The sequence below is a fragment of the Hyalella azteca genome, unplaced genomic scaffold, assembly GCF_000764305.2.
Source record: "Hyalella azteca isolate HAZT.00-mixed unplaced genomic scaffold, Hazt_2.0.2 contig15216, whole genome shotgun sequence".
NCBI lineage: Eukaryota > Metazoa > Arthropoda > Malacostraca > Amphipoda > Hyalellidae > Hyalella > Hyalella azteca.
Genome location: NW_025945073.1, coordinates 67,855 through 139,943, shown reverse-complemented (window position 1 = coordinate 139,943; position 72,089 = coordinate 67,855). Strand labels below are relative to the sequence as shown.

Below are 72,089 nucleotides of genomic sequence, written 5' to 3'. Positions count from 1 at the left end.
GGGCCTGTTAGATAAGAACTTATGAAACTTACGAACTTATGAAATAAGTTCTTAAATCGTGAAATATATCATAATTTATAGATTATTTATCAAAAAATATTTAATGAAATATCCATCATAACCATCTACTGCTTCTTGAAAGCATCAAGTTGCTAATAACGTAGACGATAATCAGCGAAAAGTTTCATTCTTGATATAAGGAGAACAGCTGAAGCACGGGGTCAAAACCTATAAGATAAGATTTAGAGTTTAATTCGTCGTAAAAATTACCTTGCTTGGTAATTCTGGGTAATTTTGCCATGTATAGATTAATTCTGACTCAAGAGGTTGTTGCTCGAAGTGGTGTTTGTTGCTAATAAACTTTAGATTGAACTTTTCAATTAACTGTCAACCCAAGCTTGTTATCGTTTGTAGACATTTTTCTGTAACCCAGAGAAAAATGTTACGAAGAATTTATTCATTTCGCACAATATATACTTCATCTGTGTATGCTTAAACGTGATTGTTACGTTGATTCATATGATTGTATTTATGGAACAGTCATTGGACCTAAGTCAGTAATGAACCCTCCCACATAATTTCTCAGTCCAGAGTCTATCTAGACTGAGGTGAACGATCAATCGCATTCCTGATCCATCAAAAGTAAGCCACGAAAAACCTTGATTGCTGACTTCATTAGTCCGTCCCTGCATGAAAAATCCATAGACTTTTAGATTACGTGGGTTCCCAACTGCAAATCTTGCCATCTGTCATGCGTTGCACTATTAGGAGTAGAAGTGAACAAAATTTGTATCAATATATATAAATACCTATAAGTATATTACCACTGCTGTTTATATCATTATTATTATTATTACTTGCTCTGATTTTTGCATTTTCGATTGAATGACTGCTGAAATAGATTCTTGCCGTGTGAAATGATTAGTTAAATGACTTTTTTGTTTTCTAATTGAAATTTTCTTAGGAGGTTTTAAATTTAGTTAATTGCTGGATAAATTAAAGATACTTTTCGATATTATCAAATTGAAAATTATGAACAAACCGTTTTTCGTATGTGTCAACGTATTTCAACGCTGTTTGAATAATTTGTGAATAAATCCCGCATATAGTTATTCGAAAGACAGACGTCATGTTGAATACGCTTATGTAAACTTGAGTAAAAAACTACATATTGATGTCCGATAGTTTTATTCGTCCAATTAAATTTGTAAGATAATTTCACGACTTTCTATTAAAAACGACTCACTTGCTCTTCATAGTTGATTTAATGGAAAAATTTCTCAATTCACCATAACCATGAAAAATATTTCCATAGCAAAATCATATATTTCACGAGCAAAACGCGAAATGCAGGTGCTGAGATTTTTAACATAAAGGCAAAATTTTCGGTGTAGGACAGAGAATGTATTTCAATTTATGTATGAATGTATAAGAAAATTTTCTCCTTTTATATTGGCTTCAACCGTTTAGGAATATTATAATCCATGAATATAAGGAATAAAATCTTTGATTCATGTATGACGTCCATATTGAAGGAGGAAATTTTAAAGTTTTATACCGAATTTATCCATAACATTATGATAACATGTGGTAGAAATGGGGCGATTGCCACGTTCCTCACACAAATTAAGCCGCCTATTAGCATTTGTTTTTCAGTGAATATTATGGTGATTCTTTATACTTTGTTTGTAGTCATATTATCGCCGCAATCGTAAGCACGGGCAGGGGAAAAATTCGTGGAGTTGATGCGGCATGAATGGCCGGCATTTGCACGCTTTCGCTCGCTGCTCTAGATAGCCAAATTAAAAGTCAACATAGACCCTATGCGACCGATCCAGCCGATGCAATATAAACCGAGCACCATAGCCGTGCTGCGGTTGTAAACAGCCATGTATCGGCTACGAGCGATCCCAGCCGATGCAATATAAACCGAGCACCATAGCCGTGCTGCGGTTGTAAACAGCCATGTATCGGCTACGAACGATCTTCAGCCGCCAATTAATTGCCCGGCTTTAATTAGTTTACTCAGGGAGCTCTGCAATATCGAATTATGTTTAGTTGCGGTTATTAGCTGAGTTTGTGGGAATAAACATTACCCAGCATGTGTACAATATACCTACAAGCATTGTATATGTTCAATGTTCATTGCTTTATATGGAATTTCTAGATGGTTAATTAACTTAGCAGTGCGAGAGGTCATCCACTCTATGACTAGTACTATCAGGTATGTCATTTTTATAATTTATTCTAATATGTTTTACATACTGTAAATTTGTGGTAGTTGATTAGTTAGAAATAATATAGAATAATTAATAATTCGTATTGAATTTTGGTACAATTGGAAATCAAAGAACAAAGAAAGCATAGAAACTTTTATTGTGATTCCGCAAAGAGAATTGGTTCGCAGAACGAAGCCAGGAGGAAACGAGAAGCACGAAGCGCGATGAGGAACTCGTGCACTGTAGTAGAATAGGTTCGCACATAAGTACAAGTTAGAACGTTATGAGTTTAGAACACAATATTTAATTCCAATTGAATGAATCACAGTTTCAGGTGAATATGTCTCTCTCTCCAATTCTCACCATATATTGCCGGTGGCAACAGAACGTATAAGCAAGGAGAAGTTCAGTTCAAAAATCAGAAACGGCAGAGTTGAAGACCAAGTAGAGGCGGTTGGGTGGTTTCTTATCTGAATAAGACAGAAAACCAACTTAAGCCTAAAATTATAACTTCAAGTTTTTTAACGCAATATGATCAAATAAAGTCAGATAAATAACGCTTTCAAGATAAATCATAATAACTGACCTATTTGTTTCCGTTGAGGAACCCTAGGCAAGAGTTCTCATGTAGAGAACTATTAGAAAGAAAATAGTGAAAACAGTAATATAGGAGTGCTCGCTCGTACTTAAAGAGATTAAAGCACATGCAAGTTAATTCACAGCACTAGGCATGTGACATAATCGGTATACACCGAAACTCCAAGGAGCCAATAACCCCTACGGGTTCCAAGCACTGGCGTAAAGCCGGTTAAGCAAGATCTTAAATGAGCGAAACACAGAAGTTCTAACATGCATTAAATTGAACTAAATAAAATGAAAACACACTAGCACAAACTCAAATTAAGGTATAGATAAGCAAGAGTTAACAAAATTGGTAATACTGTTTGAGCAAGAGGTCTTCACTCAAGTAAGGTTAAAGCAATAGTAAGTAAGATAGAGCTAAGGAGCGTCGACTATGTCTATGACTATGACACGAGACAAACGATAAGCGCATAACCCTTAACGAATTAATTAGACAATAAATTTTAACATTCGAGAGAAAATAAAATTCCAGCTAGATTTAGTGAGCATCTCAGTGAGCAGATGTTCAGTAAGATATTGTGAGCATCTCAGTGAGCAGATGTTCAGTAAGATATAGTGAGNAAGAAGCGCATTGAACTTATATATTAAATAATAAGATCAAATAGCGTTACAAGAAGCGCATTGAACTTATATATTAAATAATAAGATCAAATAGCGTTACAAGAAGCGCATTGAACTTATATATTAAATAATAAGATCAAATAGCGTTACAAGAAGCGCATTGAACTTATATATTAAATAATAAGATCAAATAGCGTCACAAGAAGCGCATTGAACTTATATATTAAATAATAAGATCAAATAGCGTCACAAGAAATCCCTCACTGAGCGCATCGTCAACTTAATGATTAATCCTACAACAAGAGACCTAAAACTCCTTTGATTGGCGTCTTAGACAGAAGCTCACTTTATTCGGCATACAAGTTTCTGTCTTTGAGTTTATTGATGATCATAGTTCAGAAATTGGCGTGATGAATTATTCGCATGTATAGAAATTATTTAGATATTATATAAAAAAAACACAGTAGTTTGTTAGCTTCACCAGTAAGTGTCGGAGGAGGGATCTCATCAATAACAGCGAAATTACATTGGTTACAATGGGCACTTCCATTATAATATCACGTACGAGATATGTCAGCTGCACCTTCGCTAATCTAGAGCATAAGCCTGCTTTCATTTCTTTCTTCATATACAAAAACAGAAGCAGTCAAATTATGCATATAATGTTTTTCTCATATACATAAATGGAAATGCTTGGGATTTTCTCTGATAAACTAGGCAGTCAATTTTTTTACCGGCGTTTTCCTTTTTAATAAATATTCTAACCTTTATTTTAATAGAATGTTCATGCAATGCTTAATGATTTAGTTTAATTTTTCTAAGTCGTTACATTTCTAAGTCGTTAAGTCAAGCTTCTGCAATTATCTCTGAAAACAACTGCAATTTTAGAATTTTCTAATAACGATAATTTTTTTCGTGGTTTTGGGAAGGATCTCAAGTTAATATCCACCGCCTCCCCGCGCGTAAATTAATTCTGAGCGCTGTCAATTATTAATTGTTACTATTCTCACAATAAGATCGGTCACAAATTTTCAACATTTGGAAGCAAAAACCAATGCGTATACAGAAATGGGAATGACTGTCAATATTCTCACCCGTTCTTCTGCTGAAATACTAATAAAAATGTAGCTTGCAAACGAAGTAATTCTCGGTTTCATCACCTTGACTCTGCCTGCGGGCGCAAGGTGACGCCGAAGGGAGAGGGACTCAGATACATCCTTCCCGGAGCACAGGACAGATTCTGCTCCAAAATTCATAATTTCAGAAAAAAATGCAATTGTTAAAAAATCAGTCCTAGAAAGGGCGAACCTATCGTAATCAGAGGAACAATAGGGCGGTTCCAATAATTACCACACCATCGCAATCTACCGGAGTGGAGAACAACAAAGAGGACTCGATATCAGCCGCAGTAATTTTTCTTAGGCCTGCAGAGGCAAGTAGATCAGATTCAACAACAAATGGAACAGCTGTAGACATTGTACGAACAGCAGCAGAAATCACAGCAACAAATGCAACAGCTGCTGAGCCAGAGACCCCTGGGTGTGCAGTGTTGCAGCAACTAAGAACGCATGAAAAGGGAGTGTCTGGCATCATAATATCCAATTATTCCAACATCGAGGGGCGCTTCCTAAGAAGAAAGCGGAGCAAGATCGACGTACTTAAAGAAATTGCTGAGACAAAAGAAAACTCATAACATAACATAAAATAGCGATGTCGGCGCTGAAGAGTAGGCCTCATTGGTCTGTCGCCGATTCTTTTACTTTTCGTGACTTGTTAACAGATGATCTAAAATCGTGTCATTTGGCCGGATCTAGTCAGGACTGACGATAGTTTGAAATAGCTGCTAGACTTCCATCGGGTTCGATATGGTGCTACGCATTTCAAGTTAGAACATATATTTTTCCATAGCTTTATCTATTCTGTTCTTGAACGCGTTCATACTCGGAGCGCCAACGATGTAATCGGGGAGGGTGTTCCACATGTCGGTGATTCGAAGCGAGAAGAAATGTTGTCCCGTGGATAAGTTGCAGCGCAGTTTTTTTAGTTTATAGCCGTAGCCCCTGGTGTTGGTTCTTGTTTCAAATGCTAGTAATCCTTCGGGGACCTTGTATAAACCATGAGTATACCTGTTTACTTCAATGAGGTGCCCACGCAGACGTCGATAATTGAGGCTTGGAAGCTTCATTATCTTTAATCTTTCTTCATAGGACTTGCCCTTCAAGCCTGGAATTATCCTTGTTGTACGTCTTTGAACATTCTCTATTAAATTTCTGTCCTTTTCAAATCTCGGTGACCACACAGCGTTTCCAAACTCTAGATTCGGGCGCACGACAGCAACAAACAACTGCTTCATCGCTACTGCAACTAGGAACTCGTGAGAGCGGATGATTAGTGCAAGAAGTTTGTTGGATGTATTCGCTTGCATTTCAACATGCAAGGAAAAAATTTCAGCTCCTTGTCGACATAAACTCCGAAATCTTTATATCATGCTTGCCTTAACCGAGTCACATCTAAGAGAAGATATCCAAGATGTAGAAATCGAAAAGAAATGATTTCAACATTACCGAGCAGACCGAGAAGATGGGAGGAACAAAGAAGGCGTTATTGTGTACCTCAGAAACTCCCTCGCTGCAAAAACAGATATCCATAATTTAGAATCAAATGGGCGTTGTTATGCTACACATTTCCTACCTCCAACTGTGTATAGCTATCGTCCCTCAACCGCCTGACTGCCCGCCGGAAAATGTCGATGAAACTCTTGAGAGAATGGAAACAGAGGTGACAAACTTGGGTTAACCTACCCCAAATATTGTGGCTGCGTGAGATTTTAACCTACCACGCATACGATGGGTACACGTTGACTGTTTAGGACGACACCGAGATCAGGACATGACAGAACTGAGGCAACACAGCTACTTCGATTCACTTGGGAGCACCTGCTAAGCTAAGGCAACAGATGCTGGTGCCAATAAGAACATAATATCCTGGATCTATTCTTTACCAGCAATGAAAAACTGGTTGCTGATATTTTTGTTGTGGAGACCGCACTGTCAGACCATCGACTAGTGATGGTCGAGACAGCAATCGGGATTGGAAAGCACCCCAGACCTACACTTTGAGAGGGACTAGCTAGGCTAAGTTTTCATCATCGAAGATCAGACTGGAAGGCCATTGGGAACGAACTCCTCGAAGGCGACTGGAGATCCGAGTTCCTGAAGTTAAATGCCGTAGCAACGTACAACAATCAGTGCGAAGTATTACTGCAGGTATGCGAGCGTCACACGCCGCGAAGAGCGTCCCCCAAACGGCAAATGATTCCAAGGGACAGCCGGATCTTCATGAGGAAACGAGCGAGTTTGAACAACCAGATACCGTCCGCCTCCAGGAAGATGGAGAGGAGTAAGCTGGAACATCTAAAGGAGAAAATTGAGGATACTGAACTAGTCTTGCAGGACTCACAAGAGGCTGAACAACAAGTTGTAGAGGCGCGAGCGGTGGCTGCCATACAAGATAATCCCAAATACTTTAAACAAATATGCCCAATCAAAGGCAAAAATCAGAACCTCAGTGGGGCCACTGAAAAATAACGTTGTCCTTATTCGAGACGACAGGGGCATGTGCGACCTGCTAGGAGCGTAGTTTGAAAAAGCATACATTGAGTTTGAAACGCTGGATCTAGAGAGGGGTATCCAAGAATTATCGACGTATTCGGCTCCGGGCCATATGGGGTCCCTGCAGTGTTACTGAAAAATGTGTCGGAGCATTAAAGGTCCCTCTGACTTTACTCTGAAAAATATAATTGAGAGAAGGAAATGTTCCAAGTGACCTGAAACTGGGGCTAATATCCCCTATCTACGAAGGAGGTGCGAGAGAAAAACCCCAAATTACAGGCCGGTTACATTAACATCACACGTGATCAAAATATTTTAGAGGGTTGTTACCAGAAGGTTGGAGCAGTACATGGAAGAGGCTGACCTTTTCAACAGAAGACAACACGGTTTTAAACGAAATCGTTCCTGTTTGTCTCAGCTACTGGAGCATCACCACCAAATCCTGGCCATGCTGGAGGAGGGGGCCGGGATGGACGTGGTGTATTTTGACTTCGCGAAAGCGTTTGACAAAGTTGACCATGGAGTGCTCTTCAGAAAATTACGACTTCCTTTCAGAAAGCTTCCTAACAGAAAGACTACAAGCTGTCGTTGTAGGAGGCTCGAGATCGAGTGAGGCTAGGGTGAAGAGTGGAGTACCACAGGGAACGGTACTCGGCCCAATCCTCTTCCTCGTTCATATCGCCGACATAGATGTGGCAGTGAATCACGCTTCTGCATCGTCATTCGCGGACGACACAAAGACACCAATGACCATAACGGATAGGAGAGACTGCAAGAGGTTGCAAGAACACCTCGCTGCAATATATGGCTGGGCCCAAGTGAACAACAAGCAGTTCAACGGGACCAAGTTTGAGGTTTTGATGTGGTACAGAGGTAGCGGAATAGCTGGTATGGAGCACCGCTACCTAGCACCTGACAACTCGGAAATCTAGGAGTATTGATGAATACTCGGGTAAATTTTGGTGATCACATAACGGCAATAACCGCAAGATGTAGGCGACAGATGGGGTGGATCTGGCGGACGTTCAGAACTAGAGAAGCGGAACTAATGATCACACTCTTTAGAGCCCTTGTAATACCAATTCTTTAAAACTGCTGCCAGCTCTGGACCCCGTTCACACTCAGCGCAGTGCGGCAACTGGAAGGTATCCAGCAAACCTTCACTTCCAGGATCAGAGAAATGGAAGAGTTGAATTACTGGGAGAGGTTGATTAACGAAGAACAGATTTTCATCTATAAATAGAATATCACTTATGTGGCAATATTACAGGGTTAAGGTGCCTGGGTAGGGTCGCCTGCTGAAGGCCACCACTGCTCTGTATGTAATGGACCATCATGATTCCTGCCTTCCGGAACGTAGCCTTCAACACTTCTGGACAATCATATCTCGGCCGTGAGTCGAACCAGCCCTCGATCGAACGGCCACTCGTCGAAGGACGATAAATTTTAGAACAGAACTATGATATCTGAAGCCTAACCTCAGATGCGGTGAACATAAAATTACGTAACTTAACGATGCCCGGAAGTCATATTCGATCCGCGGCCTGGTGGTGCACGGCAGGTTCTATGCAAGGCCGGCGGAGGACAAAGCCGAGTGGTTCACGGCTGATTGGTTGACGTCTGGAGAGATCCAAGGCGTTCGATTCCGGGCTTATTGGTGCACAAAAATTGGTGGTGCATGGCTGCGCTTCCCCTGGAGTATCACTGCAGAGATGTGAGAGGTATGTCATTCTGTACAAATGGAAGATGTTAACCAGAATGGGGCCAAACTTCAAACGAGACCTTTAGAATTGAGAGACATCACAACGAGAGAAGGGGGAGACTGTGCAAGATCCCCCACAACGTAACAGATCTGCAGTCAGATTCCAATTCCTGCATGAAGGATCACTTTCCGTTGCAGGGCCGAGGCTGTTATACGTACTACCAAAGGATCTAAGAGAGGGGGATTTCACCCTGGAGACCTTCAAGAGACGACTGGACGTGTTCCTGGGCACAATCCCTGATCGACCTCCTTTGCAACACTACCAGCAGCGAGAAGCAAGCAACAACATCGTGCATCAGCTGACCCAAATGCGGGCGGATGAGCGATAATCAGAGGCGGCGATCCATAACGTACAGGAGAGTTTGGCCTGGGACTGCTACGTCCGAAACAAATACCAAGGACCAAAGAGTAGGAGTTCAATCACTGAGAGAAATTTCTTAATTGGCATTCGCATTCTAATTTTGCGGTCTGTCAGACGAAAAGGTTATAGTTTATGACAATAATTTATTGCTATATCAGGGTACTTCAGGGTCACCTGTGACCTTCCAAACAACATCGGGTCACCACATTCTGGCTGGCATAGTCACCATAGGCCGAACATGCAACTTAAGGGGGGTATGGAGAACCGCCCGAACTCCAGAGCGAGCAGGCCCGAGTTCGCTGCCGCGACTACTTACTATCTTACGTCTGGCCGTCGTTGTGGCACAGGAATGTCGTGCAAGAGCAGGCCCTTGTCGCTGAACCACACTATAGGCAGCTCACAACAGTGCACGCCACATGGCATCAATGAACTTTGACTGCTACCAGCAAACTCTTTGCTATTTATAGCACGTTTTTATTTTCGTTTTATAGCACGTTTTATTTCAACGTTTTTATTTTTCTATTTTATTACAAGAAGCGCATTGAACTTATATATTAAATAATAAGATCAAATATCGTTACAAGAAACCCCTCACTGGGCGCATTGTCAACTTAATGATTAATCCTACAACCAGAGACCTAAAACTCCTTTGATTGGCGTCTTAGACAGAAGCTGACTTTATTCGGCATCCATATTTCTGTATTTGAGTTTATTGATGCTCATAGTTCAGAAAAGTTTACTGATGCTCATAGTTCAGAAAAGTTTACTGATGCTCATAGTTCAGAAAAGTTTATTGATGCTCATAGTTCAGAAAAGTTTATTGATGCTCATAGTTCAGAAAAGTTTATTGATGCTCATAGTTCAGAAAAGTTTATTGATGCTCATAGTTGAGAAATTGGCGCGATGATTTATTCGTATGTATAGAAATTAATTGGATATTATTTGAAAAAAACACAGTAGTTTGTTAGCTTCACTAGTAAGTGTCTGAGGAGGGATCACATAACAAAGAAATTACATTGTTTACAATGGAGACTTCCAATATAATATCACGTACGAGGTATGCCAGCTGCACCTTCACTAATCTAGAGCATATATAAGCCTGCTATCATTTCTTTCTTCATATACAAACAGAAGCGGTAAAATAATATATATAATGTTTTTCCTCATATACAAAAATGGAAATGCACGGGATTTTCTCTGATAAACTTGGCAGTCAATTTCATTTTACTGGTGATTTCCTTATCATTAAATATTCTGACCTTTATTTTAACAGAAAGGTCATGCAATGCTTAAATGATTCAGTTTAATTTTTCTAAGTCGTTAAGTCAAGCTTCTGCAATTATCTCTGCAAATAGCTGAAATTTTAGAATTTTCTAATAACGATAATTTTTTCGTGGTTTTGAGAAGGATCTCGAGTTAATATCCACCGCCTCCCCGCACTTAAATTAATTAATTAATTATAATTAAATTAATTAATTATGAGTCAATTCTAAGGCATTTAATATTTGTTAAGATGTCTAAAGTACCTCGATATTCTTCTTTGCCTGGGAAAAAATTATATATACGATTCGTGAAGTCTCACAATAAATAGTTCAAACTAATAAACCAGTATCAATAAAAATACACTAATTAATCTGTTGAATTTGAATGAGCCATGAAGTAGTTTGTCCCATACCTTAATTATTTTCCGTTTGCTTGCTTTATAATTACGGCAACCATTTTTAGCCCATGTGTTCAGTTGCAGAATATTTCAGCAACATATGGTGCAGTATGGGTCCAAATGTTCAACGTACTACGCAAAATTTCGTATAAAATTCGGCTATCTGGCAATAAAGCCTTCGAAGTCTAAATGAAGCTTAGACTAGATAAAAGTTCAATAGATTTCGCTAGAAAAAGACCCTGATTATATTTTTGGTATCATTGTGTTTGAAGTCTGTTGTATTATTACAGTTTATATTTATCACTTTTATCCATCTTTTGTTTAACAATATTGTTGGCCTTACGATCATTAGTTAAACTTCGGAGGGCACCGTAAGCTTTATTCTTTTACTTATTTATTTAGTTATAGGGCCCCAAATTTAAATTTCTGCTCATTTTCACTCGGAGCTTTCATGCAGAGGCCCCACAAATAAGGAGCTCCATCCCTCGTATTTCACTCGCCCGTTGAAGGAAGAGGCATTTTATTCGCACACTTAGTGCGCACCTCTAAACGCATTAGCGCAGCGCTGCTCCAGCGCAGCACAAAACATCAAACCTGCTTTAAAAATTTGAAGAATTATAATAATTGTTAAATGACCGACGTTTGGCCATACCAAATTTGCTCAAGATTAATTAAAAAAAAGATCCTGAATATGTGTAAGGACTTCGTTCAGGATATGCGGGGTATTATTAGGTGCACAATTGGCACCTTTCTTCACTAGGAGAGCACTACAAAAATCCTTACGAGGAGATTTGGAGTTTTAGAGCCGGCGGAGTCAAGGCCCCGGAAGTTGATCCCTTATGAAGGCGTTGCGCAGACAAATGGAAGGAGCAACTGCAAGGCCTTATTGCTAGCACTGGAATATTGCATTTGTAGTCTAGAATAAATTGGCTGTGATGAACGTAAACTGAACCAGTAATCAAACGTGTACTAGAACACTAAATAAAGGCTTGGAGCTTTTCGTAATTGTTGATATCATATTAGTAATTTTAGTTATTGTTGAAGTTAATTAATCGAAATTAAATAGGAAAATATCATGCATCGTCCAAATTCAAAAACATCCTTAGATCTTTCTCTTGCAGTAACACATAAAATACGTTTATCTCTGCCCATCAGATGTTTTATAGAATGAACGAGTGTTGCATCGGCATCAAACGTAAAACACGCGCGTTCAAGACGCACGTGTCTAACTTTTTCAATAAATTCCTCAATTCCTGCAACGATATCTCCTGGACATAGACTGTATTTCTTATGTTGAAGAATCAATGTGAGATTAAAGCTCGTTTTTTCTGTCAGTCGCTTGATGTCAGCAACTTTGAAGTAAGTAATTGCAAGTACTTGCCAACCGAGTTTGTTCTCTTTGAACTGTTAGGTTAAGTCACTTCATTTATTATATTATTTTCTTTCTTGGCGACGGAAGTGCTGCGAATTGAGAGGGCCTAAAATAATTCTTGATATTTTAGACGGGATTATACCATTTTGTTCCTTATATATTTATCCGATCTGCCTCCATCTGCCCTGAACTACAGGCTAAAATTCAATGACGTTACTTTGCCCTCTAGACAATCGTCCTTTCTTAGTAATTTCTCATGGATGAACAGTTATTGAACACTCTCTTTTTGAGTAATTCAATGGACATAAAGAAGTCCTCTCAGTAAAGAATACCTTCTACGTCAACTTAATAGTAGCATTCAGGGGCCATACTTTCAAAACTCGCTAAGTGAAAGTAAGTACTTATACGCTATATTTTCTTGTCTTGCCGTCAATGATTGGCGGATGAACTTACGATCTCTTAACTTTTTTTGAAAGTATAGGTCCCGCGTCACTAAGCAGATATTATGACGCTATAAACTGTCGTTGGAGCTAACATATAATAGAAAGGTAACCAAATTTTGAGAAATGGCTGCAAAATTTCAAGAAAAGGTTACAAATTTTTAAGAAAATGTTACACATTTTTAAGAAATGGTTACGAAATGTTAAAAAACGGATACAAAATTTTAGGAAACTTTTTCGGAATTTTAGGCCGTATTATCGAAACAGAAATAAAACACAAAGTTCCTCCAGAGCCTTCAGGAAAAGCATGGTAGAATTTTTTCTATCCCCGATTTCTGCTTCTGTTTTTTATGCAATGTTTTTACTATTTTTGTGTAGTGGTTTAAGGGGAGCGTCTCGGTCCAAAGGTCGAAATTTCGGCTTTTCCGGATTTTAGGCTCATCTTAAAGCTTACTTTCTGACACATCGAATGGTACTAGAACCATCTCTGTACGTTGATTTATGCGTTCGCGATAGATCTCTCTTTTTTTGCCTCTTCTGAAAAGTTGCCAAAGCTGAAAACCTCTCTCACAGCAATCATATCTCCTACTACAGTTGTGAAGCTACATCAATGAGACATATACCATTCGATTTGGAAAAGAAAGATCTACAAACGTCACTTGGTCGTTTTTGCAATTTCGTTATAGTTCGGATTTTATTTTGGAAAAAGTGGGGAAGGGCGGGGATAAAATCGAAAAATTCCGATAAATATCGGAAAAAATGCTCCCACACCCACAAAAATGAGAAATCCAAAAAACCGCCAAGTGACGTTTTTAGATATGGTCTTTACGCATCGAATGATATGTGTCTCGATGTTGTAGCTCAAAAATCCTAGATGGAGATAGGATTTCTATGGTAGCCCTTTGGCCGTTTTCTAAGAATTTCACGTTTTCTTTCATTTTTTCGAAAAATTCACACGAAAAAAGTATTAGAATTTCGTTTTACATACGTGTACCAAATTTCGAATCGATCTGTCTGTAAATAACCAAGATAAAATTGTCCCTAGACGCTCCCCCTAATGATAATAAAACATTTTCAAAACATATCAATGCAACTTTATTGCAATTAACCTAACCGAACTAGTACGGGTTAGATACAGTAAATAAAAGTTACAGTTATTTTTATATTTTACCTTCCCTACATGGATGTCTACTTTAATCTACCAATCTCAAAAATTATCCACATATACATATAAAACATCAGTCTTTTATTTGTATATATATGTGGATTATTTTTGAGATTGGTAGATTAGAGTAGACATCCATGTAGGGAAGGTGAAACATAAAAATAACTGTGTAAAAATAACTGTAAGAAAACTTAAACATGAAAAAATGCCTGTAAGTGGTAATTGATAACAACTTAACAAGTAACAACTAACATGTTGACACTAGTAACATGCTGAGGTTGACAACATTACACCGAAATCTTTCGTACAGTTTTATTCTGTAATTTATATTATGTATGTATCATGCTGGTTTTTAAATAATATTTAATACTATTAAATAAAATAAAATTAAGTAAATAAAGTAAAATACTATTAAGTAAAGGCTTTATGTATGAATGTAGCCGTAGCGCTGTAGCGGCAAAATCTCGTATCGCTACTAGCCGTGCACCACCAATTTTGTGCACCAATAAGCCCTGAATCGAACCCCTTGGATCTCTTCGGACCTACACCAATCAGCCGTGCACCACTTGTCTTTGTCCTCTTCCGGCCTTGACCACCACCTGTCGTGCACCACCAGGCCGCGGATCGAATTTGACTTCCAGGCATCGTTAAATTACGTAATTTTACGTTCACCGCATCTGAGGTTAGGTTTCAGATAGCAAAGTTCTGTTCCAAAATTTATCGCCCTCCAACAAGTGGCCGTTCGACCGAGGGCTGGATCGACCCACGGCCTAGATACGGACGGCTTGAAGTGTTGAAGGCTACGTTCCGGAAGGCCATGATAGTCCATTACATCCAGGGCAGTGGTGGTCTTCGGCAGGCGACCCCCCATGGCCTGTTGCTGATTCTCGTACTTTTCCTTACTTGATTTACAAAGGATAAGCCTTTTGAACCCGATCTGTCCATCACTGACGATTGTTTGAGATAGCTGCTGGGCTTGGTTCAATTACTTGGTTCGATTTCTGGTAAAGCAGTCCGCTCCCAGTGATGTTAGGCAATATACTATTTTCTGGGCATTTAAAAGTTTTGATGAATCTATAACATTAACTTATAATATACACTTTAGTCTTACAGTATCTGCATAATCTTTCTATCACATAAATGGGTTTGCAAGAAATCATTTTTATCTACGACGTACAAACATTCTACCGTCAATGACACAACTTTCTAGCGAGATGGAAAAGCTTCATAGTTGTTAGGTAACAATCAAATTATAAAAATCGTAGTTTTGACCAGGGTTGCCAGATGGCCTTTTGTCCGCGGACAAAAAAGGCCTATAACTCAATATATACCAGTATATTTGCAGGTTCCGGTATAAAAATTCTTTTTTCCTTTTTTTCGCACTTTTTAAAATTAATGAGGAAGTACCACTATCAATACTCTTCTGTGTTATTACCTCAGCCGGTTATCGTTGCCTCAACAACGCTGCCGAGGGATGCGGTACGGTATCGCCGTACCAAATTGTCACGGCATATACTGCTGCGCTGTAAAAAAACCCTCAAAAGTTTATCAATAAAGGCATACGAAAAATTCTATCTACAAATTATATTTTACAGCCGCATTCACGGACTTTCGAAGTCCGCGCTACGCTACCAAAGCAGAACTGAAATGAATTTGAAATGCCTAGCTCCTTATCGAAACCGGTGGAAGTCTAGTAGCTACTTCAAACTATCGTCAGTCATGAAAAGATCCGGTCAAATGACACGATTTTAGATCTTCTGTGAACAAGGCACGAAAAAAGGAAAAGAATCGGCGACAGGCCACATCAGGCCTACGCTTCAGCGCCGACATCACTATGTTATGTTATGTTATGTTATGTTAACTGCGTGTATAGATTCGAGACAACAGCGAGTATTGTGTAACTGAGGACAACGGTGGAGAGGATGAGTGGGGTAGGTGAGGGTTGAGAAGCCACGAAGCCTACGAAGTGCACACACAAACGTTCCTACGAAGTGTAAACACGCAAACATGCGCAACTATAGGGTGGAACGTTTTAGACTATAGGCTGATTCCTTCATGAACCGAGGGATTCATTCATAGCATGATCCAAAGCTCCAGAAATTCGGACATACATGAGCCTGTTTATTGAGTTGGTGAAAGAATTTATGCAGGATTAACCAAGAAGCACTGCATACGCGGGTAATTTGTCGGTGGGATTTTCCTAACCACAGACTACACAGGAATTCGAGCGGGAAGGATGTCTCTTCCCCTCTCAAAGCTCACCCTCATCCAATTCCCTACCCACCCAAATTGTAAACAATCATCTTTGTTTTAAACCTAACAGCCGACAACAGTGTGAGGCTGTGAGATTTATACCACTACCACTCCGACAAAACAACATAAAAAATCTACAGTAATAATCAATAGCAGTACGGCCACGGTTATCATCAATAGCACTACGGTCACGCTCATCATCAATAGCGGTACAGTCACGGTCATTATAGTCAGTAGCGATACGGTGACGGTCATAGTCAGTAGCGGTACGGTCACGGTCATCATCAGTAGCGGTATGGTCACGGTCATCATCAGTAGCGGTACGGTCACGGTCATCATCAATAGCAGTACGGTCACGAACATCATCAGCAGATTTACGACAAGCGAGTTCGGACGAGGCATAATCGTAAGTGAAGGCGGAGCCACCATTCCGAAGAACGGTTGTTATAAATTGAACGATTCGACATTTGACATCTTTATTATCAATGTTGAGACAACAGCTATAAAGACAGAGCTGCCGAGAAAGGCAACCGCGGAGATGCATGGCGACCGCTGTAGTACGGTTTCTGTCAACAAATACGGCCGCGAAGCTTTCACGTAAGGAACGGTCTTTTAGGACAGTCTTACTACTCAACGGAAATGAGCATCGGATTAACATTTCTGCTAAAGCTAAATAAGAAATTCGAGTGATTTAAACTGATGGATTTCCAACTTTGATTGTATTACCCTTTTCCTGTGCTAGAGATTTTGTTTTACTAGAGATTGAAAATTTGCATATCAACATGAACGCTCATTTGATTGCATTGTTGTTTGAATTGTGTTGTTTATGCATTCGTTTGCTTTATATTTTGAAACGCAATTAAGATTATTTCTCCGTAATCATCGTAACGTATGCCATTTATTTACGACCAGCTTAACAATATTTACATATTATTGACTATGCATGCAAACATGTATTGTCAGTCTTGGCCTTTTAAAAGTCACACCAGCACCAGACAAGCACTTTGAAAGCTGAGTGGACTGCAAAGTGTGTGGCGGGGGGGAGAGGGAGGATGTTTACCACGGACCCAGAGAAGATTTATTACAATAGGACAGACCTGCCTTTCCTGCAAAGTACGACAACGGAGGGGCAAATCTCGATTAAATCTACGGAAAATTCACGGACCTCTTGTTAAAAACGAATATAACTACCACCAGAAAAATGATTCAGAAATGCTTGGTATAGCGATCAATGAAGAATAACGAGTTAAACAAACTGGTATAGCGAAAATGTTAGAAAAGTCGCTCGTTTTACGATCCTCATGGTTCAAAATTTTCGTTAGCAATAACACTGGTAATATAAAGTTTACATAATTTATCTTAATGTCCACAGATTGAAAATAATTAGCCAGGATAGCATTCCAAATTTCAGATTTTTATCTTATTTATGAGGAGAGTTATCTGTCGAATTCATAGTTAAGAATCTCCATAGACGACTACCGCGGCTGAGCGCGTTGATGCAGTCTTAAGTGCGCTATAGGAATAAACAAGTAAAAAGAAATGCCACATGGTTCTTCATAAAACCGTGTCAAGTTCCTGATGGACAATGTGGTACCAGGCGTGTGGTACCTGACGTGTGTGTGGTACCAGGCGTGTGGTACCTGACGTGTGTGTGGCACCTGACGTGTGTGTGGCACCTGACGTGTGTGTGGTACCTGACGTATGTGTGGTACCAGGCGCGTGGTGCCTGACGTGTGTGTGGTACCTGGCGTGCTACCTGACGTGTGTGTGGCACCTGACGTGTGTGTGGTACCTGACTTATGTGTGGTACCTGACTTATGTGTGGTACCTGACTTATGTGTGGTACCAGGCGCGTGGTGCCTGCCGTGTGGTCAATTGACAATTGACCAGGCTTGTGGTCAATTATGGTACCAGGCATGTGGTCAATTGTGGTACCAGGCGTGTGGTCAATTATGGTACCAGGCGTGTGGTACCAGGCGCGTGGTGCCCGACATGTGGCCAATTGAAAATTGACCAGGCGTGTGGTCAATTGTGGTACCAAGCGTGTGGTTTCCACATTCAATTGAATCGGATGAAAATCGTCGTGCATCTCATATAAGAGGTAGAACTGTTGGGCCCTGCAGCCTCATCAATGGCTCGAGTCGCTTCTTGTGCAGCCGCCTGACGCGGGTTGTGGTCGTAAAGGGGAAGTTCATCGCCTAACAGATGCGAACGAAATGTGCGGTACATGATAGTTCGATTTTATTGATCAGAGGTTGCAGAGTGTCAATGCTGAAGTAATTATCATTAAACACGATGAATAGAATAAACTTGTTCCACATCTCAAGTTACTTCTAATTGAAGTTACAACCTCAAAGTTACACAGTTCAGAACGCAGAGAGTTATTTCCAGCAGCGTAGACTTCAGTCCTCTCCACAGGACCATTATTTATTTTTATTATCATCTCAATCGAAGGCCGCGGTCGACATTGTTGTGCATGGGAGCGAAAATAAAATAATTTTATTTATTTCTTGTGCGATTTTTCAGGTAATCATTGCACGTGTATAGAACAATTTCAATAGACAACGAACTGGATGACAAATTATGAAATTCAAGGCTCTTTCACCCGCTATTCAATATAAAATATAATAGCAATTTCAGCTTTTACCAGGCCGTAGGCCTGTCACCGATTCTTAACATCGCAGAATATTCACAGCTTGTTGCGGTCTCGAACGCGCAACTCACTGCTTCAATTTTGCTTTGCCTTACCGCCAGCCCTCCTTGCCGATTCTGACCAAAAACGCGCACAGAGCTGGGATCGAACCCGCACCTCTCTGCTCCAATCTTCGAACTCTGAACTGTAACCACTGGGCCACCCGAAGGAATGTTTCCGAACGGATTACCAAGTGAGCATTGGACGCTCGCTGAGTTAGACATTATGCAGCTTAAATGTGGCAGACTCGGTAACAGATTTTAGTGTTACGGTTATAGCAATAAACAGTCGGCTATAATGGTAGTCAAGCTGCTGAGTTGGTTGTTGAGTAACACTTGCAGAATTTGCTAGCAATACTTTATTAAAGTTATAATGACTTACAAACTCCATTAAAAAAACAAACCCACGTCAAAATTTTCAGCACAAAAAAGGCAGACATACAGTATTGCATAACCGAGGGATTACAATTTAATCCTTCGGTTACGATGATTTAATCATCAAATCATCGTATCTCAATTACGAGGCAAGAGCTCCGTTGGCCTTTTTGGTGAGCAAGCTTTCGCCGCTGCAACCATTCAGGCATTTGAGACTTTATAAGAGACGCATGTGAACAAATAGATTACGAAAACTTTTTCCTTGTTTTCCTATATGTTAAGATATCCGAGAAGCGTTGCTGTGTCCCTGCATGCGGCAAAAACGATGCCAAGAGAGCCACGCACTACGGTACTACGGCTGACTTCGCCAACAGGGATGCGTAAGTTTTACTGCCGTTGCCTATTATTTAATTATGAATCCTCAATTTCAGAGCTATCAAAAAAACACCACTTAGTACAGTACAGAGAAGACTTGATACAATAGCAAGGGAATACTGGATAAACGTTTTATGTGTCACTATACGAGTACTAAGAATTTAAAAGCAAAGAAAAGTCCACAAAAATTCATATCTTTATAGAAAACGTTTCGGCGACCAGCTCCATCGTCAGTTCGTAGAATCAATTAGGGTGATAGCTTCCACCTCCGGGACTTCCGATTTGCGCATTTTAGAATCACTGTACATCTTTAAACTTAGGCCCAGTTTGAATTCAGCTGCTAGCTCCTATCCCCTTGAAATTGTTAATAGATAGTTCTTTTTTTTTTGCTCCGTCTATTACTTGTAAATTTAGGTTTTTAATTTCGTTCTGTGCTTTCATTTCAATGTATTAATTTGTGACTTCTGATTTGCGATTCTAGATTCTACGAACTGACGATGGAGCTGGTCTCCGAAACGTTTTCTATAAAGATATGAATTTTTGTGGACTTTTCTTTGCTTTTAAATTCTTAGTTAATTTGCGATTTAAGCAAACAAGTGATATAAATTCATTATACGAGTACATGTTGCACGTTCTAGTGCGCGGTGCTGCTAGTTCTCAGGAGCGTTGCTGTGCATGGCTTTCTATCATCAATCATCAAGTTTAACAATAAAAACAACTCCACATAGTATAAATTCAGTACAAATAAGACCTATTAAGTGGCAGGAAATATTGAAAAGGCGTTTTATGTGCCACAATCGGGGTCAAGGTTTCGGTTGTAACTGGATGGATCTAAACTACCACGCAATATGCAACTCTGCTTAACTCTGCTAATTTACGGGTAATTATATTGAAGATGGTACAATAGTTTTGTGCGAGGTTGACGATTTGAAGAAATAATATGAACTATGACGTTGCAATTAAACATATATCTAATAAGCAATTCTGAAGCTGCTTCCGGTACCACTTTTCAATATAGCCTCATTCAGCTAAACTTCCACCGTCCCATCCTATTGCTCCAGCTCATGGTGCTCCAGGTTGTCATGCTCCAGGTCGGTATGCTCCAGGTTGTCGTCCTCCAGCTTGGTATGCTCCAGGTTGTCATCCTCCAGTTTGGAATGCTCCAAGTTGTTTTCCTCTAGGTTGAAATGCTCCATGGGCTCAGCACCTTCTGGACTCGAGGTCGGATTTGCGCCCCTGAAGACGTTGTCGGTGAGGCAGCCTTTGGCCACCGACCTGATCGAGTTGTCCGGGATGCCCAACTGGGATACCTGTGGAGTGAGAAAATATTCAAGCCTACAATTGGATTGAACTTTTGCAAGTTAGCCGCAATTATTCCAACGCTTGTGGTCACGTTGATCTAAATAATCGAACCAGTTCTTTTCCAGGCATGCATGACCTAACTCAATCTAAGATCAACCAAGAAGATCCAATATGAAATGAAAAACTATGTTATAGAAGCAGTAATACAGCTAGAATGCAAACCCTGTTCGCATTGCCAGTTTACGTCATCCATTAATCTTCAGAAGATATAATTTCCCCTCTCGGTTGGTTACGAAATAATTTTCGGGTTGGACTTCTCAAGGGTAAACTAGACGGCATTCATCACCTAGTTAGCTGGGAACTAACGTTTACTAGTATTTTGCAAGTACTCATGAAAACGCTGCCGAGACTGACGTTCGAACATTGAACAACAGCAAAAATAGGAAGATAACTAAACTCAAAATCAAACTTCTTCAACCTCAAAATTAATTTAATAGCATAGAAAATAATATCATGACGACTTTATTTATATAGGAGCATTTAGATATATTTAAATTAACCTAATAAATAGCATATGAATATATTTCATACGAATTTTCGATCTCAAATACAGTTTGCAAACGAGCGGCTCACCGGGTAAACGTACGAATGGCGAATTTGAATGTCACCGCTCGAGTGTAAATATGTCGGGTAGAAGCACACGGCCGCTCCTGTGAACTGCAGGCCCCTGTGAAGAACAGTATTTCAAGATATCAGTAAAAGTAATCAAGTTATCGGTCTTTAGTGCGAGGGACTGCTGTAGGTTTTCGAGGTCGATACGCCTCGAGCTCATTTTTCCTTTTTAAACGTATATATAAAATAAGGGAAAATTAAATTTTTCATTAAATACATCAAAAGGAAAACGAAAAAAATACAAATTTCTACAAATCACCTTTTTGAGCCACAGCGTCGAGGTCGCCAGCGGTCGATGACAACGTCACTAACAAATAATATGGTACTAAGCAATTTAAGAACAGTTATATCAGCGGCTCCGAATTACCCTTGTAAAAATTTTCGAATATAATAAACTACCTAAAGCAGAACGCATGAGATATTGTTAAACCTTCACTACCGCCGCAAATTGATGAATTAGCCAGGAAATAATTGATCTGATTTCGAGAGCCTAGTAATTGATCTGATTTTTCCTATAAGGATCCACTGCTTCCTGGGACTATGGAGGCAAGGAGGTCCTGCCTATACCGAGTGCAGAGGGCGGCAGAATACTAAAGGCCCGTTTACATTAGAGGCAACACACGGGCGTCAAGGGCCTCACCGCCCCTCTGTGAGGCGTCTACGTGCGCTTCTTGTGGGCAACGAAGCGATTAATTGACGAGCTAGCGATTCACAGTCGCCCTGCCAGACAAGCGCTGGGCAGAGCGCTGCTCAGCAGTCAGCTGCAGCGTTGCCAGATGGTATATTTCTATACCAGATTTCACAAATCTGGTATTTTCAGAAGGTGTCTGGTATGAACATTTTAGATCTGGTATATTTGCCTAAATCTGGTATTTTTCTGGTATTTTCTGACTTACTGCAAATTTACTGCATTAAGTTCCACCTCTGAAGTTTGAATTTCCTCCAACGTAGGCGTTGATTATATAGATTAACATCAGAGTGGCGCGACTAGAGGTTTCCCGCCATTTTTTGGAACCGCAAGTTTACCGCTTGATAAAATAACCCCGATTTAATTGTTAGCATTTAACAAAAGTGCTTAGTGTAATATGAGCATGAGAGTGATGATCCTCGGTTGATTACTGATCAGTGATGAACTGATGATATGGCCTAGGACGAGTGAGGTTGTCGAACCGTTCTCTGCAACGCAAGCTCCATCATTTTTGTTTGGTGGTTTTGAATTCTAAAGTGCCACTTGAATTCTGGGGTGCCATTCAATATTTCACTGATCTTGACAATTATCATCCATTCAGGGAACTGGCTGCCTACTGCATCACTTGTCTACTTTGACCTGTCTCCAAAGCATTCGTGGTGCAAGTGTTTTCACAAGTCACTTATGTGAAAAACGAGCAACAAAATAAAATTTCAACAAAGGTACTGGAGTTCCTTATTCGGACCAAAAGCTATCTGCTCAACCGCAACAAGTGATAACACTCGAAATGTTAGATTAATGCAATGTGCAAGCATGTACGAAAATAAGCAAAATGAAGATGACCTGTTTCCGCGGCTTGTTCATGTTGAGCGAAGAGGAAAAAGTGCCACAATGACACTGATAAAAAAAGGAAAAAGTGTCAATGTAATCAAACACAGGAAAAGAAAAGTGTCAAAATGTTCCAGAGGGGGAAAAAAATATAACGTGTTCAATTTGGCTAATTATCGTCAAGCCAGACAACTGCACAGTACATAAGTTAATTTTTTTCTAACCAACGTTTCTGACGAATAGTTTCATTAAATTTTGAGGTATTAGTCTGTTTTTGAACGATAGAATTTCTGGTATATTTCTGGTATTTTGAGCTAGGCAATCTGGTATTCTCGCCAGGAAAAAACCTGGCAACACTGGTCAGCTGCACTCAGTAGACGGCTGTCTGTGGTCTAGCGAGGGAGTCTGTACACGCTGGTCCTTCAAAACGTCAACTAACTCTACACTTGTTTGGACTCACTCTCTTGTAAGGCTAATTGATCTTTGTAGAGACTATGAATGCCTGTAAAGAGTTCGGTCAAAGGAATATAAAAGTCGAAATGCAAAAGAACAAGCACTGGTGGAAATAGTTAGAAGTTGTAAGAAACTTTTGTGTTCAAGTCACCATCGATGAGGTTCGCAAGAAAATTCATACGTTCCATCTTGAAATGAATTTCATTGCATATGAGTTTTCATCTCAATTCCATCATCCTGCTTCTCGATGAGTGGCATTATTTTACAGATGTAGGCGACGCCTACATCTTTTCTTAACATCAGCACACCCGAGAACAATGGCCCAGAGCTTAAATTCCGATACATCCATCCTCACTGACGTCTAACTGGTAACTAATCTACAGAGCGCGCGGTCTCGAGCTCCCGCGTACAAAAATGAGGGTGAATGGTTGTGTGCGGTGTGCTGCAGCAAGCGCCTCACCGCCCATGTTGTTGCCCCTAGTGTAAACGGACCTTAAAGACGGCGGCCCAGCAAGGCCGGGGAATGCCAAGTCCGAGACGCTTACCAATGACACAATTTTCATTTTGTATTAATGAGGACGAGGTGACGTTGGCTGCTGCATCACGTACGTGTAGAAGGTCCACGGGGACTGTCCATGTATGATAATAGAAGTTGTCCTCATGTCCATGTAACCAACGGTCTCTGCGTCCGTGTTGCTCCGGAACTCATCCCCCGAGTAGGCCCAGCCGTCGTACAGGTTGTAGTACACGTCGTCGATGCCGTACGGACTGCCGGCGTACCGCAGTGAAGATGCCTGCGGAAGTGAGGTCTCAAGTTAACAAATGGTTCCTCAATTATTGTATAAGCTTTACAAATGTTAAACCTGTAAAAGCGAAAACACATATGTATCTAAAATATCATCTAGTTCTTATTTCATTATGGGAGATGAAATCAGGGGTTCTATCCTCAGTTAAACATAATTTTCTTTTTTATGTTGTACATTCAATATTAAAAACGAGCTGATTAAAAAAAAAATAGATTACATTTTGCTCAGAATGAAAGTTACCTAATATTATTTCGAGCTTCAGTCAAACCACTTATAAAGTGGTTATTTTATAAAAGTTCAAAACAGCTTTATGCAAAAATTATTGCATGTACATCCATGGTATTTGCTTTGTTGAGCACGTCTTGTTTGTAGCTTTTAAACGAGAGCAAACACTGTGCAATTAGCGCGAATAATAATCTATTAATGCAAATATAATTTAAAGAAATCTCTGTGCATATTGTTAAAAAATGCTCATTTATATATTTTTTAAATTGCTTTATGCAAAGAAAACTAGAGCACGCACATACATGCGGTTTTCTGCGTTAGACGCGCCTTTTCAGCAGCTGCAAAATGAGTAAAGGAAACGGAAAAGTCAAATATATCGATTTTTCCACCCAGACGCTCCCCTTAACAAAAGGATCCTCAATTATTATACAGGTGCTACTCATGTTAACCCTGTCAGAGCGAAGATTTATCTGTGTAAAGTATCATATAATTCTTATTTCATCATGGGAGATAAAATCAGGGCTCTATCCTCAGTTAAATTTATTTTCCTTTTTATGCTATACATTCTATATTAACAATGAACGGATTTTATGTATAGATTACATTTCGATCAGAATCGAAGTTACCTAACATTATTTTGATAATTTCGAGCTTCAGTCAAATTTAAAGATCAATCTTCATAATACAGAGTAGTGTTATAATATGTCAAAAAATAAGATTGAGAACCGTTAAGCTCTATATGATTCCACCACTTTCATAAACATTAGACCAACCATTTACAACTTTTTAAGTTGAAGCATTTCCAGTATGAACATATCCACGTTATGAGACTCACATTCCCAGCGAGGGGAGAAACGAGGTTGTAGCAAACGTTGATTCCGCTGCGATGGACATACGTCCCTCCTAAAACTTCGAAATTGTAGAAGTTGTCAGCGTACAGGATCCAGCTGCGGGATAACCATTTGCTGATCAACTAACGAACTTCATTTCATTTAAAGTTATCTATTTTCATTGAAAGTATACAACTATACATCAATCTCGATATTTTTCCTTAAAATCGATTAGTAATCAAAATTTTTTGGTTTTAACTCGTGTTTTAAACAGAAGCAATTTTTTTGTCACATGCAATCGGGTGTTTCCTACATGTCTAATTTCTGGGGGCGCAGCCGTAGGCCACAAATTTGACTCTTAAATAAGCCCTGGAGCCTACGCCTAGCTTCACCATGCATTAACTTTACTCAGCCTCAGAACAAGAAGCCGCAGACTACGCTTGAACTCCGTAATCCAGACAAGCGACACACTGCCGAAAGATAATAGCGCCGCAGGTTTTTAGCCAATACTTAATTAAGCAAGCTCGCTTTTAAGGCCCTGATTGAAAGCCGAGAGGCTTCGAACAGGCTCGGCTCTTCCCTAAGCGTTTCTTCACTAATTAGGATAGACTTTACTCCACTCGCAAATGAGATGGCGATATGGATTTTTCCATACTTACCCAGCTATTTATTTATAAGCGTCGACCAGTAATAAAAAATATGTAAACTTTGTATTAAAAGAGTTTTAATGAGAGGAAATTTCAAGAAACTTTGAATATTATTGTTCATCATGTCTGCGACTTCTACACTTTTTTCGATATATAAACGGGTTGTAATTTTTATTGTCAATTGAATGGTATATTCGGCATTCCTTGATCAGCTTCCTTGTTATAGATATTTTTTACCAAAAAATATTTATGATCGAGTCTGCTGATACGCGGAGGGAAAATCCCGCATACTAGCTGCTCAAATGGAGACGTTGTGCAATGTTTGAGGGGAAAAAGACGTCGTAAATTACTCAACTGTCAGTTCACGACGGGTGGCATGGTAAAGGCGAAGTCAATGAGGGGCGAAGAATAATACGTGGCCAGTGGTCGGCCTATCCAATTAGTTATAGCCGACCGTTGGCCATTCCTCGGCCACCTGAAAGCGACCAGTTACCGCAAAGAAGGGTCTGGCTAGGATATCATATTACAAAGAGTACAAGCTCGAGGGTAGCGGCTGGCCGAGCTTTGGGCAGATCAAGAATTTTACACGATGGTCGCGAAAACCTCGCTCTCAAACTTCGCTGCATTTTGACTACAAGCCTCAAGCTGTCAGTTCCCCTGTCCGGCTGTACCTACTCCGGCCTAACATATTCACGCTGTCTCGGCTCAACCGTCTTGCAGCCAATGACTGGCTTTACCAGCACACTTGGACCGCCTTGCTAACTTCTTGCAGCCAATGAGGTTAGGTTAGGTCCGCTCAGGTTTGTTTTGGGTGGAGAGAGGTTGCAGCTCGTATAGATTAGGCCTGAAGAGGTTAGGCCAAATGAGGTTTGGCCAGATGCAGTATGGCCATGTTTACCTTTGGCAAGCTTATTTTGTGGCTGTGGACATCCAGCGCTATGGCTTCGAGTACTTGACATCATAGGCCGTTATGCACTTTGGCGTTCTTACATATAGTAAGGAATGTGAACGAAGTGTGAAGTATGGCATAGCTGGCCTCCTGCATGCGCCCCTAATTTCTGCCCTCGCTTTTTATCACTTATTTAAAAGTTATTTTAGCGCAAAAAACGTAGAAAACAAAACATAACAAAAATATAAAATGAGCATAATTAAGTAATTTCCAAATTAGTTTTGTTTTCAATTAATACATGTACAATTTTTATTAAAATTCAAATATTCTTCTTTGAGCAGGTGTGTTTCAGCCCGACGACTGCTGGGCTTTTCTTGCTTGTTCCTGGGGACTTATTCTCTTGCGCATTTGTCCTAGTCTGACGTGAAGGATGAGAAAGCCACTTCAGACTTAGTATTGGCTTTTCGTCTCTTAGTCGAAGTGATGACTTTTTTCTATTCAAAAAAGGATAATACCACGGCCATTATTATTAATCTATCACTTACTTGCCAGTAAAATAAATGCTGATGATGGAGTTGTCCATGCCGTACACGCTCAGTTCTGGGGTGTAGTCGAAGAACTCGTAAGAAGCGCCAGCACAATTAGGTGCGGTGTACGCTTTAAGGTACCGTAAGTCCGGGATATCTGCGGAGTGTCTTAAGTTTTACTGATACATTTTGAGTATGTTATGTTTTACAATTTCAGGAGCGGTTTAAATTTGGGTACCTTTGATAAGATTTTCATCCAGCTTCGTACGTTATCTTTTGTGCAGCAGCGGAAAGATTCATAGCATTATTAATCCATTTAGAATGTAGAGTGGCGAAATATTTCTCCCGAAGCAGCCTGCAGCGATAGGGATGTAACCATCAAGAATTGCTGCAAGTTACGTTGCACTCCACGGCTATAGCCAGGGGCTCTCAATAATTAGAGGTTCTTCCGTTAATTATTGCGCTCTCAATAAAGATCTGCGGCCAACCACTATTACAAATTATTGAGGAACCTTTTAATAGATTAAACATGACACCTGAATTCAACGCAATCAAAGAACTTACAATCTTATTAACAGAGCTGGGCAGCGCTACTTTAAAATGTAGCGGCGCTACCGCTACCGCTACATGCTCTAAAATTTGGGTACCACTAGATTGTAGCGAGCGCTACCGCTACCGCTACAGCAAAATGTAGCGCCGCTACAATGGCCAAAATTATTGGAAATCTCTAAATATTTATTGTTCTGCTATTGGGATTTACTCATAAACATTTAATGATAATAAAACATTTTCAAAACATATCAATGCAACTTTATTGCAATTAACCTAACCGAACTAGTATGGGTTAGATACAGTAAATAAAAGTTACAGTTATTTTTATGTTTTACCTTCCCTGCATGGATGTGTACTTTATTCTACCAATCTAAAACATTATCCACATATATGTACAAATAACAGACTGATGTATATGTGGATAATTTTTGAGATTGGTAGATTAAAGTAGACATCCATGTAGGGAAGGTGAAACATAAAAATAACTATATAAAAATAACTAAGCAAACTGAAACATGAAAAAATACTTGTAAGTGGTAACTGGTAACAACTTAACAAGTAACAACTAACATGTTGACACTAGTAACAGGCTGAGGTTGACAACATTACACCGAAATCTTTCGTACAGTTTTATTCCGTAATTATTATTATGTATGTATCATGCTGGTTTTTAAATAATATTTAATACTATTAAGTAAAATCTAAAGGCTTTATCTATAAATGTAGCGGTAGCGCTGTAGCGGCAAAACTTTGTATCGCTACTTAAATATGTAGCGGGCGCTACTGCTACATTGCCTTAAATGTAGCGCCGCTACCGCTACATGTAGCGTGCTACTGCCCACCTCTGCTTATAAAGTATGTGTGGGTTGTGGTATATCTTTTCTTACCTGCAGCCTCGACGAAGAAGCAAGACAGCGCACCCACAAGGGTGGTCAGGACGTAAAACGAAGCTCCCATCTTCTTGGCCTTCGACCTGCAACAAACCTTGGCAGTCAGAGAGCAACTCCAGTGCCTTGTTATCAGCACCATTAGCACAGATAAAGGTTGCGTTCACGGCATTTACTCTGGCAATTTTCCTGATTCAACTAAGGATTTTATTTTGTGATCTTCATTCAGTTTCCTGAGGACAAGCCTCAGTTCGAACCTTCTTAATTTATTATATTCTTCTTCGTGGGCTTTAGTTAATCTAAAAAAAATTCAAACGTCTCCATCTGATTGTTTGATTTATGAGTGATAGTTACGGCTGATGTTTGAAGTTAGTGGGTAATACGTGGAGGAGGTTAGCTAGGTCTCTGGTGTCAAGACAAAGTCCCTCCTTACCTTAACCTGGGAAACTGAGCTCAAATAAATTACAAGTTCGTGCATTTTGTTCGTCATGATGATGGTCACCGACAGAGGTGGGCAGTAGCGCGCTACATGTAGCGGCCGCTACTAGCGGCCGCTACATTTTCAGTAGCGGTAGCGGCTCTACATTTAAGGCAATGTAGCGGTAGCGGTAGCGCCCGCTACATATTTAAGTAGCGATACGAGGTTTTGCCGCTACAGCGTATGCTACAATGTCGAGACACATATCATTCGATTTGTAACAACAATATCTAGCGACTGTAGAGCCCCGATTTTTGATTTTTCTCATCGTTTTTTTTCGCGTTCTTCCCATTTTTTCACATTTTTACCCCCCACCTTCCTCCCCCTCCCATATATAAGTCAAACCATGCACATATGAAAAAAAAGGTTCTAGTGTCGCTAGGTATTGTTTTTACAAATCGAATGGTATGTCTCTCATTGCCGTAGCTTGAAAACTGTAGGAGTTATGATTTTTTTAAGATGGCGTTTTTTAGATTTTTAAATTGTTCAGGGGAGCCAAATAAAGTAAAATTCATTGAAAACAGAAGAATATGCCCAAAAAGTCTTGATATTGTAGCCCAAGCTTTCCCATTGCCAATTATTTGCATTCAAGGTACCAGCACGCGTCTTTAGACTTATTTATGTTCAATTTAACGTGAATAATAGGCTATAAATGGGACTTTTTATATATAAATATATATATAAAATATTCATTTTACATAACTTTACAACTGCATTACGCAAAAACTATTGCATGAACATCCATGGTAGTAGCTTTGTTGAACGCGTCTCGTTTGTAGCTTTCAAACGAGTGCAAACACTTTGTAATTAACGAGAGTAATGATCTATATACAGATTTAATTCAAATAAATCTTTGTACATATTGTTAAAAAATGTTCATATATATATTTTTAAAATTGTCTTACGCAAAAATTATATCACGCACAGACATGCGGTAAACTGCGTAAGACGCGCCTTTTCAGCAGCTACAAAATGAGTCAAGAAAACAGTAAAGTCAAAATTTCCGATTTTTAGGGTAGCCGGTCCCCTTAATAGTATTAAATATTATTTAAAAACCAGCATGATACATACATAATATAAATTACAGAATAAAACTGTACGAAAGATTTCGGTGTAACGTTGTCAACCTCAGCCTGTTACTAGTGTCCACATTTTAGTTGTTACTTGTTAAGTTGTTACCAGTTACCACTTACAGGTTTTTTCATCTTTCAGTTTACTTACAGTTATTTTTACACAGTTATTTTTATGTTTCACCTTCCCTACATAAATGTCTAATTTAATCTACCAATCTCAAAAATAATTCACATATATATATACAAAAAAGACTGATTTTTATATGTATATGTGGATAATTTCTTAGATTGGTAGATTAAAGTTCACATCCATGTAGGGAAGGTAAAACATAAAATAAGTGTGACTTCTATTTACTGTATCTAACTCTGTGGTAACCCATACTAGTTCGGTTAGGTTAATTGCAGTAAAATTGCATTGATATGTTTTGAAAATGTTTTATTATCATTAAATGTTAATGAGTACAAGGCACCCAATAGCAGAACAATAAATATTTAGAGATTTCCAATCATTTTGGCCATTGTAGCGGCTAATGTAGCGCGCTACATTTTACTGTAGCGGTAGCGGTAGCGCCCGTTACAATTTAGTGGGTGTAGCGGTAGCGGTAGCGCCCGCTACATTTAGAGCATGTAGCGGTAGCGGTAGCGCCCGCTACATTTAGAGCATGTAGCGGTAGCGGTAGCGCCCGCTACATTTAGAGCATGTAGCGGTAGCGGTAGCGCCGCTACATTTCCAAGTAGCGCTGCCCAGCTCTGGTCACCGAGGACCAACCACTTGACTCACCATAAAGATAAAACTCAAGATCATCTTCGGTATCACTCAGGCAGAGAGCGGGGTCAGATAAATGAGGAAATCACATGATGATCGATATTTATATATTACCACGAGTGTTGCCTTTTTACGAAAACAGATATTCTCATCTTAAATGAACGAATGCAACAGGCTTTTATCACACAGTTGTTACAATTCTTCTTAACTTGACGGCAATAACTGAAAGACGTTCTCCCAAAGAGACGTATGTAGCTTGTATTAATTCAAACATTGTCTGGATCACGTCAATATTATTGCGCCTAAGAGATAAGGTAGATTTAAAACAGTGAAATTCAACCTTATAATTGAGTACATCCTACTGAATAGATGATTCAAATATATGGAAGCAATACGTAACTCACAAAACGGTAATTCCTGGAAGCACTGACTTAATGTGAATACCAGAGTTTTACTGTACTTCACCTCCATCCTCGTAGTTCTTGGCTGTAGCATCAATGAAGGTGAGGAGAGGAGTAAGACAGCATGGGTACTTAGACTTAGAGGAACAGGGAAGGTCGCAGCACCAGAGCGGGGTGGTTGGGGATTGGAACGATGCGTTGGCCGCGAGGTGGTGTCCATTCGCGGCTACTTGGCTGCCGCCGTTTGACGTAAGCTTCTCCTCGTTGTGATCTAACTTGAACTTACTGATCCACTACGCCATTACTGCGTATTAATCGCATTACTAAACTGGTTTCATATATTTTCTAAGTTATTTGTCTGGTGTCGATCGATGGAATGTGCTGATGGTGTTGTAGCGGATCTCTCACTATGTAGAACTTATTTTATGACTACCATACTTATTACATTTATATGAATAGTCCAGAGAGAATTCGCTTTCGTTGGCAGGCAACATTTCACTTCCGCTAAGCCCGTCTCTCTCTAACTTCCTCCCACGCTTAGAGCCCATTATTCTTCCTGCCGCTGTTCCGCTAACATCCCCTGGTAAGCTCCCTAACTAATAAACCGTGCCCATAGGATAGCTCATGTCTTCAGTTGTGCTGAGTGCAGTGTAGCGTAATAGATAAATCTAGAGACATTGCAAGGTTTTGTGTTAATCGATTTTGCCATGCCTTAAGCTCACGTGATAACTTGCTCACTCATCAAATGGTGTCGTGAATTAACGTAGTTCTGTTTCGCAGTGACCTCACATCGGCGATATAAGAATCATTCGAGCCTCGCAACGTGTAAACTCAACATCTCATGCCTGTATAATGACGCTCATCACGTGCCTATGTAACGACGCTCATCTCGTGCCTGCATGTGTAACGACGCTCATCTCGTGCCTGTGTAACGACGCTCATCTCGTGCCTGTGTAACGACGCTCATCGTGCCCTGGACTCGACAACGTGCCTCTGTAACTCAACATCACGTGCCTCTGTAACATCACCACGACAACGTCACGTCACGTCTCACCCCGCGTAGCCGCGTGCATCTCACCGAGCCGTCAGCACCTCGTGTTCACTACTGGTCCTGGTTCCATTTCCATTTCCGGGCCGTCGATTCCCGTCAGGGACTTGCCCCCCCCCTCCCAGGGCCCCACACCAGGCACGCCCTCTGGTGCCTCGCCATATTGGCGGCTGACAGCACCCTGTTGCATCCCGGGCACTGAGCGACCCTCCCCCTCCTGGCTCTCACCGGCTCCTCCCCCCCTCCCCCCACAACCACTTCAACGTCTCGTCCCCCAGCGTCCTCCCTCACACGCCCCCCTCCTGACCCTCCCCCTCCCCCTCCCGAATCTATCCCTCCCCCTTCCGACTTTCCCCGGCTCCTCCCCCCTTCCTCCCAACCGGCGCCAACGTCTCGTCCCCCAACACATCCCCTTACATGCCTCGCGTAATTTCCCTTCGTAATCCACGTATTGCACCTCCCGCACTGTCTCCTATCTCCCACTCCATCCGTACACGTCCTCGCATGATTCACTCTCGCACCCTCCGTCTCAACACTCATACCACGTTTGCTACACTCAAACCTCACTCGCTCCTCAGCTACTCTATGAATGCGCTACTGGTGGTTGGTCAGGCCCGCCTTACTTCGGCAGACCTTCCCATACCCCTCATATCTGCACACCCAGTCATTCATTATTCTAACATTCCTGTCCAGTCTCGCCACATTTGCATCCCAAGCGTACTCATGGCCTTTCTGACATTCCCATTCCTTCAAATGCTCAATGCGTTCTTTCACCATGACCTTCCATCCATCCCTTTCTCTGCTCAGCCGCTCCACATCAGTCCAGTCCACTCCCGCTTCCTTTAACATCCGCTTCCAGTACAAGACAGTCTTCCTCTTACGCCCTTGCATCTTCCCGAAACCTTTCAACCTCTCATACCATCCTAGTACCATCGCTTTCGTCAGCCTCTCATTTCCCATTCTCATATTATGTCCCACTCGCTCCAACACACTCTTCTCAATCTTCCATCTCACACTCTTTACACTCAAACACTTCCTCACATCCCACATGTTCACTCCTCTCCCTTGCATTTGCCTCAGAGGCGGGCCATTCTGATCACTCAACGCGTATCTATAACAATTATACATCCACTTTTGCAACCGATTCATATCCTTTACATACCACACTCTCGCCTGACAATCATACAGCAGACTACTCTCCACACATGCCTCCACCACCCTCGCCTGACACTTCTTAGACATTCTCGACCCTTTCAGCCACCCTTTCACTCTCCACCACAAACTTCCAGCTCTCTTGATCCTGTTATTCACATCCACTTCCAAACTCACCCAGCTCCCAAGTACTCTGATTTCACCCCCTCTTCCGTCCCAAACTCAAGCACTTCCTCTTTCTCCTCATTGTTTCGTTCCTCCCACTGATTCATCACTTCTTTCACTGCTCTCATACCATTCTCAATCTCATTCTTTACACCCACAATCGTATTGTCATCCGCAAACAAAGCCATGTACACTCTCACTCTCACACACTCACTACCCCCTTCTCCCATGCACTCTCTCGAGCAAACGAACCCCCTGGCACCCATCTCCACGTCACCCCAACCTCTTCACCCCCGCTTCTTCTCGCCACCTCCACTTGCCTCATAACCGCCTGATGGTACACATTAAACAAGATGGGTGACGTGGAGCACCCCTCTCGCAGACCTCTCGCAGGCACCCAGCTTTCACTCACTCCCTCCTTCCCTCTCACCTTGTAAACAGTCGACTCATGCAAATCCACAATCGTATCCAGACATTTCTCTTTCATTCCATACCTCTCAAGCAACCTCCACAAACCCGGTTCGTTCACTCTCGGATATGCTTTACTCAAATCCAGCAGTCTCGCCACAGCCCACTCCTCTTCATTCATGCCCCCATTCTCATTCAGTTCCATTCTTCTCTTTAAATCAACCACGTCCTCTTGCATACGAACCATTAATTTGCACCACATCCGCTGTCGACCTACCCTTTCGAAAACCTGCCTGTTCCTTATCCAACAACCCCAAATACTCAGCCCACCATGCCATTCTCTTCGCTATCACCCTCGCAAGTATTCTGATCCCCATACTCAACAGACATACCCCCTATAGTTATTACAGTCATTCCTATCACCCTTCTTGTATAACGGAATCATAACGCCTACTTTCAAAGATTCATCCCAAGAATCCGCTCTCTTCACAAACATTTCTCTCACCAACTCAATCACTCTGTCTCACACTCCTTCATCCGCCCACTTAATATATCCAATCCTCACTCCATCTTCCTCAGGCGCCGACTCTTTCATATCTTCCATAGCCGCAACAATCTCTTATCTTACAGGCACTTCATTCAGTCGATCATTTGCCTCTTTCGCTCTTTCACACTCTCGCAGGTCAGTCGCGCCATTTACCGCCCGTTCTATCACTCTAGGCTCCTCTTCATACCTCTCGCACGTCACTCGTTCAAAATGCTCCTTAAATTCATTCACACATATATTCGCACTCGCTCCCGCCTTGCATCCCCTCGTGCCAATCTTCCTCAAACACTTGTACATGTCTCCCACTCTGCCTATCGCACACGCTTCCTCATATTCCCTAATCTTATTCTCCCACCACTCTCGTTCAAGCCGCCTCAACCGTCTTCGCAAAGCTCTCCTCGCCTGCTTCACCTCCTCTATCGCTCCAGCCACCTCTCTCTCCAGCCTCTCCATCAGTCTGCCATCTCTCCTCTGCCTCAGCCTTCTCCTATTCCCCACCAGTTGCACCCTTTCATTTCTCAAACGCACCGCCGCACTCACTCTCTCATTCAACGCATTTAGCTCATCTTCATACCCAATTGTCCAGGGATTCTGAACCCACTTCTCACACACTCCACATACTTCTTTCAGTCATCACCTCAGTCGCCGCTTGCTTCAGTCATCACCTCCGCAAGCACCTTCCATTTATTACCTTCATTTATTCTCTCATTTGCCTCAGTCATCCTCTCATTCGTTTCCACCTTGTATTCCTCCCTCTTCTCCCATTCTTTCAACACCTCCCACTTTATCCTTGGCACTCTTCTCATATTCCCTCCTGGCACTCTCCATCTTCTCCCTTCACTCTCACAGTCATCACTACTGGCTTGTGGTCCGACAACTTGTATTCTCCATCCGTCCTCATCTTTCTTACCATCCACCTCCTATCACTCTTCCTCATCACAAAACCATCCAACTCGTACCATCTACCATACCTCACATTAAACCACGTCCCTCTCCTTTTATACCTCATGTAGCTATTCACATACTCCAACTCATGCTCCCCACACCAATCAATCAGATCCCTTCCTGCCTCATTCATATTTCCAATGCCATACCTTCCGCACGCCCCTTCCCTTTCATTCCCTCTTCCCACATTCGAGTTGAAATCTCCCCCTATAATGAATTTCTCACTTCCACCACACGCAACTTGATTCTCAACCGCTCTTCTGTACCTCTCCATACCGTCATCGTTCGTTCCCCACACAGGCTGATACACTGATACCAGACGCAACCCTCCCAACACCACAGCATTCACTCTCTCCTCAAAACATCTCTTCTGTCCCTCTCCCACCCACACGTCTAACGCCTCACTCCTCAAAACCACAGCCGACTTCTTCCCATGTACCACCACCACTCTTTCCTCATCCTCTGCTAGCCACAACACACCCTCATCATCCGCACTTATTTCACTCAACAAAATAATCTCCCACCCTTTCCTCACAATCTTCTCTATCACTCTCCTCAAACGCCTCCTATTATGCTCTCTCATAGACAATCTCTGCACATTCCACGTCACAATCACTTTCTCACTCTTTTGCCTCCCATCCACACTCTCATTCTATCTCTCTCGATCTCTCCTCCTCCTCCTCCGACCCTCGTGACGCCTTTTCCTTCTCTCTTCTCTTCGCCTCTCTCCCACTCCCCTCCGCCCCCTCCAATTCCTTGGCCCGGGGTGCGGGTGAATGGACCGGAGTCCAATCACTTTAAGGGCCGCTGCCAGCCTGTCCAAAACGGCTCGCCACCGTCCGGCAGGCACTGATGTGGGCCCCAGAGGGGCCCTCGCCTTGAAAGTTTTTAAAAAGGGGTCCGGGGGGGCTACTCCCATCTTCCTCTGTTGTGAGCGGGGAGGGTGTTAGGCATCTCCCCTTGCGGCTTGATCCCACATTGCCCCCCGCCCCCTGGTGGATCCTTTGCCGCTCCAGGGGCCAACAGCTGCTGGCCCCGGGCGAGTCCCCCTTGCGCCACAGGAGGCGAACCACCGAGCAAGGTACTGGCCCTTGTCGCCCAATTCTTCCCGGGATCATCATCATCGAGCAGGTCACGTGAGCTTAATCGAATAAAGTGTTAATTATTAATGTTGCTGTAATTAACCGACCAATTACATCAAGCCGCCCCTCAGCAATTTCAGTCTGTCCTATTGAAATGACACTAGTTAACTTGGCCTTAATATCCACTGATAGGAGTCGATTGTTATTGGACGTGGTCGGGTGATTAATTAACCCGCCACAGTAAAATTTGAATCATTGTACTCTGATGACCGGAATCGTTTATGCGGAGTGGGCATGGAGCCCTGAGCAACGAGAACCCTAGACCCTCCCTACACACTATCACAAATTGTTGTCTCCTGCTTCTTGTTGGTTTGCGGTGATAATCGATTATGAGTCAAGTTGACAATGATTATTTTACAAAATTAATTGCCGGTAGATCCTTTGAAGACATAGGACGCTTCTGAAAATATGTGCAAGCATCTGCTGCAATATGGATTTTACTCATTCCAAATAAACTTAGTGCCTTAATTCATCATCACATTAAATGGTGCAAATTTGACCTAAAACTTGAAAATTTGGCGTTGCATTGCCATTATTTACAACTGATAGCTAATTGTGCTAAACAAATATACAATTCTCGTAGGTACTTCAGAGTACCAAAATAGGGTTACGAGGATTATAGAATCTGATTACAGGATCTAGGCTTAGGCCCAACTCATTAGGTTCTTCTTTATTAAAGCTATCTCACGACAACAATTGCTATAATTATACATAAAATGTCAAATGGGTCACATTATTAATTCATGAATATCTTAACCAGGGTATCATGTATTATACGCCATGAAACTACGGTTTCCACATTGACGTTGCCAACTGAACAATAGCACTTGCTGTTATTGGCTGTGTAATCTCTTTCATGAACAAAATAATTATAGTGTCCAACACATATTCCCACTAGATATAGAAAACTGAAAATCTAGGTTATCGGAAAAAAAGAAGGAAAAGGTTTTAGATACATCGATGTAAGATTTTTGCAACACTGCTATCATGAAAAATGTCAATCACTAAGTTCAAATTGTTATTCATGATCTTGAGCAAACATCATTATAATTCCTCTCATCTGACAATTCAATGTCAGCTTATAACGTGCATCTCACGTCAACCGCTCGTAGCCCAACTAAATATGAGCGTTAGTCAACGGCTTGACGCCTATCGGCGCGCAAATTCGAGTATTGTTCCCGTTTTCGCGTAATTGAAATGATAGAGACTCCTTTCTCGAACGTTTCCAAATTTCTTTAAAAAGCAAATCATTTAACATAAAACTCGACTGGTTTCCTTATTACGTGGTTTATTGTTATTTGATTGTTCATTGTTTATCTTAACATAGGTAGCTGCATTGTCGATTTGTTGTTCTCAAAAAATCATAAAAAGATATTTAATAATTTCTAAGAAAATTTTATTCTATAATTTGAATTATTTGAAAATTTTATTTTCTCCATTTCCGATTGAAAAATCATATTTGCTACAGCTGCGTGCTGCAACATTAAAGATTTCAAGCTGCAATTGTTGAACTGTTAAGTGTGGCAGTGTCACGTGAGCGATCATCATGTGACATATGTGATTACATTGCGCAAAATAATTTTTTTCCTTTGATCGTAATGAAACTTGTACATCTGTGAAGAGAACAATCTAGAAAAATACCATATTAATATAAGTGGAGGACGCTTGTCACGTGATCACTGTACGTTCATAGAATGATTTCTCTAGAAAATTAGAAAATGAGCTGGATAAAAGATTATGACATGACTGTTTCACACGCCATTTTAACGCGTCTCCGAACGGATTACCAAGTGAGCACTGGATGCTAGATGAGTTAGACAGTATGAGGCGCATCTCGGTAGCAGATTTTAGTTTTTTCGGATATAGCAGTAAACAGTCGGCTATATTGGTTGTCAAACAGCTGAGTTAATAGTAGAGTTACTAATTGCAGTATTTAAGTTGTAATCATGTACATGCTCCATTAAAAACAAGGGCCATAGTGTTGAATGTCCGAAGGAATAAATTATTGTATATTGACTAACAAGCAACCGCCCATGAGTATTTTTTGTGAGAAAGTTCTCGCCGCTGCAACCATTAAGGTATTTAAGACTTTACAAGAGACGTAGCATATTGACGAATAAATATATAACGAACAGTCTTATTGCCTTCCTATCGAATTGTTCGAGACGATGTTAAGAATGCCACGCACGAGTCGAAAAGACCGACTTCGTTTGCCTGTATTTGAAGGCGTGCAAGCCACAGAACATCTTCATTAGTTAAGTTCAAATTGCAAAGTTAAGTCAGAAATTGCAAAGATTAAAGGTTATGAAGCTTCCAAGCCTCAGTTATCGACGTCTGCGTGGGGACCTCATTGAAGTATACAAGTATATATATACTCATGGTTTATACAAGGTCCCCGAAGGATTACTAGAATCTGAAACAAGAACCAACACCAGGGGCCACGGCTATAAACTAAAAAAAAACTGCGCTGCAACTTCTCCACGCGACAACATTTCTTCTCGCTTCGAATCACCGACATGTGGAACAGCCTCCCCGATGACATCGTTGACGCTCCGAGTATGAACGCGTTCAAGAACAGACTAGATAAAGCTATGGAGAAATATATGTTCAGTTCAGACTTGAAATGCCTAGCACCATATCGAACCAGGTGAAAGTCGAGTGGCTATTTCAAACTATCGTCAGTCATGAAAAGAACCGGTAAAATGACATGATTTTAGATCTTCTGTGAACAATGCACGAAAAGTAAAAGAATAGGCGGCAGGCCACATCAGGCCTACACTGTAGCGCAGACATCACTATGTTATGTGTCTTATGTTATACACTCAGAAGCATACACTCAGAACCATACACCCAGAACCATACACTTAGAACCATACTGTCAGAACCACGCACTCAGAACCGCACACTCAGCACCACAGTGCAAATGTTTGACTGTGAGATAACGTGGGGCGTGTGTCTGTAAAGTAAAATTGTACGCTGGTGCGTTATCCTCAAGTGACGCTGATCATTTGGTTTAAGCAAACTTTCTCTCTAGAACTCCCATGCCAGACTGTCACATTATTTGCATTGTCAATGCGATTATGTTCGAATTTCTTTTCATTAAAGGGGATTTTCTGTGTTATAGGATGAAAAGTTAAAGTACGGAGTTAAATTCTATATGTACTTATTTCTATCGCTATCGAATTTATCACTTCTTCTAATTTATTGTCTTATTAAACGGGCTCTTACATGAACCATGGGCTCCTGGCAGAGCGGTTTCGCTGCAGGTAAGCGCACCAAGAAAGGAAGAGTCTGGCATTTTGCTGGCCAACATCGAGGCGCTCATCCCACAAAGAGCGCGTCACAAGATTGGCGTGCTGCGTGAGATGGCCGACGACGGTGGGATCTTTATGATTACACTAACGGAGTCGCACCTAAGAAAAGATATCCTCAATGCAGAAATTGCAATGGAAGGGTTTCAACACTACCGTGCGGACCGGAAGGAAGGGAGAAAGAAGGATGGAGTAATTGTCTACCTTAGGAACTCCCTTGCAAAGAAGCATTGTAGAATTGAGATCGAAATCTGGAAACTCTGACAGCTTTGTTGAACATGTGCTACTCCACATAAAAAAATTTGACCTGTGCGTAGCCATAGTCTATAGACCGCCTGCTTGTCCACTGAAAAATTTCAACAAAACCCTTAAGGAAATATAGACCAGGGTGGCTGAACTGGGTGACCCAGCCTGATAATTGGAGGGGGGGGACTTCAATCTCCTACGAATCCGTTGGACAAGCCCTGACGGCTTAGAGGTCAATGACCGCGACACAAGTCAAAAAGCCCAACTTGTGAAGTTTGCTGCGGAACACTTGCTCAGTCAGCAAGTACGACGGCCGACAAGGGAACACAATATCCTCAATCTCTTCTTCACTAATAATGAATGAATGGTGGTTGAAGTTCGGGTTGACGAGACCTCACTGTCTGACCAGCGCTTAGTGATGGAGAAAATTGGAATTGAAACCCATCTCATGTCTATACTCCAAGAGAGACTGGCAGGACTTAACTTCCACAATCGAAGTACGGATTGGATGGCAATCTGGAATGAAATTGACGAAATCGATTGGAGAGTTGAGTTTCACGAGATGAATGCAGAGGAAATCTACACAAAACTGTGTGAGAAACTAGCACAGGTATGTGTGCGTCATACCCCGAGAAAAACAGGCCTTAAAGTCCGCAGCATTCCGGTAGACCGATGAATCCTTATGAGAAAACACAAGCGATTAAATAAACAAATAGCTGAATCCACTAGTGATATGAGGAGACAGAGGCTAGAAGATTTGCACAAGGAAATCGAACTCGGGCTGCAGGACTCGCACAGGATGGAAGAACAAGCCGCCGAAGAGCGAGTGGTTGAGGTCAACAAAGAGAACCCCAAGTATTTTTTAAATACGCTCAGTCCAAGGCTAATATAAAGACGCCAGTAGGCCCACTTAAGGATAACGAAGTCATTGTCGGAGATGACCATGGCATGTGTGAGTTACTGGGATCACAGTTTGAATCAGTGTTCAGTAACCCCCGCTACTCAGGGGAGGAGAATGAAATTGAAGTTCTCCAGGAGCTGCCAGGCGGCGATCCATCCTGGCCTGGGGCTGCTACGTCCGAAACAAATATTAAGCACCACACGCTTCATGCAGTGGCACAGCACCCCATACCGATGATAGTAATACGCTGTGATAATAAAATAATTATAAACATATACATTAATATGAAGTTGTGTGCGCCGCGTGGCTGATGAAGGCAAGTCAAGAGGCCTGCCGACGGTCGACTGGGCGTGTTGATCAACTGCCCTACATTCTCAAAAAGGAATTTTAAACATTTATCCTGGGAGTTTGCTGATTCTTGTTAGCTTATAAGCTACCTAATAACAGTAGGATGATTTTGCTGTTGCAATGATTTATACATATCACTACTCATAGTTTTAATATTATATTTCTGGATTTCAATGTTATTATTATTGATTTGCTTAGTCTGCAAATCCATGCAGTGAACATGAATTACAGTCATTTTTTGTGACTCTAACTAAATAAATAAATTCACCTAATGGATAATTTTTCTACTCACTCAAGTGTCGATTAGCCTAACCTTGTTTCGGGTTCTCAATATCACAAAATTTTACCCGTAATCGACCAGGAGATCGCAGAAGATCGACGGAAACTAATTTATACCAATTAACTCAATTAACTTCCTAACTTCAGTGCAAGACACCCGTGCCCCAGGCGTCACCGCAGCCCCAAGTGTCAGAGTGACCCACATTGATGGCCCAGTGTCCCGCGAATGGGTCAGAGTGACCTACATCAATGGCCCAGTGTCCCATGAATGGGTCAGAGTGACCTACATCAATGGCCCAGTGTCCCATGAATGGGTCAGAGTGACCCACATCAATGGCCCAGTGTCCCATGAATGGGTCAGAGTGACCCACATCAATGGCCGTGACCTCAACGCTCAAATTACGCCATTGAGCGCGAGCTCTTCGAAGAATGTGAAGGGAAATGTAAATATTTAATCTACAGTATAGCGTCTCTATATTCGAAAAAGTTATTGAAGACAATGGAATAAAATTTGAAGGACATTAAAATGTTATTGAAGCAATAGGCCTATATGGAATTTGTGGCGCGTGTGGCGGGCATAAGAGCGGCGGCCACTGCGGCGTCCAGCCACACGCACTCCAGCAGCTTCTTGTTCAGGTGAGTGGCTTGGCTTTACTCATGTGAGTGAAATGTGCATGTAAAATGAGAGATGATTTTAATATGAACTCTTTAATAAGATATTAGCGGACTCATAGGTTCTAAATTACACTTATCTTACAAATAATTACTCTCATGATTTGGCTCAAAGTTCGCCCCCACGAAGCCGAGATGAAGTCGTTGCTGCTGTGCCTCTTGCTGCGGCTGCCAGCGTTAAGCCAGTCGCTGACTAGAGGGGCCAGGTTAATTAGCTCCTCTTTATCAATACTCACCAATTAAATATGTATATGTTATTTAACTGCGTTCTCTGCATATAACAATGTGGTTTATGGCCAGAGCCACCCCGTGTCTCGTGACCGCTGGTCTCGTGACGTCATCGGCGGCCGTAGATTTACAAATGGCCTTATTCTTATGTATTCTTCAGCGATGAACTAAACCTTTTTGTGAAATGTAAATTAAAATTAGGAAATAATTTAAATATTTAATGCATGAAGTGTCGTTCTCTTATGAACATTTGTTGAGGGCAGCTCGACTTCCCAGCGTCGGCGCAGCGCCTCCGAGGGTCGGTGAGGGACGCCGGCGACGAGGGTGAGTGGCCTTTATTTTCATTGGATTTTGCGCTCTTTACTGTTATTTACTGTATACTGGAATTCGCTGTATTTAACATCCATATAAAGCGCGATCGTATATTATGGTTGCTTATGTTCGTTCAATTGGCCTCCTAAAATCCCACCGAGGCACCCTTATTCCGTCATCGCTCAGAAATAAACTTTTGAAAATTAGTTGAGTTTTTTCACTCTTTTTCCCCTTTTCCCTTATTGAAGTTTCATAGTAAAATATACTGATCACGGCTTCCATAAAGAGTTTAGTGGCAAATCGTTCACTACCACGAGCTCCCTAAAGTTTTGTTATGAACTATAAGCTTGCCGGTAATAAAATGTCAATAAGTGAACACAATTAAAAATGTTCTGTGTGAACTCGGCGCTGTCCGGTATGAAATACAATAAGTAACTACGCAGTCAATTTTCAATATTAGTATATATGAAATTAGTTAACAAATGAGTGACTTGATAATAGTTCCAACTAACATGTATCGAAACCATTTTAATTTGTCCAATTCTGAACTGATTACCTCCTTCATGTTGCACGCTCCGGGTCTATCTCTGATTGGTGCAGGATTAACGTGGACGTAGTAAGTTAAACGGAAAACCTGTTATTTCGTACGTTTTTATTTCAATTAATTTTGAATTTCGAAGTCGCTCTGCAGGACTAGCACGCATGAGATGCTGAACGATGGTCAACTCATGACCTTCCATCATTAACCTTTATAGTGAACATAAAGATGATAGAATAGAATAGAATAGAAGTGTCGGCGTTGAAGAAATAGGCCCATGGCCTGTTGCCGATTCTTGAACTTTTCGTGACTTGATTCACAAGGGATCCGGCCTTTGGAACCCGATCTTTCTATAACTGACGATTGATTGAGATAGCTGCTGGACTTATTGCCTGATCCGTAATTTGCTAGGCATTTTAAGACTGAACATATGCTCCTGCATAGCTTCGTCTAGTCTGTTCTTGAAGGCGTTCATACTCGGAGCTTCAACGATGCTATCAGGGAGGCTGTTCCACATGTCGGTGACTCGAAGCGAGAATATAATAGGAGATTACTGAGCCAGTCATAATTACATATGACAACAATTAAGCAATTCTGTCCGGTGATCTTCTATCACCCTCTAGGTTATCATACGTAACCATCTTATAGCGTGTTCTGTACCCACATGCTAGAGTCACGCTCAGTGACGTCATCCCTGTTAAGGCCTATATATATCTCGATCTGTGCACCGCTCGTCAGTCGTAGCGGAACTGCCTAGCCGTCACCTTGCTAGCCGCTCCTCCAGCACGTACTTGTGCTGTGCCTGTCAATCCCCTTACTTCTGTACTCACCGAGCCACTTTATTATTATAATAGATCTAGTGTTAACCATTCGTTTCACTGGTCCTGCCTTAGTCATACTTGGAACTACTAGTATCCTGACTCTCAGTTACAAATCTATCAGGGGGTCGCAGAAATAGATCCCTGACAATTCAATTGACTAGAATATGATGAATTGTAATATTTTCATCAAAGGCTGTTTCTTCATAATGGCACATACTTAACGTTCAATAGAAACATATCACTCATGCTCTTTAGTACGGCGTTTAAGTGGGGAAGAAGAGTGCGACACTCCCCACGGGGAAGATCTGCATCGCCTTGTCCACGTCCCCGCTGAGCTACTGCTGCGTCAGAGGCCACTACCTCTGACTGCTTCAGCCCGCTGAACTCACCGCTGGTTTTCCGCTGTTCACCTCACCATCGCAAATTGAGTGATTTTTTACAATTTTATTTAGAAGAATTATTCGCTCTATATGTCAAATTCATTTTAAAGTTTAAGAAAGAATGCATATTTTCACGATGAGATGCGTAGTCAAATACGGCGCCCTGCAGCCCTGTTATCTGAGCGTCTTCATATCTTCATACTTAAATAAGATTGCTTCTCCCCGGCTATATTCATTACCCTCTTTGGAACGCAAAATAAATGGGAAAAGAAGTAAAAATAAGAAATAAATACTAACCGCTATATATAAATTTGAGTAGAGCAACGGAAGACCGAATATTGAGATGGGAAAGCGCCAAGTCCGGGTCCGAAATTGGGTCCGATAAACGACCCTGTGGCGACCGTACGGCCGATGGCCAAAGGAAGGATAAGGACATGGCATTTTATTATAAATTTATATATAAATTTCCTGCACCAATTCAACGGAAAAAATGAGAAAAATGAATTTAGAGCCGCTGTTGCTACTTGCTAGATATTTAAGTACAGTTGATGAATATATAAGTGTTGTTGCTGAAAATACAGATGTATATGAAAATAATAAATATTTTGTTATTATAAGTAGCGTTGCTGCGTGATAAATATCTGTTCTAAATGATGAACACATATACGTCACACAAGGGAAAAATGGCATCGCTATTCCTACGGAGTCTCACTCATTTATCTGAGTTCTCCTTGATGTGTTGGTGTACATCTTGTACTAATGTAGGATACAGTAAGTTCAAGTTTTTTGGGATGGTGTCAATGCTTCATTTCTTTCTCTTGAGAATGACTGTACTTGCCGCAACCTTCTGTGCTTCATAGAGGAGAATGACTGTACTTCTTGAATGCGTTATATCTTTATTCAGTCTCAAATTAACAAATTCCACATAACCGACATATTCTGGTGTTGAATTTCAAGATGCAGACGAAAGAGGGATTGAAGTGGGTATTTAATGAGCGCCCAGCGGATGTCCAATGGGTGCTCAGTGAGTGTCCAATGGATGTCTAGCGGATCCCCAGAGGATGTCCAGTGGGTGCCTATTACCCTGAGCCAGCCACTATATACACTGTTAGAAAATACGGTCCCACTGGCATTCTAGTGGCCGGTCGCCCCGTGAAAATAAACATTTTCGCCGTTTTTATAAGATGTTTTACGGATTTCTAGTGTTAAATTAGAATAAAAACGGCGACACGGTGTTTCTTTTCACGTGCGGACTTGCAACAGAAGCGTAACACCGTTAAGGGTAATTTTTTTCAAAGTGAAATCAAGGCAGCAGTAGCAGCTAATGAGCTTGGTTGGGAAGCAGATTTTCCCAGCGGGGTGGTACCCCCGGTACGTCCCCAACCATTCGGACTGGAGGGGGAAAATTCACTAGTTAAACAATTGAGCGCTCAACAATAACTATAGTTTCCCTTCATTAGCAACAAATACATTAACTTCACTTAAAAACACTAGACAAAATGCTTTAATTACCGAGAACTCAATTTACCTAATTTATAATTAAACAAGTAATAATTATTAATTACTTATTGATCTTCAGAATATTTTACGAAACTGCCACGCACTTAAGCAGCTGAACGAATCAAAGGGACACTGAACTAATTTAACGGAATCGTCATCTTCCGATGTGTGGATTGCCCAGTAGGAGAACATATTTGAGTCCTGATCGTAATAGCTATTGTATCATTGCGATGGCTATTGTATCATTACAGTGGCTATTGTATCATTGCGGTGGCTATTGTATCATTACAGTGGCTATTGTATCATTGCGGTGGCTATTGTATCATTGTGGTGGCTATTGTATCATTACAGTGGCTATTGTATCATTGCGGTTGTTGTCATTTCACTCTACTTACGACTTGGTAATACGGCGTTATGCACACCATCCCGTAGTTGCAAAAAGTCATGGTATCTGTAAGACGATAAATTAGATTACAATGAAAATTAATTACATAAGAACACAGTTTTAGTAGAATAAATTTAATCAACTCACTAAAAAGCCAGTAATTCAAAATCAATCGAGTAAAAAGCATGAAATTTCAGATCTCATTGCGTGACTCCATAACAAGTCGCTAGCAGGACGCAATACAAACCAAAGGAGTACTTAATATTAAGCAAAAAAACAAAGATATATCCTGAAGCTTTTTGACCTACGGAATACAAAACAATATATAGCCCCTATAAGTTTTCAACATGATGAATGCAAAATAATATACAGCGCCTGCAGATATTCAACACATGGGGATAGTTGACACTCACTTTTCTTCCCGTCATCTTGCCCCACTTGGGGCGTCTCTGGTAACACCGTCGGGGAACCATCATCCTGCAACCGGAAAAGTATATTACAAACAGAAAATTTATTTATTATTGATTGCAAACTCACTAATTTACGCAAGTATCCCATTACAAAGACAGCGTCCTATTCATGTTCCACCCGCGCACCATTTTTCCCTCAAAGCTTTCCTTTTAAAACCCCAAAGACCGGAGAGTATTTTGCTTACGCATACAAACGCAATACACAAATATACGCAAGCAGTACACTGATTATTATACGCAATTTTTATTTCTACATCGGAAAAAATTAAATTATTTTCAACGTAAGTAAATAATTGAAATTAATTTCAGAGTTGAGATTTTGCAACTTCAAGACCATGAGTATCACTAAGGAAACTATGGATGGGTTCTTTCTATCGAATTTAAATCTTGCAGTTACAGAAAGCTTCCTCGCTCCGACTTAAAACGACAATTTAAAATTTGGCTACTGATCCCACAGTTTGAGCTATAATATTAAAATAACTTATTTAATAACAATAAAATTATGCTAACCTTGTCACTCCTGACTTCTAGCTGAGAGTCGTCAGCCTCGCCGACAGCAGCGCTGGCAGCCGCGGCTACCAGCAGAAGGAGGCACAGCAACGACGTCTTCATCTTGGTTTCTTAGGGCGAACTTTTTACTGCAAAAAGTTTTTAGATTAAGAAATAAATACAGCTTAATGTTTCAACAATGACAGAGGATCAATCACAATAGAAGTCATCAAATTTAAAATTGTGGCCAAATTGGACTAAGCCAATAGGCCGCGATTTACACGTATGAGAATTGTTGGGCATTTTAAACAGTGGCGAATCAAAGAAGTTTAAGTCTAAACAAAATCCTGGATTCAAAAAGCAATTAAGTGCAGGCTACGGAGAAAGTCATTTCTTGGAGCCTATCTGTCCAGCAAATAAGAACAGCCAAGACACACACATTTTACATGTTCATATTACCCACATAAGTAGAATAAAGATGCAAGTCATTTAATTTATTAGTGAAGCCAAGCCACTCACCTGAACGAGAAGCTGCTGGAGAGTGTGTGGCTGAACGCCGCGCGGTGCCTCTTTTATATACTCGTATTATCGCCCATTTGCACCCTAAACTCTGCAAATGCATCTTGGGAGATAAGCACTCTTATCTCGAGATGTGACGAATAAGCGCGGATTACATTGACTATAAGGGATGTCTTGTTAACGTATTGATCTCTTTAATGCTCGTTGATTAATGAACATATTATAGTACAAAAACATTCCTGCGCTGTTTCCGGAAGTTTTGACTTCTTAGTACAAATTTTAAATGATAGTTCTGAACCCATCATCACCCCTGATGTGCCTATCATGATAAAATTGAAAGTAGTTACTTGAAGAATGCCCAGCCAACAGTACCAGGAAAAAACCCATTGCATCGCACAGTTAAACTGTCTACATAGGTTGTACATTAAATGTGTGGTTTCTTTCTTAAAAAGTTAATAGGCTCTTTAAAATACAAAAGAAATCGATAAGTTGCATACGAGGGAAATTCAAAAAGTTTGTGGAAAACTTTCTTATTCTTATTGGAAAATTTATCGACATTTCTTCATAATATAACCGTAATATTTTTCAGTTCTCAATGAAATCAACTAGCAAGACCTCTCGGCATCCCAGAGAACCTTCCCTCTTGAACAGTCAGATTTTTCTTTGACTGGCCCACTTCTTCCCCTGACCAGCCACTAGCTGCTTAGATCGCGAATTGTCCTAAGGATTGTACTGGTAGAGCCATGTTTCATCCTCGGTCACAACCCACGTAAGAAAATTTCGAAATTCCGATAGAAAAGTCTGCCCTTGATTCCTGCCGATCTGGGTGCAACAGCCTGGGATGCCCTTGAGCAGAGGGCTTGCTCAGTCCAGAGATTCAATGATTTGGCTGTTCTTCCACCCAAGCTTCACCTTGAATTTGATGTTTGACCTGGCCTCGATTTCGGCAGATGCCATGTCGCATGAACGGCTGTTGCTTTAAAAACAGCGTCCCGCGTTTGCAACATTAATTTAATAATTCATTTGAGAAAACGTTATAAATATTGATACAGGATCGCTCTGGTGCATTTGCATCATTTGTTTTCGGTGTAATGTATATGGTAAATGTACGTGTGTTTATTTTTAAATGAATACACTTTTTTACAACCCGGCACTTCCGCATGCGCAGTGAATCAGGTTGGCTTCGATGAAGATGAACAGGCATTGGTTGAGATGAACAGGCCTTCGAAAGCCGAACAGGCCTTGGTTGAGGCCTCAACCATCCGACGAGTTCAAGTTCAGGTTCAAGTTCAAGTTCAGTTTCAGTTATGTCCTTTTCCACTAACTTTTTGAAGCACCTTCATATAATTTGCATGACGTTCTTCACACCTTTTAGTAGACTCTGGAGCATCCTAGTAATTCTTGAAGCATCCTCGTAATTTCTTGAAGCACCCTCGTAACTTGCAAGACGTTCTTCACACCTTTTTATTAGACTCTGAAGCATCCTCATAAATGTTGCTCATATGTCGCCGTAACAGGGGAGGGTTGTGGGTGTAGCGCACATAGCATTATAATGGGAGGCATGAGGGTTGTGGGTGTGACGCACATAGCATTATAATGAGACGCATAATGAGACGCAGGAGGGTTGTGGGTGTNATAGCGTGACACGGAAGGGTTGTGGGTGTGATGCACATCACACTATAGCGTGACACGGAAGGGTTGTGGGTGTGATGCACATCACACTAAAGCGTGACACGGGAGGGTTGTGGGTGTGATGCACATCACACTAAAGCGTGACACGGGAGGGTTGTGGGTGTGATGCACATCACACTATAGCGTGACATGGGAGGGTTGTGGGTGTGATGCACATCACACTATAGCGTGACATGGGAGGGTTGTGGGTGTGATACACATCACACTATAGCGTGACACGGAAGGGTAGTGGGTGTGATAAACATCACACTAAAGCGTGACACGGAAGGGTAGTGGGTGTGATAAACATCACACTATAGCGTGACACGGGAGGGATGTGGGTGTGATGCATACGATAAGTTAACCTCAACTAGACGCCTGTCGGTTTGCTTGGCTGAGGCTTCCACTGCTTCTAAACTTGTGCAGTTGGAACCTCATACGCGTTCATTTGGTCCTGTGTAAGCCATACACACATACAAGATACGCCAACTTAAAATCTTTCTCCTCCTATGATTTTCAGGCTGCAGCTTTGAAAGTCACGTCATTCGATTCGTAAATTAATATCAATCCTTGAGAAAAATTTATTTTAAGGTGAGCGTCTACCCTAGTTTCTTGTTTTCTATATTTTTCATTTCATTTTGTGGGAAGAACTATTACAAATCGAATAAAAAATACCCTTGGGCTTCAGCTGTCATGGTTTTATCGTGAGGTCGTTTTGAACTTTTATACAATGAACATTTTATAATCATTGTTTATAAAGATTTCTTAAATTAAACAGGTATTTATAGATCATTATTCGAGTTAATTGCAATATGTTTGCATTCGTTTCAAAGCTGTGAACAAGAAGCGTTCAATAAAGCAATAATCATGGGTTTACATGCAAAAATTTTTGCGTACGGTCGTTTTGAACTATAATAAAATGACCATTTCATTACAATATTTACAAATTAGTATTTCAAAAATGGTATTTATAGATCATTATTTACGTTAATTGCAATGTGTTTGCACTCATTTTAAAGCTGCCAAGGATACGCGTTTTGAAATTTTATAAAATGACCAATTTTTATAAATAAGTATTTCAGAAAAATCATATTTATAGTTTATCTTTAGCGTTCAACTCCACGAGAATAATTCTAAAGACGCGTGATGGCACGTTCAATCCCAGTAATTGTCAACGGGAAAGCTGGGGCTACAGTATCAAACAATTGTTTGGCATTTTTCTCTATTTTCAATAAATTCTACTTATTTGGCTCCCATGAACAGTTAAAATTTACAAGATAGGTACGCCTACTTAAAATCTATCTCCTCCTATGATTTTCAGGCTACAGCTTTGAAAAACACATCATTCGATTCGTAAATTAATATCCAGCGATCATCTGGTTACTTATTTTATTTCGTTATAGTTTGGATTATATATTGAAAAAACGAATGGGGGGGAGTCGAAAATTGAAAAAAAAATCGAAAAATATCCCCCACCCAAAAAATACCCCAAAAAAATAAGAATTTGGAAAAAGTGGTCGGTCAATCGTCAAAATATATTTAGTAAATTTTCTTTTTTGAATAATTTCTCAATCTAACACTGCGATATCGAGGAAGAAAATAAGTCTGTAGCCGTTATTCAGATATGGTCTTTACGAATCAAATGATATGTCGCTCGATGGTGTAGCACGTTAATTGAAGGAGGAGTTTTACAGTACCCCCTTTTTGTCGTTTCCTATGTATTCCACGTTTTCTTTCATATTCTCGAAAAATTTACACGAACAAAAAAGCCTCAGATTTTTGTTTTACATATGTGTACCAAGTTTCAAAAGGATCTGAGGGTAAATGCGAAAGTTTTTTTACCGGAACTCTCCCCTTGATTGCACATGTGTATTTGGTTCTTTATTGGATAAATTATCCGTGAATAAGTCTGTTATCCCATGTGCTTGCAGCAACCATCAATAATTCAGTAATTTTTCTGTAACATCATAGAGCAAGTAGAGAAAAATCTTTCGAATTTATTGACATTTAATCTTCTTCTCCAGCATAGAGCAGAATGTTACTCACTGTCCTGAATTTTAGTAAAATCTGTGCTGCGTGAATATATTTAGTAGATTTTATTTTTTGAATAATTTCTTAATCTAACACAGCGATATCGAGGAAGAAAATAAGTCTGTAGCCGTTATTCATGCTCATTAAATTATTATTTCTACCAGGATTCCTAGGAATTTTTGGTACTCATTGTATTAGTTGCTCCCAAATATATGAACAATTTTATATATATGCTTTATCTCTCGATTTTTACTCGCTTTTTCTGTTGGAAAAATCATGTTCGCAGAGATTTAGAAACTGGTCGCTCATGAGCCTCCTTGTGATTCAATGTTAGTGTCACTTTCGTTAAATATTTAACGCACTTGTGCTTGTAATTTTAATGAATTATTTGTGATTATATAGGCAGTTTTGAAATGTTAATATCTTTTTGTAAGGTTAAACCCCCAAGGCCTCGTCTTATTTAATATTATAATTTTTTTATTTAAAAACTTCACAACTGTTGAGTTTTACCGGCCGTTTAACCGGTGCATACTATTCTCCGCGTTCTTTCTTTATCTGCTCTGCGTCATGATTTTTCTTCGGTGTTTAATTTTATTTCCACTGAAGTTCATTAAAATTTCTCATCCACTTCCCTGATCGGTTAAAGTCCTGAGGTTTGGTCTGGCTGGCGCTGCTGTATATAAGAGCCTTCGGACATCGCCGCGCTTACAGATTGCCCGTTCATATCAACTTCTTTTTACAATAAATACAATTCTACGCACTCCTAAGATACGTATGAGCAGCATATTACTTTCAGTGAGCATGCCTCATAAAAAAAACATTGCTAAATTTAACAGGAGATCAGATATATTATTTTATATAATACTGTTATACATAATATAACACTAAATGTACTGGGCGTAAACTTTTGCTTTGATGAAGTCCCTGTTCAATTTTAAACTCCCCTAAGTTAGATCATCAATGTATCTTACACTATTAGGTTTGGGCAAATAAAAAAATTTATGTTGTGAACTTTTATCGTAAAACTCTGAAGACTCGGCACTTTAATTAATTCGTTAATAATGTTTTACATTTGAAATTGTGCGCATGATATTCACGACATAAAACTACGATGCGTTTTGCTCCCGCGGTGCTTACCAACACGAAATAGAATCACTAAATTTGTACAACAACAATTATGACGCAAGTCAAATAAATAATTTTATTGTTATATTACTGGGAGGATGTTCAAGTGAAGACGCTTGAGTGTCGTCAATGTGACAGACCGACGGGCATATGACAATGCATGAGCATCCAGCGAACTTTAGTTTCTGATACGGGACGTCAAACCCAGTGCACTTGGAAAATAGTTATTTGTCTTTGCAAGCTTTTTATTTTGATATCGTACACAAAATTCCTATTGTTGCCTATTTATTCAGCGTGTGAATAGTAACATTAGTCCATGCATTTTTGAACAAGAAATGGACACTTTCATTGTCCACAAAAAATGGACAATGAACAAGAAATGGACCAAGAAATGAAACTGCTCGCAGAATCTCCAGATCCTGGAAAGTCTCTGCGTTTGCTTATGGGACGCTGGCCCTTTGCTATGTTATTGCATGCATAAATAAAGATGCCTTGTCTTAATAATGTAATTAATACAACACGTGCCAGAATTGTGTTGTTCAATATAACTTGCATTCGATATTTATCGTGGTGCATCTTTCATCCCGTTCTTGACAACAAAGTTAATGGAGAGCTCAGACGAATCACTGATTGCCACAACAATCACTTGCGAATGTCAATCTTGTAAATATTTTGACCCGAAGCGCAGTCGTACATTCCAATCGAGGTTTGATCAAATTCTGATATATGTGTCTATGTGATAAAGTCTTAATACAAGCAACTATATATGATATCGTGTCCGAAAAAAACTCTTGTTTCAAGCCATAACAAAGCTTGTTTCAATAACAAAGTTTTTCGTGACAACCACGAAGCCAAAAATTACCCGTATACGAGCCTAATTTCTCCGGATAGAAATAGAATTCAGAGGAGTTTTAATGGAATATTCAGGAAAACCGCGACAATATTGAACGAATTTTTTCAATTTCGTTCTCAGTGAAATTCCCCGCCAGCTTGCTGACGTGGACAAAAAATGACGCATTTGTAGCGGTTTCGTTCATAATTTTGAATTATTGTAATAAAATTATTTAGAATTTTATAAGGAATTTACACTAATATAATCGCTGATAAACTTTGTTTGAGAATCCACAGGATAATTTTCGATGGTTTTCGACGGCAAGAGAATCAGAACTGAAGAAGCAGTGGAGCAACTGCAACCAGAGAAAAAAAAACATCTAATTAACTGACAAACGTAGATAAAGTATGCTTATTATGATCATATTCTGTATTCCAATTTATCGGTACATGAGTTGACAGTGAACTAAATTCCCGGTATTAACCTTACGACACTAAATACGGCCGCAACAAACAGACGAGGCGTTCCTTACGACACAGTTCCGCGGATCGAATGGGTTACGTGTGATGTACGTCATAATACTGTAACGTAACAAAAACTTCTTGAATTACAGTAAAATATAAAGGGCTATTTAATTGAACAATATGATATCAAATATAGTCGTTTAGCTAGTCAAGTGCGATCAAATATTGATTTACCAACCTTCTAAATTCTTGCCGATGGCCCTATATTTGATTTAGAAGTGGCATAGATGCCATTCAGAGGTTTGATTTAGATGAAATGTGCAATGGTTAGTTATAGGTTGGCCCAACTCAGCTAATTTGGTAAATAAGTTAATTATTAATAAGGTTAAGGTTAAGGTTTTAGGCCGGCAATAAGGCCAAAATAATTAATGCGTCATAGACGACTTCGCAATGTTGGGTCCAACCAAAGAAGTGAATTTGCATGCATTAATAGGACTAGGGGCCCATTCCATGCACTAAATCAAGTTAATATAAAGGGAAAATGCACATATTATGCTGTGCAATATACAGCAATCTAGAATGCACCATTTGTCACCACCTTCCAAGCTCCTATCTGTTAATTCTTTATTATCCGCATTATTATCGCTTTATTATCCGCATTTCTCTTTATCCGCAATAACTGTTCAAACTTAATCTTCATGGTCTTCCTTAAATTAAAACGGAACAGAATTTCTTATAATTTAGAATTAGATTTAATTGTAGAATTAAGATTTGTTTATACATGAACGTCACCTCAATGAATACGACAACAGCTAACTTCAGTTCAGCTTTTACTATTTTTGATACATTGCACTAGAACCTCTTATTAGAGTAAGTACTTAGGTGTTGCAACAGTCATCTTGTACTAATTACTTTGTTTAACAGCTAATTTGATTTATACTGTTTATAATCGTTTTCTACGTATTTGTATTTATGTAACTTGTAACAATCTGTTATTTATACAGGGTTCTATACTGAGACCAGAAATGCATCTTTTATTTTCTTAATCCTGAGCGTGAGAAGCTTTACATTCATCCGTGCCCAACAAGGGCACTCACGTGAGTAAGAGACTTGAATACCGTGATAGACAGCGCCATACCGAGCACAATCTGCTCATGGCATGGTACTTATACCATGAAAAGCAACCATTAACCATGTGTCTAACCACCATGCACCCGATGACGGCTACCATGCGTCACCTCCTCGTTGCATATACGCACCAGTCGTGCGCACGAGGCGTATACAAATTACCAAGCTTTACGCGCTACTAAACATTCCATTGCAATGAAAAGAAATGTTTAATTGCGATGTATAACAGACTTCAAATGCTGAACTGCGTACATTTATATCAGTGACAAGTCAATTAATACATCAGTGACATCACTACAATATTTTGTGGCAACCTGGGCAGAAAAAATGTTTCCATTGAATTTGTTTTAGGATTTTGCGGAGCATAAAAGAGGCACCGCGCGGCGTTCAGCCACACACTCTCAGCAGCTTCTTGTTCAGGTGAGTGACTTGGCTTCACTAATAAATAAAATGACTTGCATCTTTATTCTACTTATGTTGGTAATATGAACATTTAAAATGTGTGTGTCTTCGCTGTTCTTATTTGCTGGACAGATAGGCTCCAAGAAATGGCTTCCTCCATAGCCTGTACTTAATTGCTATTTATATCTGCGATTTTGATTAGAATTAAACATCTTTGATTCACTACTCTTTAAAATGCCCAACAATTCTCATTGTGATTGATCTTCTGTCATTGATGAAATATTAAGCAGCATTCATTCCGTAAACTAAAAACTGCCACCGCAATGATACAATAGCCACCGCAATGATACAATAGCCACCGCAATGATACAATAGCCACGATATATACAATAGCCACCGCAATGATACAATAGCCTCCGCAATGATAGATAGCCACCGCAATGATACAATAGCCACCACAATGATACAATAGCCACTGTAACGATGCAATAGCCACCACAATGATACAATAGCCACCGCAATGATACAATAGCCACCACAATGATACAATAGCCACCATAATGATACAATAGCCACCACAATGATCCAATAGCCACCACAATGATCCAATAGCCACCACAATGATCCAATAGCCACCGTGATCAGGACTCAAATAAGTTCACCTGCAGGGCCATCCCCATGTCCGCAGATGACAATTCTGTTAAATTATTTAAGTGTCCGTTTGATTCATTGAGGGGCTCAAATGCGCGACAGTTTCGTAAAATATCGTGAAGACCAATAAGTAATTTATACTTTTTTTTGTCCAATTATGAATTAGCCTAACTCGAGGTAATTTAAACACTTTGTCTACAGTGTTTAAATGTGAAGTTTACGCATTTGTTGCTAATTAAGAGAAAGTAGTTATCGTTGAACGCTCCATTTTAATTAAGAGAAAGTAGTTATCGTTGAACGCTCCATTTTTGAAAAGGAGCATTTCTCCCCTCCAGTGCTTCCTGAGGGGAACGCTCTGGACTTACATCCCCGCTGAGTACGTCTGCTTCAAGATTGCGAACACCGGTTTCTCGAGCTGCTTGCCAGGCGGCAAATATCCCAAGGCACCCACTGGACACTCGCTGAGCACCCCTGGGAAACCGCTGGGCACCCCTACCCACTTCAGCCCCTTTGATTTCGTCCGGCGTCATGAAATTCAACATCAGAATTGGTCGATTACATGAAATTGATTTATTTTGGACTCAATAAACATATGACACATTCAAAAAGTATAGTCATTTTCATAGATGAACCTTAATAAGTGGCGGCAAGTACAGTCATTCTACTACTTAAGAGCAAAGGCTTGTCAAAATTTTATTCAACCTACTCCGATGCGTGAATCAGTCATTTATGCCAGCTTGATGTCTTGACGAACGATGTCTTGACGAACGAGCTACGGGTACGACAACATCGGTGACACCTTGGATGAGGGTTGACCACCTGATTCTTACGGTTACTGCCGTTACCAAGCATTAGGTATGAAGAACGTTGACAACGGCTAACGAAAGGTTAAATTAATATTAGTGACTAAGCATAATCAATTAATGTTGCCGTTTTTATGGCATTTATCATTGGTTTTATGACATTGGGTGGCGCAGTGGTTAAGATTCAGCCTACAAAGATCGGAGCAGCGAATTGCGTGTACGACACCGCAACAAGCTGTGAATGTTCTGCGATGTTTAGAATAGGCATCAGGCCTTCAACCTAATAAAACATGGAAAACCATTAATTACTGAATTGCGGGCTGCAGCCCATGGCTCTGTACATTGATTTCAGCCTGCAATATTCAAATCGAAAAATATCCCCACACACAAAAAAAGTAAGAATTTGGAAAAAGTGGTCGGTCAATCGCTAGATTTGGTCTTTACGAGTCGAATGATATGGCTCTCGTTGTTGTAGCACGTTAATTGTAAGAGGAGTTTTACAGTACCTCCTTTTTGCCGTTTTCTACGTATTTCACGTTTTCTTTCGTTTTTTCAATGGTCCATGAAAGGATCAATGGTACACCATGTCTCATGAACATCAAGCTCTTTAAGATGTTAACCAAATATTGGTAGACGTGAGGAATTAATTTAATAGCGGCATCCATCAAAGAGTGGAACTCTAATCAACTCCCGTAACAGAATTATTGCATATACAAATCAGTCACCGGTGTGCGTTTTCTGATATAAGAGTGACTCGTTCAAATAAACTAACTTTATTCGAGCAGAAACCGTAGTATTACCCGCCCTACTGAGGCCATGTCGGAAGCCAGCGTCGCCCAACTTCACACTTTAATCACATTCCTTTCAGTGGGTAAGAACGCTAGAAGGACTATCAGCCTAAGAAACCTAGTTCATAAAGCCATATCGCCGTATGCCCACAGCCACAGCGTAAGCATGCCCAAGTTAATCGTGGTCATACTACTGCATCTGGCCAAACCTATTCCCGCACAACCTCTTCTGGCCTAACCTTCACACGTTGCAATATTTCATCACGTAAAACGAACTTGAGCGGACCTAACCTAACCTCATTGGCTGCTAGACGTTAGAGGGGAGGGGCAAGTGAGAAGGTAGAGCCAGTTATGGGCTGCAAGAAGGTTGTGAGTCGGGGCAGCGTATATAGGTTGGGCCAGACGATGTTGGGCCATAGTAGGTGAGGCCGGATGCAGAACTGCCTGCTTTTGCACAAGCATGCTGAAGTTTTGACTGAAGACCTACGGCGCTTTTATTTTTAAACAGTGTTTTACTGGTGCGGATTACGGTGTTCCAGCGTAGACTACGGCTTCTATCTCTGAGGCTGAGTAAAGTTATAGCACTCTGAAGCTTGGTGTTGGTTCCATGGCCTATTTTAATTAAAATTTTTGGATCATGGCTGCGCCCCCTCGAAAATGGATCAACATGAAAACGGAAAACAAAAATGCTTGACTGACGATTTTTTTTTGTCCTCTTAGACCGTGCAAATGTGAAATAACCACCAAATTATGAGTACCTATACGAAACCTATTCTAATTTGAGCCGGTGATTGAGAGAAAGAAATGAAGCATTGACACAATCCCAAAAAACTTGAACTTACTGTATCTCACATTAGTACAAGATGTACACCAACACATCAAGGAGAACTCAGATAAATGAGTAAGACTCCATAGAAATATCGATGCCCTTTTTCCCTTGTGTGACGTATGTGTTCATCGTCTAGAACAAATATTTATCTCGCAGCAACACTATTTATAATAAGAAAATATTTATTATTATCATATACCGCTCTATTTTCAGAAACAACACTTATATATTCATCAAATTCACTTAAACGTCTAGCAACAGCAACTCTTCATTCATTTTTCTCATCTTTTCCGTTGAATTGGTGCAGGAAATTTATATATATAAATTTATAATTAAATGCCATGTCCTTATCCTTCCTTTGGCCATCGGCCGTACGGTCGCCACCAGGGACGTTTATCGGACCTAATTTCGGACCCAGACTTGGCGCTTTCCCATCTCAAAATTTGATCTTCCGCTGTTCTATTCAAATTTGTACATTGCTGTTGGTATTTATTTCTTATTTTTACTTATTTTCCCATTTATTTTGCGTTCCAAAGAGGGTAATGAAGATAGCCGAGGAGAAGCAATCCTATTTATGTATGAAGATATGACGACGCTCAGATAACAAGGCTGCAGGGCGCCGTATTTTACTGCGCATCCTAACGTGGAAGTATGCATTCTTTCTGAAACTTTAAAATGAATTTGACATATAGAGTAAATAATTCTTCTTAACAATTTTAAAAAATCACTCAATTTGCGATGGTTAGGTGAACCAGCGAAAAACCAGCGGTGAGTTCAGTGGTCTGAAGCAGTCAGAGGTAGCGGCCTCTGACGCTGCAGTAGCTCAGCGGGGACGTGGACAAGGCGATGCAGATCTTCCCCGTGTCTCACTCTTCTTCCCCACCTAAACGCCGTACTGAGGAGCATGAGTGATATGTTTCTATTGAACGTTAAATATGTGCTATTATGAAGAAACAGCCTTTGATGAAAATATTACAATTCATCATATTCTAATCAATTGAATTTCTTAATTGTCATATGTAATTATAACTTGCTCAGTAAACTCTTATAATACCATCTTTACGCTCACTATAAAGGTTAATGATGGAAGGTCATGAGTTGACCATCGTTCAGCATCTCATTCGTGCAGGTCCTGCAGTGCGGCTTCGTAATTCAATATTAATTGAAATAAAAACGTACGAAATAACAGGTTTTCCGTTTAACTTACAGCGTCCACGTTAATCCTGCACCAATCAGAGATAGACCCGGCCACTGCTACGTAAAGAAGGTTACCGGTTCAGTGTTGGACAAATTAAAATGATTTCGATACAGGTTAGGTGGAACTATTATCAAGTCACTGATTTGTTAACTAATTTCATATATACTAATATTGAAAATTGACTGCGTAGTTACTTATTGCATCCTATATACCGGACAGCGCCCATGCAGTTCTCATCGAACATTCTAAATTGTGCTCACTTATTGACATTTTATTACCGACAAGCTTATAGTTCATAACAAAACTTTAGAGAGCTCGTGGTAGTGAACGATTTGCAACTTAACTCTTTATGGAAGCCGTGCTCAGTAAATTTTATTATGAAACTTCAATAAGGGAAAAGGGGAAAAAACGTGACGAAACTCAAATAATTTTCATACGTTTATTTCTGAGCGATGACGAAATAAGGGTTCCTCGGTGGGATTTTAGGAGGTCAATTGAACGAACCTGAGCAATCATAATATACGATCGCGCTTTGTACGAATGTTCAATGCGGTGAATAATAGTATACAGAGAATAACAGTTTGCAGTGAATAACAGTATGCAGTGAATAACAGTTTACTGTGTATAACAGTATACAGTGAATAACAGCATACAGTTAATAACAATATACAGTGATTAACAGTATACAGTGAATAACAGTATACAGTGAACAACAGTACGCAGTGAATAACAAAATGCAGTGCATAACAGTATGCAGTGAATAACAGTATACGGTTAATTACTGTTTACAGTGAATAACAGTATGCAGTGAATAACAGTATACAGCGAATAACAGTATACAGCGAATAACAGTATACAGTGAATAACAGTGTGCAGTGAATAACAGTATACAGCGAATAACAGTATGCAGTGAATAAAAGNCTCTGACCCATTCATGGGACACTGGGCCATTGATGTGGGTCACTCTGACCCATTCATGAGACACTTGGCCATTGATGTGGGTCACCCTGACCCCTTCATGGGACACTGGGCCATTGATGTGGGTCACTCTGACACATTCATGGGACACTGGGCCATTGATGTGGGTCACTCTGATCCATTCATGGGACACTGGGCCATTGATGTGGGTCACTCTGACCCATTCATGGGACACTGGGCCATTGCTGTGGCTCACTCTGACCCATTCATGGGACACTGGGGCATTGATGTGGGTCACTCTGACACATTCATGGGACACTGGGCCATTGATGTGGGTCACTCTGACCCATTCATGGGACACTGGGCCATTGCTGTGGTGTAAGGATTTACACAGTCGAGTTTGGATGTAAATTTAAATTTAATTAACGAATTCAGAGCAAGTAATATTGGCTGGAAACAGCAACGTCGCTTTCAGTAATAGCCAAGATGTTTTATAATGTTTTCATTTATTTATTTATTTATTTATCCTCCTGGTAGCAGCAACGGTGAAGTAAAATTTGGTAAGCATTAAAGATGAAGTAAAATAAGGCTGGTTTGCTCTGAGCGTGGCCAAGTTCAAAGGGCTCCAGATATGTGGTCTCCGAGGCGCTGCGACGTAGCCGTGACGCCAGACAACGTAGACGTTACGTATAAGAAATAACGTAGCACGGAGGAAAGACTCATCGACAGCACGTACTGGACCAGAAATTCGAGGAACGTAGATACTAAAAATGCATAAACATAATCTCGGTCAGGTTCATACAGGATTTGACTATAAAATTAATAATCAGCAATTTCAGCAATAAAGATCAAATTAATTCAAAATCCTTCAACTGACCTGGGGCCGTATTATCAAAACTTCGTAAGTACGCAAAATCGACTTACGAGTGGCGTAAGTGCTGATATGATGACGTAACTCTAGCGGTGGTAGTATCAAAACATTTGCGCGGGAAGTTACGTAACGTAACTGTACGCATACTCGGAGATGTCGTAAGTGGAGTTCGGGACAAGTTTAGAGTGTCTGCTGAAGCGATAGGAAACTATTGATTTACTAGCAAGTAGCAACACGGTGAAATGTGATAGAATTTTGTCAATAATCCGACATATACTCTGTGATCGTGCTAAACGGTGCTTTTGGGATAAAAATGTCAATTGCGTTTTGTACTATAATTTACAAGCAAATGTTGATATTCATTTCTTAGAGCTTTATGATCATTCACTTGAACAATATCTTAATGCCTTTTTGATTCAAAATTATATTGAGGTTGACAAGCCAACCAGTTTTCTAGTTCTCGGTAAACAAATTTATTTATTTCTATGACAGTCGCAACTCCAACTCAGGTCTAAATTCTTTGTAACCTTCCAAAAAATTCTTCTCCTTTTGAATGAGAATAATGCATTTATTTGCCCTTATTGCAAGAAATTTCGGTTAATGATCACAACGAGTGCATTGCTATTTGGATAACGTCTCACTCATTTATCCAAATACACCCTAGTCAGGCACCGCAAATGCCGCTGACACCACACATCCTGCTTTCGTCCAAGCGCACGGCGCATTGGTCGAGAGGAGGTCACTGGAGCTATAGGACGAACAAATCCAAAGCCTCTGATTGGTCAGTTAGTCAGATGGTTTTGATAATACGCTTTTAGCTAAGTCTTACGTACGAAAGTTTTGATAATGCCATAATTAGGGTGTACTTACGTAACACGCAACTTTTTTGTCGTAAGTACAAAAAGTTACTAAGTTTTGATAATCTGGCCCCTGAGGTTTTTAATGCCCAGTGTTACGACTTTATGAATATGGAATGAATGAAGAGCTTAATTGGATAAATTTAGAGGAAATCAGTTAGAGGAGTGTGAAGTTGGACGGAAAAAAACAGCAAGAATAGCTAAAGGTTTCACTGCGTGTTGAAAGAAGATCAAAGACTTAAATTAGGATTGCACATTCCGAAACAGTATAGCCAACTGCCATAGTGAATTGCACGAACCCATTTCTGGCAAAATAGAACTATTGATATTTGATAAACTTTGATAATACTTTGGAATTATTTAAAATATTTGATGTAATTTTACATATATTTAACAACAAAATATTTAAGAACTTTGATATATATTTGATACAGATTTTATAAAAATAAATTTAATATATATATTTGAAATAAACTTAAACTTAGCTATAGATTTGCAATATATTAGATATTAATTTGATATACATTTGCTCAAAATGATACACTAAAAAATGTGCCCAACTTCCCAAAGGAGCAAAAATAAGGATAGTTAATGCAAACCAAACAAAAGGAAAATGACACGGCATCCGCACAAAATAAAGGACGTTTTTGAATTTTAACTTTTTTGGAGCCAGCTGTAGCCATGTGGAATTTTACAAGGTTCGTTCGCGAAAACTTGGAAAGCCAGCTAAAGCAATGTGGAACTAATTAAGCGGGGTTCAGTCTCGGAAACGGAAAGCCAGCTTAAGCAAGATGGAATTATTCTATGTTGTTCACTTTGCATATAAATGAGCAATTATTTAAAACTTTGTGGATAGTGGAGAGATTTATTTCCATTCCTAATATGTTATTAACCACGACAACGTGGTTATTTCGAGATCAAAACGAAGTAGCTACGACAATTTATTGCATTCGAGGCAACGTTTGAAATTGAATTTCGGAGTCTTGGTGGGCTCTAAAGAGGATACCCCACTTTTCGGTGCAAATCTCAAACACGAAACAGTATTTCAAGACATTTTCATTCGAGTGTTATAAAAGAATAATTCTACATGCTTTGCCAGGCTCCTGTTATTGCTTAGCGGGTGATATTGTCGAATTTTTCAAAGTTTTATTAACTTCGAAAATGATGAATAACTTTGGCTTTATGCAACTTTGAGGTCCAAAAATTTTACTGAATTAATTATTTTTCACGGCGAACACAAACAAACAAACGCCGAATCTAAATTCGAGAAGGAAAAATTTTCGGTCGGTTTTCGTTTCTTAGTAAAACCACAGAAGAGCTTGTTTCCTGTTCCAAAGAAGAGCTTGTTTCGCTTCGAATGATACCTCAATCGTCTTTCTGCGTCAAAAACTCGTCAAACAGTTGATGTTTAAAAATGTGCATTCCCTAAAGCCGGCGGCATCTACAAAAATAACGATGGAATTAGACGAGGTTCGTGCGCGTTCGCAATGATCATTTTCCAGTCACTTGCGAATAAGAAGTGATCTTGCATTTTACCGAAGATTTTGTTGTTCTGTGTCTAACTAAAAGTGACGCTATACAGAGAAGTTTTTTATTGGCGTGAATTCGACTTTAGCTACATTAGATAATGTGTTGAAATTGTAATAATTTGATATAACCATATAGCAATTTATTTAATGTGTCGGTAATTTCACTATGAATGGGTTTATAAATGCGTAAGATTACTCACAGGGTTGAAAAAATCGGTGGCGATACTACTTTTGGCGATAAATGCTGTGAAAAGTCTACGTAATTTATCATGATGTTTTCACCTCTATTAGAGCAGGAGCAATGCTCTGGGCACCATAAAAAATGTGTCAAAAAATTAAAAATATATATATTGAATGCGAAATAATAACCGTAAAAAGCATGATTCATCACTAAACCATCATGAAATGAGCGCCTAATATGACCTCCTGACAGAGGTGGGCAGTAGCGCGCTACATGTAGCGGCCGCTAGATTTTCAGTAGCGGTAGCGGTAGCGCCCGCTACATATTTAAGTAGCGATAAGAGGTTTTGCCGCTACAGCGCTACCGCTACATTTATAGATAAAGCCTTTAGATTTTACTTAATAGTGTTAAATATTCTTTAAAAAGCAGTATGATACATACATAATATAAATTACAGAATAAAACTATACGAAAGATTTCGGTGTAATGTTGTCAACCTCCGCCTGTTACTAGAGGCACTGTCAACATGTTAGTTGTTACTTGTTAAGTTGTTACCAGTTACCACTTACAGGTATTTTTTCATGTTTCAGTTTGCTTACAGTTATTTTTATGTTTCACCTTCTCTACATGGGTGTCTACTTTAATCAACCAATCACAAAAATAATCCTCATAGATATACAAATAAAAGACTGATTTTTTATATGTATATATGGATAATTTTTGAGATTGGTAGATTAAAGTAGACATCCATGTAGGGGTAGGTAAAACATAAAAATACCTGTAACTTTTATTTACTGTATCTAACCCGTACTAGTTCGGTTAGGTTAATTGCAATAAAATTGCATTGATATGTTTTGAAAATGTTTTATTATCATTAAATGTTTATGAGTAAATCCCAATAGCAGAACCATAAATATATAGAGATTTCTAATAATTTTGGCCATTGTAGCGGCTAATGTAGCGGCGCTACATTTTACTGTAGCGGTAGCGGTAGCGCTCGCTACAATCTAGTGGGTGTAGCGGTAGCGGCAGCGCCCGCTACATTTGGAGCATGTAGCGGTAGCGGTAGAGATGAAGCGACGCAAATGTGCTCAGGATGAAGGCCGAGCTGATCCATGGGCACACTTGACTAGACTGTCTAGAAAGATACATCCTGAGCTGCTCTGGGTGCAATGCAACAGATATTCACCTCTGAAGACAGCAATCACCACAAATTTTAGTTGCGTCGACTAGTCGACGCAACTATTCGCCTCATGTATAAGCACCTAGTTAGGCCTGGGACTGTTACGTCCGAAACAAATACTAGGAATACTAAGGATGTTCTAGCGTGCCTATGCCGGTGCTTCTCAAGTTCGTTGCTATTCATTACGTGCCTTCATTCATCAAGTTCAACTGCAAAAACAACTCTGCGTAGTAATACGTCAATACAAATTGGATCTTATTAAAGGAAGGAGATAATGAAAAAGCGTTTTATGTTACACAATCGCAAGCAAGATTTCGATCGTAACGGCATGGATATAAACTGCCACGCAATGCAGACCTGCTTGCAGCCTAATTTAGTTGAAGATAGTATAATAGTTCCGTACGAGGATGACGATTATAGGAAATAATATAAACAATAACGTTGCAATTAAAAATATAAATAATAAAATTTATGAAACCTCTTCTAGAAATAATTTTATATGAAGGAGCATTCAGTTAAACTACTTCCCCCATTCTTTTGTTCCAGCTCATGGCGCTGCTACTAAGGCTCAGCACCTCCTGGTCCCGAGGTCGGATTTGCGCCCCTGTAGACGTTGTCGGTGAGGCAGCCTTTGGCCACCGACCTGATCGAGTTGTCCGGGATGCCCAAGTTGGACACCTGTGGAGTACGAAAACATTCAAGCCTACAATTGGATTGAACTTTTGCAAGTTTATTGCCTTTATTCCATAGCTTGTGGTCACGGTGATGTAAATAATCGTACCAGCTCTTCTCCAGGCACGCTTGACCCAATTCAAACTGAAATCAACCACGAAGATGATACGTGCAAATAAAATTATATTCCATAGAAGCAGTAATACAGCTAGAATGCAAACCCTGTTCGCATTGCCAGGTTTCCGCCATCCATTAATCTTCAGAAGAAATTATTTCCTCTCTGGGTTGGTCATGAAATAATTTTTGGGTTGGATTTCTCAAGGGAAAACTAGGCGGCATGATCACCTAGTTAGCTGGGAACTAACGTTTACTAGTATTTTGCAAGTACTAATGAAAACGCAGCTGGGACTGACGTTTGAACATTGAACAACAGCAAAAATAGGGAGATACTAAACTCAAAATCAAACTTCTACAACCTCAAAATTAATTTAATAGCATAGAAAATAATATCGTAGCTACTTTATTTATATAGGATAAAAATATATTTCATTTAACGTAGGAAAATATATATTAATTTAATAAATATATTCAATTTAATTTTATAAGTAGCATATAAACATATTTCATATAAATTTTCGATTTTACAACTGAACGTGTTCTTTAGTGAATTCCCTAATCGTCTGCCTCTGTCCCGCTGTGCAATCGCCTGCTACATCAGCTGCCAGAAGCACGCATGCATCGTGCATCAGCTGGCCCAACTGATGACATTGGCTGGCACAAGATGAGGCTTTTAAGAATTTTTACGATAAGGATTCACTGCTCCCTGGGACTATGGAGGCAAGGAGATCCTGCCTACCGAGTGCTGAGGGCGGCAAAATACTAAGACGGCGGCCCAGCGGAGCCCGGGAATGCTAAGCACGAGACGCTTACCAATGTCACAATTTTCATTTTGTATTAATCAGAACGAGGTGACGTTGGCTGCTGCATCACGCACGTGTAGAAGGTCCATGGGGACTGCCCATTTATGTTAATAGAAGTCGTCCTCATGTCCATGTAACCAACGGTCTCTGCGTCCGTGTTGCTCCGGAACTCGTCCCCCGAGTAGGCCCAGCCGTCGTACAGGTTGTAGTACACGTCGTCGATGCCGTACGGACTGCCGGCGTACCGCAGTGAAGATGCCTGCGGAAGTGAGGTCTCGAGTTTACAAAAGGTTCCTCAATTATTATATAGGCTTTACAAATGTTAAACCTGTAGAAGCGAAAACACATCTGTATCTAAAATATCATCTAGTTCTTATTTCATTATGGGAGATGAAATCAAGGGTTCTATCCTCAGTTAAACATAATTTTCTTTTTTATGTTGTACGTTCAATATTAAAAATGAGCTGACTTGAATAATGGATTACATTTTGCTCAGAATCAAAGTTACCTAATATTATTTCGAGCTTTAGTCAAACCACTTATAAAGTGGTTATTTTATAAAAGTTCAAAACAGCTTTATGCAAAAATTATTGCATGTACATCCATGATATTTGCTTTGTTGAACACGTCTTGTTTGTAGGCCCGTTCAACGCGCTCAGCCGCGGTAGTCGTCTATGGGGATTCTTAACTATGAATTCGACAGATAACTCCCCTCATAAAAAAGATAAAAATCTGAAATTTGGAATGCTATCCTGGCTAATTATTTTCAATCTGTGGACATTAAAATAAATTATTTAAACTTTGTATTTCCAGTGTTATCGCTAACGAAAATTTTGAACCATGAGGATCATAAAACGAGCGAATTTTCTAACATTTTCGCGATACCAGTTTGTTTAACTCGTTATTCTTCATTGATCGCTATACCAAGCATTTCTGAATAATTTTTCTGGTGGTAGTTATATTCGTTTTTAACAACAGGTCCGTGAATTTTCCGTAGATTTAATCGAGATTTGCCCCTTCGTTGTCATACTTGGCAGGAAAGGCAGGTCTGTCCTCTGGTAATAAATCTTCTGTGGGTCCGCGGTAAACATCCTCCCTCCCCCCCCACACTTTGCAGTCCACTCAGCGTAAACCGTACCGCTACTCATGATGACCAGGACCGTACCGCTACTCATGATGACCATGACCGTACCGCTACTCATGATGACCATGACCGTACCGCTACTGACTATGACCGTGACTGTACCGCTATTGATGATGAGCGTCACCGTAGTGCTATTGATGATAACCGTGGCCGTGCTGCTATTGATAACTACTGTAGATTTTTTATGTTGTTTTGTCGGAGTGGCGGTGGTATAAATCTCACAGCCTCACACTGTTATCGCCTCTTAGGTTTAAAACAATATTGATTGTTTACAATTTGGGTGGGTAGGGAATGGGATGAGGGTGAGCTTTGAGAGGGGTGAACCAGGGTTGATGATGGGTTGAGGGTGAACTCGTACGGGAGAGCAGACACCCTTACCTATCGAGTTTCTATGGAGGCTGAGGTGAGGATCAAATCAGCAAACTGTCTGAACATCTCTCCATATTTTACCATATTTTATGATTTGAAATTTCTCGCACTTAATATTGGGATTGATGTTTCTGGAGGAGCTTCTAAATATATATCAAATAAAATCATAACACAATAATCCGTTTGCAGATAGTAAAAATAAGGGGAGCGATATCAACGATGGTGTTGTCAATGAATTCATGAGTACATATACAAATGACGTTGACATTTCAGTACTAGAAATTAAAAATTAGTGAACAGTGCTATGCTACAATATCTATTAATGAATGATACCCGTCAGTCATTGAACAAATTTATACAATAATACAAAGGAACCTGTTCGACAGTCCGTGAATCCGACTGCAATTAGTAAGTAGCAATTTTTCATGTCTTTTTCGCTAAATTCTTGACGGTATTTGTACAGCGCACAGTACATGCCGTGTCAATGTGGTACGGCGATGCCACTTGTATCACTTGTTTACAGTAGACATACGTGAAAGCAAGGGCATCCCTCAGCATCGGTGTAGAGGCAACGATCACCGGCTGAGATAACAACGCAGAAGACGATTGAGGTAGAGGAGGACAATAGGGAGGCAGGGAGGGGGCATGGGTGAGCCCAATGGGGTTGAGGGGAAGAGAAAAATTCCATTCCTCAATTCCTCAATCTTCCTCTAGTTTTTTTTTACCCGTTCATTCCTCCCCTTCTGTTATGGGGAAAAACACGGTCAGTTGGGTAACACGGTCAGTCCGAAGTAAGAAGCGATTATTTTTTGGAAATCATTCAATGAGTGACTTTTTCATTCAATAATAATAACGGAGCTATGAAGAGCTAAATCATTTTGATGATTTTTTTTTCTTCCTATTGGCTTTTTACGAGCCAATAATTTTGTAGTGTTGAAGACGCAATTAAATGGCCGCACCACACTCGCATAAAAATGCTAGCTGAATTTTTGAGAAATTCTCCATATAAATGCCAAGTTTTTATATTTCGGCACACAACGGCTGTGAACAATAATAAATCTGGCTTGGCACAAAAAGCAAAAAGTGCTCTCATGTTTAGCATGGATTACCGATAATTCATGTTCAAATGTATGCAAGAATCCCAACAAGGAGGGTATCAATTAATTTATCAGCATTAATAGTATGTAGTAAAATTATTGTTGTTAGAAGATTTTTAATAGTTAATGAAAGACTAAAAATACATGTTTCAATACTATGTGAATATTTTTAAATTGTTCGTAAATGAGCGTCATGCGTTAAGATGATTATGTATAAAATTCTTATAAGGCCTGTCCTGTGGTAATAAATCTTCTGTGGGTCCGCGGTAAACATCCTCTCTCTCCCCCCCCCCACACACTTTGCAGTCCACTCAGCGTACCGCATACTCATTATGACCATGACCGTACCGCTACTGATGATGACCATGACCGTACCGCTACTGATGATTACCGGAACCGTACCGCTACTGATTATGATGATTTATTTATCAATGATTTATCAAGGATACCCGTCAGTCATTGAACAAATTTATACAATAATACAAAGGAAACTGTTCGACAGTCCGTGAATGCGACTGCAATTAGTAAGTAGCAATTTTTCATGTCTTTTTCGCTAAATTCTTGACGGTATTTGTACAGCGCACAGTACATGCCGTGTCAATGTGGTACGGCGATGCCACTTGTATCACTTGTTTACAGTAGACATACGTGAAAGCAAGGGCATCCCTCAGCATCGGTGTAGAGGCAACGATCACCGGCTGAGATAACAACGCAGAAGACGATTGAGGTAGAGGAGGACAATAGGGAGGCAGGGAGGGGGCATGGGTGAGCCCAATGGGGTTGAGGGGAAGAGAAAAATTCCATTCCTCAATTCCTCAATCTTCCTCTAGTTTTTTTTTACCCGTTCATTCCTCCCCTTCTGTTATGGGGAAAAACACGGTCAGTTGGGTAACACGGTCAGTCCGAAGTAAGAAGCGATTATTTTTTGGAAATCATTCAATGAGTGACTTTTTCATTCAATAATAATAACGGAGCTATGAAGAGCTAAATCATTTTGATGATTTTTTTCTTCCTGTTGGCTTTTTACGAGTCAATAATTTTGTAGTGTTGAAGACGCAATTAAATGGCCGCACCACACTCGCATAAAAATGCTAGCTGAATTTTTGAGAAATTCTCCATATAAATGCCAAGTTTTTATATTTCGGCACACAACGGCACTGAACAAATAAACCTGGCTTGGCACAAAACGCAAAAAGTGCTCTCATGTTTAGCATGGATTACCGATAATTCATGTTCAAATGTATGCAAGAATCCCAACAAGGAGGGTATCAATTTATTTATCAGCATTAATAGTATGTAGTAAAATTATTGTTGTTAGAAGATTTTTAATAGTCAATGAAAGACTAAAAATACATGTTTCAATACTATGTGAATATTGTTAAACTGGTCGTAAATGAGCGTCATGCGTTAAGATGATTATGTATAAAATTCTTATCTTTCCTGAAATAATTCCAGTTGGAAAATTATTATTTGAGTTTGCGTTATTCATTTTTTTTTGCCTTTCAAGAAAGCGAATGTGTGAGTGCGTGTGTACATGTAAATGCGTTAGAGGGGATAGTTGTAAAGTCCCCAACCGCTGCCTCCTCCCTACGTACCCCCGCTTCCCCACTGTTGAGTTCCTCTAAACCAACCCTCCTGGCCGCATGGGGAGATTGTGGTGAGGTGCACCGCTTGAAAGCTGGCGGGAAATATTCACTTACTCAGTGGTCTATATTTACCGTGTCGGCATTCTTCTTGCCAAATATTCTTCATTGTCCTAGGGATGATATTAGAACTAAATAAAAAATTATTGTTCGTCAATTCTTTAACGATTTATTAATGGCAAATAGTCTATAATAGTCACACAAGTACTATTTGTACGATTATGGTCCTTTAAATAATAGCTGTCGTCAATTCCTGTGAAAAGTTATATGAGAAACAAAACAACCTGTAACAGTACAGGGAAAGCGAAAATAGGGGATGGAGTCTCAAGCTTTTCTAAACCTGTGCCAATTCATTCAGGAACTCGATAATTATCTACGTAACTTTTAGGCGATGATAGTTAACATATGACAATATAAGACCTGCATGCCATAAGTGTTATGTTACGTGCATATAATATCCGGCGCA

General features: G+C 40.2%; 2 protein-coding genes across 2 annotated transcripts; both read right to left on the bottom strand.

Annotated features, from left to right (window-relative positions):
• Positions 1-20,068: 20,068 nt before the first annotated feature.
• On the bottom strand, positions 20,069-28,877 carry LOC108681505. The gene is made up of 6 exons (XM_018170540.2): positions 28,794-28,877; positions 27,373-27,511; positions 25,297-25,408; positions 24,040-24,224; positions 21,423-21,516; positions 20,069-20,797 (listed from the first exon to the last, which is right to left on the bottom strand). Exons 1-6 carry the CDS (start codon positions 28,861-28,863, stop codon positions 20,537-20,539), a joined length of 861 nt encoding a protein of 286 aa, XP_018026029.1. The 5' UTR covers positions 28,864-28,877; the 3' UTR covers positions 20,069-20,536.
• A 17,275-nt stretch (positions 28,878-46,152) lies between these two features.
• On the bottom strand, positions 46,153-48,374 carry LOC108681503. The gene is made up of 5 exons (XM_018170539.2): positions 48,318-48,374; positions 47,820-47,947; positions 47,253-47,316; positions 46,850-46,905; positions 46,153-46,346 (listed from the first exon to the last, which is right to left on the bottom strand). The coding sequence occupies exons 2-5, from the start codon at positions 47,919-47,921 to the stop codon at positions 46,197-46,199; spliced, it is 372 nt and encodes a 123-aa protein (XP_018026028.1). The 5' UTR covers positions 47,922-47,947; positions 48,318-48,374; the 3' UTR covers positions 46,153-46,196.
• Between the last annotated feature and the right edge of the window lie 23,715 nt (positions 48,375-72,089).

Coding starts and splice junctions, on each gene's coding strand:
- LOC108681505 (XM_018170540.2), bottom strand. CDS start 28,863: ATGGGAGCTTCGTTTTACGTCCTGACCACCCTTGTGGGTGCGCTGTCT. Junction 27,512..28,793: donor CTTCTTCGTCGAGGCTGCAG/GTAAGAAAAGAT, acceptor GACACTCCGCAG/ATATCCCGGACTTACGGTAC. Junction 24,225..25,296: donor TTTCTCCCCTCGCTGGGAAT/GTGAGTCTCATA, acceptor TCACTTCCGCAG/GCATCTTCACTGCGGTACGC.
- LOC108681503 (XM_018170539.2), bottom strand. CDS start 47,921: ATGAAGACGTCGTTGCTGTGCCTCCTTCTGCTGGTAGCCGCGGCTGCC. Junction 46,906..47,252: donor GCAAGATGACGGGAAGAAAA/GTGAGTGTCAAC, acceptor ATCGTCTTACAG/ATACCATGACTTTTTGCAAC. Junction 46,347..46,849: donor TAACGCCGTATTACCAAGTC/GTAAGTAGAGTG, acceptor TTCCCCCTCCAG/TCCGAATGGTTGGGGACGTA.